General features: G+C 39.1%; 1 long non-coding RNA gene and 1 other non-coding gene across 2 annotated transcripts; one reads left to right on the top strand and one right to left on the bottom strand.

Annotated features, from left to right (window-relative positions):
- Positions 1-32,151: 32,151 nt before the first annotated feature.
- Positions 32,152-32,258, top strand: LOC133802870 (small nucleolar RNA R71). Its single transcript, XR_009877617.1, has one exon. It is a non-coding gene; the product is annotated as a small nucleolar RNA R71 (small nucleolar RNA).
- A 6,982-nt stretch (positions 32,259-39,240) lies between these two features.
- On the bottom strand, positions 39,241-43,286 carry LOC133802171 (uncharacterized). Its single transcript, XR_009877176.1, has 4 exons — positions 43,148-43,286; positions 42,956-43,023; positions 42,789-42,849; positions 39,241-39,513 (listed from the first exon to the last, which is right to left on the bottom strand). It is a non-coding gene; the product is annotated as an uncharacterized LOC133802171 (long non-coding RNA).
- Between the last annotated feature and the right edge of the window lie 28,803 nt (positions 43,287-72,089).

The raw sequence follows: 72,089 nt of genomic DNA, 5'->3' as shown, positions 1-72,089 counted from the left end.
GCCAAGTATTCCACCGGTACTATATTCAGAGTTTCAACATCTTTTGCACTAGCTAGTTTTGCTAGAGCATTTGTGTTAGAGTTCTGCTCCCGTGGTACCAACTTAATAGTATGCTCCTCGAATTGTGCTAGCAGATCCTTGGTCTTATTTAAGTACGCCATCATGCGTAGGCCCCTTGCTTGATATTCCCCTACGATTTGGTAGACCACCAATTGGGAATCACTGTTCACTTCAACCGACCGGGCACGAACATCTCTAGCCAAGCGCAAGCCTGCTAGGAGGGCTTCATACTTCGCCTCATTATTAGAAGCGTTGAATCCGAATCTTAATGCGCAATGAATTCGGTGCTTCTCTGGCGTGACCAATATAATTCCAGCTCCTGAATGATGCTCGTTCAATGACCCATCAACCAAAATTTGCCAAGTAGGAAGATCCTCTCTCTGCCCAGTTACACGTTCTTGCTGGTCGGGAATATCAACAATCCCAGTACATTCAGCAATGAAATCCGCCAAAGCCTGACCCTTAATAGCAGATCTCGGTTGGTACTTAATTTCGAATTGGCCCAATTCAACCGCCCATTTAAGTAGCCGACCAGATGACTTCGGCTTCTGCAAGACTTGGCGCAGGGGCTGGTCGGTAAGGACTTTAATGGGGTGTGCCTGGAAGTACGGTCGTAACTTACAGGATGCAAGTACCAAGCAATAGGCCAACTTATCGATCATGGGATACCAGGATTCTACTCCTATCAATCGCTTGCTAACGTAGTACACTGGATGCTGCACTTTATCTTTTTCTCGTACTAGGGCAACACTAACAACGTGCTCCGTGACTGCTAGGTAAATAAAGAGGTCTTCTCCATCAACTGCCTTCGAAAGAACAGGAGGTTGGGCCAAGTGTTCCTTTATGGCTTGGAAAGCCTGCTTACATTCTATCGTCCATTCAAACTTCTTGCTCCCTCTAAGTAGATTAAAAAACAGGACACACTTGTCCGTCGATTTAAAGATGAACCTGCTTAGAGCTGCAATCCGCCCAGTCAAGCTTTGCACATCCTTAATTCTGGCCGGAGGCTTCATTTCTGCGAGCGCCCTTATCTTTTCTAGATTTGCCTCTATTCCTCGAGAGTTCACAATAAACCCAAGAAACTTTCCAGAACTTACTCCAAATGAGCATTTGAGGGGGTTTAACTTCATGCTGTACTTTCTCAGTACTGCAAAGCATTCCTCCAAGTCTCGTATATGTCCTTTAGCTTCCTTTGACTTTACCAGCATATCGTCTACGTACACCTCCATGTTTTTGCCGATTAAGTCATGAAACATACCATTCACCAAACGCTGGCAGGTAGCTCCCGCGTTCTTTAATCCAAATGGCATGACCTTATAACAGTACAGCCCTATGTCTGTTCGGAAACTGGTATGCTCTTCATCAGAAGGATGCATGCTAATCTAGTTATACCCTGAATACGCATCCATGAAGACAATGTTTCATGACCAGAGGTCGCATCCACCAACTGGTCTATTCTTGGCAAAGGAAAACAGTCCTTTGGACATGCTTTGTTCAGGTCGGTAAAATCCACACAAGTCCTCCACTTTCCATTGGACTTGGGCACTAACACTGGGTTTGAAACCTAGGCAGGGTAATATGCCTCCCTTATAAACCCGTTTTCCTTTAGCCGCTCAACCTCCTCCTTGAGAGCCTTTGCTCGATCTTTGTCAAGCAATCTTCTCTTCTGCTGCACTGCTAGATAGTTTTCATCCACGTTGAGCACGTGGCTGATCGTCTGTCTTTCTTTTCAGGCTCTCAATGAAAGCACCAAAATGTTGACCGCATTTTTGGCCAACGACGTGTAGACGTCGAAACGACAAAAACCTTCAAGAGAAATAAACGACATAGACAATTTTTATAGTGGTTCAGCCCTAATGTGTTGGTAATAGCCTAATCCACTTAGAGTTATGATTATAGATCCACACTCAAGATCAGATGAACCCGAGTCAACTGAGTTTCTTCAGTGCAGATTACAAGAATACAAGAGTTCTCTCAAAATACAATTACTCTCTCCAGAAAATCTGAATCTGAATCCTTTTATGATTCCATGAGCCTTGTATTTATAGGCTCAGGATCGTACAGATGATGTCCCCCATAATCGGGATATTTTGTTATTCTCACTATATTTAATTTACAATAATATTCAAAATATAACGATACACTATATTTATGGGATAATCTGAGAGATTCCCACGCAAGCCAAGACCGATTCTTGTTGAAGCCGTTTCTGGGATCTTTTGCGTAGCCCTGCTCTGTCTAGTTGATCCATATCACATCCAGGTTGGTCGGCCAAACCTTAACTGGTCGGCAAAACACTTTACTGGGCGGACATGCACCTGACTGGGCAGACATGCACCTGACTGGTCGGACATGGTCATGACTGGTCGAACATGGTCATGCCTGGGCAGACAAACATGTGACTGGTCGGACATGGTCACGACTGGTCGGCCAAGGTCATGCCTGGGCAGACAAACATGTGACTGGTCGGACAAGGTCATGACTGGTCGGTCATGACACTTGACTGGCCAGTCAAAATTCTTCACTGGTCCACCGGGTCACTCCTAAGCCAGATCAGCCCACCATTCCTTGCCATTTGTCGTTTTTATTGCCACGTCATCGTTTTCAAATTTTGGGGATAACAAGGATCGTAAGGTGTAAGCTCGAGACAAGCATAGTCATCATGTGATCAGCAAGTCAGAGATAGTCTCGCTGAGCAGTAAATATGACAACATCGGGATTGGTGAGCTCGGAAACTATGTAGTCTCGGAGGTGTTTCGAGACTATAAGTTAGGCTTGAAACTCACAATGGCAATAACTCAACACTTGTATAAAATCTCTTGATTCATTTCCTGTCATCAGACAAGGCGATTCGAGCTCGAGTATTGTGAGCTCGAAGAAGATGGTTTCATCAACATTACTTGTTGACAACAGAGGCGAACCGAGGGTTATGAGCTTGCGATGGGTGAACGACCTCGAAGGCGTATAAGTTAAATGCCTACGCTCATAAACTGTGTGTGTACATATTTATTATTGTAAAATCCCTACGTTAAAGGGATCTGATGTAGTCTGTTATTAATCCCAAATATCATGGGATATAATCGCGTATGTAGTAACTAATGCATTTAATGACATTTATTTTAATTGATTTGTATTATAACCACGTACGTAGTATCAGTCGCTGTTCCGAGTGAAAGGAGACTCCGGGCTGGGAGTTGATGGAGAATAAGAAATTGCGAGCATTGACTGCCACAGATTTTCAGAGTTCTTTAACATCTAACAAGAAAAAAGAGGGTGAGGGCCAGACATGCAAAGAATTATAGAATATAAGTTTGGTGATTCGAGCTCGAAAGCTCGAGATCACGGAGTAAGCTCAATCAAGACTGAGGTCTCGAAGGGCTAAGATCGAATTCGAAGTAGAACCACGTACTATTGGAAAGTTCGGGCTTTGAGCGTGTATTTAAAACAAGAGTGGGAAAGTTCGGATTCATTTTAAGAATCCTGGATTTTCAGGGATAAAGTTAACGGTTACCCAAAAAGGTGATAATTTTGGGATTTGTGCAATTGAAAACCCTGATTCAGAACCCCATTTCTTGGTTTACACGATACGCTACTCGTAATACAAAAAGACCCTATGTTCCATTTTTCACACTAAAATCTGGATTTTAGGACTATGGTTCAAAACTTTGAATCAAAAGATTATGTTAAGAAATATTGCTAAAACTACGAGTTACCACATACATTCACGCATATGAAAAATGTAAAATTACATGAAGACATAAACGTACGGGGTCAAGAACAAGAAACTTACACACTGAAGCTTGCAGATAAAGGGAGATCGTTGACTGTAGAAGTGCCTGCAAAGAAGCTCTCACGGAATAAAAAATGCCAAGAGTATTATATCTCTTCGGTTTGGAGAACATGCAAGGAGAAGAAAAAAGAAAAAAAATTTGGCTCTGGTTTTTTCTTTCTCTCTGAAGCTTGAAATATAGAAAGTGAAGAAGAAGAGAAGAAGAGAGGCTATATATACATCCCTCAAGGAGGTCAAAGGTCGAGACCATCAAGGCCTTTGGATGGAATTGGTTTTTGATCGAACGGTCAGGGGCAAACATGATGATGGCGGCAAAAAGCTGAAAGGTGAAGGGATGTGGGCATGTTGGAAAAGTACTCAAGTACTTGGTTTGACCAATCCATGGATGACGCGTGTCCATACTCGAGTGTGGTGGGTGGCCCGATTTTCGAAGGTGGCAGTTCAAAAGTTTCCTTCTTATAGGATTTGAACTGATACTTTTGAGGGGGAAAAATGTTATACCCCGATTCGAGAATGAGAATCTTGATCTCGAAACTCAGGATCGTAAGGTGTAAGCTCAAGACAAGCATAGTCGTCATGTGCTCAGCAAGTCAGAGACAGTCTCGCTGAGGAGTAAATATGACAACATCGGGATTGGTGAGCTTGGAAACTATGTAGTCTCAGAGGTGTTTCGAGACTATAAGTTAGGCTCGAAACTCACAATGGCAATAGCTCAACACTTGTATAAAATCTCCTGATTCATTTCCTGTCATCAAACAAGGCAATTCGAGCTCGAGTATTGTGAGCTCGAAGAAGATAGTTTCATCAACATTACTTGTCGACAATAAAGGAGAACCGAGGGTTACGAGCTCGCGATGGGTGAATGACCTCGAAGGTGTATGAGTCAAATGCCTACGCTCGTTAACTATGTCTGTACATATTTATTGTTGTAAAATCCCTACGTTTAAGGGATCTGATGTAGTCTTTTATTAATCCCAAATATCATGGGATATAACCGTGTACATAGTAACTAATGCATTTAATGACATTTATTTTAGTTGATTTGTATTATATCAGCCTGAATTCTGTGGGAAGATATTTGGTAAATCACTCTATAAATAGAGTGGAACCATTTATTTGTATGGACTGAGAAACTGATATTGGAAAAACTCTGTACAATTGCTTCCAGAAGCCATCAGAGAATTCCAAGAAGTTAATAGCACAGACTCGTGGACTAGGCAGATTTTAACTGTTGAACCACGTAAAAATCATGTCTATATTGTCTGTTTCCTCTGGTATTTTTAGTTTAATTGCTCTTCTTTTTTAAGTTAACGAAAAACGGCGTCAACACATTGTACACCACATATTAAAAAATATATATTTATAATCAACTTTCCTTTTTATGTATATATGATTTAACAATCTTTTATTGAAAATAGATATTAATTAATCAATATTCCCTTTGAATATGAAAATACACCATTACACTAAGCATTGTTTGACCAATTTTTATTTTAAAATAACATTTAGGAAAGTCATTTCATCACCACCATTATATAAAAACTTATATTGAAATAAAAAAATAGTTTATTATGTTAAACAATTCCACCGTAAATAAACTTTATTATATTTTTAATTATGTTGACAACATAACAAAAAAAATTTCAACTATAATGTTTATGTATACAATATTTCTGTATAAAAAAATAAACATTAAAAAGATTATGCTCATTGACATCGTCAAAACGATGCTGATCTAAAATAAACTATTTACTATGTTTGATATAAAAAATTAATCACATGATAGTTTAATATGTTTTATTTCCAAAACAATTTAGTATATTTTATTTTGATTTAGCTTTATATGATTTTTACTAACAAGTACATTATACTATCTTTAGTTTATTTTTTATCAAATTAATTTTAATAAGAAAATAATATCATTTATTTATGGGATTTTTTCTGAAATAACTAAATACCATTAAAAAATAACATTTTTACAGTTACACGACAATAATAACATTTGTACGACACAAAAGTTTTTTTTTACAAAATTACTACTTGCTCTTTCCTTCGCTGGCGTCAAGATCCCACCTTCTCAGGCGACCCACGACGCCGGCGAGAAGCTTTGCTTCCATAACCAACCACCACAAACCTAGCAAGGAGAAACTCCATGAACGCCGATGAGAAACCTCCATGGACGCCGACATGAATTACTTGCTATCTCCTTCGCAGGTGGCAAGACCAATTTCAACCTGAAACAACACGACAACTACAACCGATCTCAATCTGCTTTCACTTAAATTTGTTTGTTGATGTGCAGTCAACGTATGCTCACCACAAAAAGCAATGATAAATTAACAATGATCTCTGATGTCGTGTTGATTTTGTATTGTAGTCTCTGATGTTGTGTTGTTTTTGTGTTGCAGACTCTGATGTCGTGTTGTTTTTGTGTTGCGGTCTCTAATGCCATGTTATTTTTGTGTTGTAATATCACCACAAAATCAATAGTGGTCTTCAATGATTGTGTTGCTGATAAAATCTGAAAGAAGAATAAAATAAATAAATAAAAGAATGAAAGAAGGAAAGAGATGGAGAGAAAAGTGTTGGGCACAAGAAAAGAAAAAAAAAGGTAATGAGTACTAAGCATCGAAAAAGAAAAAAAAGGAAAGATAATAAGGAATAAAGTAAAAATGGCTCACAAGCTTTATGCAACTTATTTTTATTGAAAGAAACAAAGATTAATAATACATTTTAACTGTATCACCCATCTCCCACTTCTCTAAATAGAAATTTTATCTTTTTTTCTTTATTTGCATCATGCACTTCCATTTCCTCAATATTATATTATTATTTTACAATCCTTTACAGTTTTTTGCAAGTGCTCCTCGAGACTTACGATTAGTTTTTGAATTTTTAAATAATTTTGTCATACAGTTTATGTCCTGTTGTTGCACCGTTTCGGTCACTTATAAACATCACTTACAGTTCATTCTATAATGTTGCTCTTAAGATGCTTTGATGTTGTCTTTATATATATACATATATAAAATAACTAAAAAGCTTTTAAAAACAACTTGACATTGATAATAAAACTTGTCTACAATCACATATGCATTACCTAACTAAAAGATTAAAATATATACATATATATTCTTACATAATCCAGAATTTAAAAATAAAAAATAAAAAATGCATTCATATGATGCACATCAGAGATAAACATAATTAAAAACACACACACACACACACACTCAATAAATATCATAACAACAACTACACTACAGCAACAGACAAACCACAAAACAACTCCAACATCTGAAGATTCGTAGTCATTCTTGAAAAGAGACTTCAAAGCTACTCGAGGCTTGGCAATCCTCTTTTGAATATTAGGAGTAACTTTATTCCCAGGTACTAATTGGACAACATCTAACTAATGCTCCTCAATACCATTGCAACCTGACTGCAACATTAAAACAACTAATTAATAAAAACACGACAATCACTATCAATGTTTATCACTTGCTTCTTTGACAAAAATATTCAGCAAGGGACAGTACAAAAACACCATAATCACTACAGAACAACATAAAAACAACATATTACTAATAAAAAAAATGAAATACCAACAAAACAGAATAAAACTTGAACCATAAACATAATTTAATAGATGATTGCTTATCTTCTTGCTCAAACAAACCCTAAAACAACACTCCAACACAACCTACACATTGAAAGAGCCCAACACAAACCCTAAAATAATACTTAATAAAATGAAAAAAATAAGCATACCAAAATAATTATGAAAACTAACACTAAACACCCTATCTCAATCATTCAAGCATTACATCAAACACATTGCATGCATTATAAAAAATAACACTAATATATACAAAAAGAACAAACAAACCAAAAAAAAAAGGTAACATAAACACAAAAAATAGCAAGACAAATAAGATACACTAACAACTAAGGGAATAAAAATATCAAATTAGCAAAAAAAAAAAAACAACAACAAAACTAAAATATGATAGCATCATCGTTGTCATGCCAGCGACGTGGAGATCGAAATTGTGGAGAACAAGCTTGGGCAGGAGGCAAGGGAGGAAGAAGAAGAGAAAAAAAGTAACGAAGGAAGATAGAAGAAGAAGAGAGAAAAAGTGATGGAGGAAGAAAGAAAAAGAGTGATGTGATAGGTAATGTAGTATAAAGGTAATATTTTAAAATATAATACCGCATAACATGAAAGAGTGAACAGTAAAAAAGTTAAAATTGTCGTGTGGCAGTAAATTTGTTGAAATAGTGTCATTTTTGGCACTTTAGGTAAAATCTACTTTATTTATTTACATGAATTTATTTTTAAATTTCATATAAATATTAACAATTATTCATTTAAATAAAACTAAATATTTTTTAAAAAATGATTTCATTTTTTTAAATAAATTCTAAAACCATTTAAAAAACAATTTTGTTAAATAAAAATATAATAAATAACTTATTTCAAATGCTTTTATTACAAAATTTTATTTCACTTTTTGAAATAAAATTTAAAATTTTTTATTTAACAATGTTATTTTTAAATAGTTTTAGAATTTATTTTAAAAAGTGAAATAATAACTTTTAAATATATTTTTTTTAAATAAATATTTTAAAGATTTTTATAAAATGTCAGATAATATAATAATAATTTAAGTAAACAAAACGAGGATATTATTGTCTTATTAAAAATAATTGTAACGTCCCAAATGTGTTAATAAGGCTTGGTGTCTTGATTAGTGTATCGGGAGGGCATAATTGGATTTATATGTGAAATTAAATTGTGTGACATACATGATTTATATGGTGATATGGGTATTTATGCATGTTTATGTGTATTAAATATGCATGTGGGCCCGTTTTTGTTAATTAGGGCATATTTATAACTTTGACCCGTTGAGGGTATAAATGTAATTATATGTGTTATGTGATTGAAACCACATTATTATGTGGATATATTAGCGATATTTAGCTCGAGGCGATCCTAGTGAGCGAGTTAACGAAAAAGTCACAGCGATGTCAAATACCTAACTTGGGGTGAGCCTAAGGGTATTTTAGTAATTTGGTGTGTAGTCGGAATTTATCGGGTGATGGGTAGTTATATAGTGATCATTTGGGTATGTCGAGATTAATTGGGAATTTATAGGGCTACTTGAGGATTAGCGGGAAATGTGGTACAAAGACGATTTTGCCCTTGGGGGCGTTAGAGAACCAATGTTAAGGCTAGGGACAATTGAGTCTTTTCCCTAGCCTTGGACTGCCTTAGCCACTTAGAGACTTAGGAAGCCTTCAGAAACAACCAGAAAACACAAAACACTCAATCCCTCTTTCTCTCTCTCGTTTGCTCTCTCTCACTCTCATAATGGAGGCTTTGGAAAATTGAAAGGGAAAAACATTGATTCTCTGAATTTTGGGGCAAGGATTGCTGGGGAATTGAAGCTCAGCTGGGAGCTTCTAAGCTTAAGGAAGCAGCTAGGAACGATTTGAACAGATATAATTGAAAGTTTTAGGTTCTGAGTTTTAAAGTTTGGAAGTTTTAAAAGTCCTTTCTGAATTCTTAGTTTCTATGAGGTTTTGGTTAAGTTTTAAGATGTTTGTGTTGCTCTGAGTGTAGTGTTGAGGTGTGGGGGTTTAATTTTGGCTTCAGTTCACGTTTGGGATGAATTTTGGTGATTTGGCAAGGGGAAAAATGTTGGAAATTATGAATTTGAGGGGTCGCGCCACGATGCTGTTCCTAGAGTGTCGCGGCTTGCATGAACTCAAAGGCTAAGGGAGGTTCACTGAATTGCCTTAGCGTTGCGGCGCTGGGTGGGTCGAGCCGCGACGCTTGTCTAGGAAACATGGAGATTTTTCTCTCTGACTTGTTGAGGGTGGCTGCGCTTGTGGGGGGCACCGTGACTCAAATAGAAAATTTTGGCCAAATAGGGTTTTTAAGCTCGGGAATGATTCTAATACCCAGTTTAGTAGAGTTCGAGACCCCAAAGGCTAGAAAGTTACCTTGAAGCTCGTAAATGGTCTAAGTGATTGGTGGTTGTCCATTATTGCGTTGCCACTAGGTAAGAAAACTACACCTTGGTTGTAATCAAGGCTCGGACCCCTGTTAATGGATATGATTATGGTTATAAATGCGATTATTCGATTATGCATGCTTGTATATGCTACATCTGATTATGTGTTATGCAATCTATAAGTTTGATTATATCTAATCTGAAAGCTCGACCTAAGAGAGTTGGGGCCAACAACGAGTGTGTGGAGCGCAGCTCGACCTAAGAGAGCCGGGGTCGGCATTAAGATCTAAGAGCTCGGCCTAAGAGAGTCAGGCCTGAATGCCACCTAAATAATCAGAAGTGCAGACTGCACTTGTCTTACTCATTGATTGCTAAATTGGATTATGTGTTCGTTTGAGAAGGTTTTTACTGCTAAGCTTATTGTTTATGAATCTGTTGATTTAAGTTTTCTCGCTGAGCTTTGGCTCATGGGTGCTATGTGGTGCAGGTAAGGGAAATGGGAAGCTAGACCAGCCATGAGTTGGAGAGCTTTAGGGGCGTCGTGTACATTTCCAGCTGCTCGACCGCCACAGTCGAGGATTCAACAAGAGCTAGGGCCAAACTTTAATTTTTCTGCTTAGGCCGGCTTATGTTGTAATTACTTTTTGAAGTTGTAAATGCCTTGTAAACACTCATTTTGGGATCCCATGTACAGTCTCAAACTTTTTAATGAAAACAACTATTCTTATGATCAAAATCTCTTAACCCTAATACATTAATTATCCTAGTTACACGTTTATATCCAAATGACTTGGTTAGCAAGTCTTGCACTATTTACAATACACCGTGTAATGATCTTGGCTATCTAGGGCGTTACATAATTGTCTAAAAATTAGTTCAAAGAAGTATATTCTACTAATTAGTAAAACATAAGGGTTTAATTTGATATTATTACAATTACAGAGGTATAATTAAGAACTTAAGCAAAACATAACAAGGTAAAATAATATATACTCTTTAAAGCTTATCACTATTTCATAGTTTCATTATTAAAATATAATTATTTATCAAATCTGAGTCTAGAGTACCAAATATGTATAGTTTTAAAATACAGGGTACCATATAAGCATTATTGAAAAAATAGGATACTAAAACGATAGTTTGCAAAAAATAGGGTACCAAATGAGTAAATTATTTTTTTAATTATTTAACAATTATGAATTGTTGGACTTTAAGTACCAAACTTGAAAAAAATTATTATTCAAAATTTAACAATTAAAATTCTTAAACTTTCTACATTTAAAGTTGATATTTGATTATTCATCATTTAAAAGGCTTTGCCTTTGTGCAAGTTTAGTGTTTAGAGATTGAAAGGGAAGTGTCTCTAACCTCGCCATGTAGTTCTCATATTGGCTTCGATGAGGAGTGTGCTTCCTTCCCAAAGACTGGTTTTAGGTCGCGGTGATGCAGTGGATTTGATGGTTGAGCATTGCTTGTGCCAAATCCCTGGCAACAAAGGGAAATTTCAAATATGAGAGACTCTAAAAAATCTATTTCAAATATCAATTCCAAAAGTTTCTTACAGTAAAACAAGTGGGGTATTTATAGGACCCTCACATAGATGACATCATAATATAAATAATAAAATAAAATACATAAAAGAAATAACTAACAAATTAGATTATTCTAAAATAAAGACACCTCATACTGTTCTAGACTATTCTCATTACATCATTCTGTTAGGGCTTATGCCCTAATTAAAACAAAATTTCTTTGTAATCTCATTTTATTATCAATAAAAGAATAGAAATATTTTTTTTGACATGGTCAATGACTTTGTTCACATGTTTTATTTTCATGATTATTTATTTAATATAATCTTCTATTAAATCCTGAGCATATAGCTAATCATATTTATAGTGACGTAATCACAGTGAAATATAAGTATGATTATATGTTCAAAATAAGTTAGTCCTAAGATTAGTCAGTGCACATGGTTTACACTGACTTGCCAATCTATGATATGATCTACTTACACATTGTAGTGTTATGTTCTTTCTAGAACATTAGCAAAGTATATAAGATCAGATGTATTTGTTACATCGGACTGAACCAATATTGACTTTAGATAGATAAGTAAATGTATTGTTATTATCTAATATAGTCATATCATAAAGTTTACCATAGGTCAATTCAATCTCAATTCTGAGTAGTTAGTATTCTAACCGATTGTATTATTCAAGTCCTTTGATTTGTTCGTTACTAGCTTACCCTATGGATTAGCCCATACTTACATATTGTGGACTTGGTAGTATAATTGAGTGGGAGTGTTAATCACAGATATGAACACCTATAGCTTCTAGATTAAGAAGTGAAACGACGATCACCTTATAGCTTGGTTCAACACGTTAAATGATTGGGTACTCATTTTTGTGATTAAAGTTCATGAAAATATCATTTACCAGGAACTTAGTGGCATTTCAGGATAAAATACAATGAAGGGTAAAATGATAATTTATACCCGACTCAGTTGTAGATCATCTATAGATGATTGAATGACAAATTATGGTTGTGACAATTGATAACATATTTACTTTAAGTGTAAAGCGTTCTATGAGTTTAAGAGTGCAATTCTGAGTCTTTAGTTGAGTCACAGGGAATTAATAAGGTAGTGAAATTATTCGATAAAAATTTTATAGTAATTTATTGGAGCTTGAATTCTTGGGTCCATGGTCCCCACAATGCCTTTGATTAAATCATCTAGATAGTCTCGATTAATTGATTTAATTATCAATAAGGATTGTCAAAATTATTTTGTGTCAATTTTGGACAATTTTACTAAGATGTGGAATTTAGAGAAGAAAAGAGAAATTTATGCAAATTTATTAATTATGAAAAATTGGTGTCAAATTGATAAATAGTATTGTTGCACCCTAATTTTAGCTCGAGTTCATTCACTCAGCTCGGGTACAACTGACAAATAAATATACGAAGAAATAACCAAGGGAATGATATTTGCTTATTATCCACGTGGGCATCTCCAGTTTCATGTGGTCACGCGTGGTGTTAGGCGTCCTGGGTTTAACCCGAGCTACGGACACGAAGGCTATGAAGCGCGAGCTCAGAATATAAAAACAACTGTTGAAGCACGACCATGGAGGGGATATCCAGCTCGTGGTAGTTCTAGTATATTGCATATCCGCGGATCCCCAGAGACTCGGGATCCCTTTATATGATATTTATGATCAAGCTATCATATTTAATATCCGAGATATTAGGAGTACATTTACCTTGTGATCAGATCATATCCTAATATAAATGAGAATTATTTGTATTAAATGTAATAATTATGTAAATACGTGATTAACTCACACGGTTACCCAAACCTGTCCATAGAATTCCTTTATAAATACTGGGAATATTGGACAGGAGAGGGCTCCATTATTCTGTAATACTGAAACTCTGCCAAAATAGAGAGAGAAACAACAATAATATAGACTCGTGGACTAGGTGGATTTAAACCACTGAACCATGTAAAAGTTATGTGTTCTTGAGTGAAATAATTTATTTTTCATTACAGTTTATTAAGCACTAATCTACCTTATTATTTCTTAATACACTGTTGGCGAAAAACCGCGTCAACAGTTTGGTGCTTTCATTGAGAGAAAAATTAGTGCTTTATTAAAATCCCAGTCGAATCTCATCATGGTGTTCACTCGTTCAATGCACGACAATGAGATAGAACAGCCTGGTGGGCAGGAGGCCCATCATACCACTGTTTCGAATGAGCATGGCCCTGAAGTCTAGCAACGTCCGGGAAAGCAACCGGTGGGTCACAGCGACATTGGGAGTTCAGCGTCATTGCCACTGAATCCAAATCCAGACTACCTAACTGTCGTCGAATTGGAAAACATGCAATTGAGAAGCCATCTTGCAAAGGCAAACAGGCAGATTGAAGAAGTTTTGGCTCGGTTACCCCCTCTTGCAACCGACGTTAATGTCAGAAAGAGGCAAAGTGGGTCTCACAAGTCCCACAGGAATAATCGATTCGAACCAATTCGATCAGTCAGGACTGCCACCCCAAGTTCTGTACCTACAGGGCGTGATCGCCAAAATGCTCAACCCAGTGGCCCTCGTAGGGGTCATCAACATGTCAGTCGGTCGGTTAGAACGGTAACCCCAAGTTCGGTGCCTCCTTCACAGGCCCTAGGAATGCCCATGGCAATCCACGAGGAGGGGCTAGGACAGACTCACAAAGACAAAATGTTTTAGCAAACCCTCCTACGTCGCGATCAGATCGTCAGGCACAGAGAGATAGAAATAATGGGATAGAACAAAGGTGCGCTAATCTAGTTCGCCCTGATGGGACAAGGATTGCCTTGCCAATAAGGCATCCCTCGTCACCTATAAGACATCCGACGCCACCTCATCCTACACATGACATTCTAGCTTATGGAGACAATAGAAGAAATCCTCCTCCATCTGCCAATACCTACGTCCCACGGACACGTGTTGAAAATCCAGATCCTTGGCCCCAACCACGAGCTGTAACTTCACAAATGGGAGTTACAGGACCAAAAGTCATCATAGTGGTAGGTCTGAGGGTGACTTAAGAAATTAGTTGAGTTCAGCGCAAAGCCCTTGGTACGAGTCGCAACCCGATTTGCGTGATCTCTTGAATTCGTAGAGAAGGAATCTCGCTCGGAATGAAGATGTTAGTTATACTCGACAAGAGGGAGGTCCATCCATAGTACATGATAATGGGAATGCCCCACCAAACCAAGCTCGAGCTTGGAGGGACAATAACCCATCAAACATATACGATAGGATGGGAGGTATTGAACAGCCCCTAGGTAACCTAGGGACCGGAGACCAGACCCTCGAGAGGCTAGCTCTGATAGAAGAGAAAATGAAGAGGCTTTTATCTGGAAAAGATAAAGACGATTGTGACTCAGAGGATGAGCTCGAGCCTTTCGCTCCAAATATTGCAAAGGCCACATATCCGGTAGGCTTCATAATGCCACACTTGTCAAAGTTTGATGGAGATGGAGATCTGTCAGATCACCTCATAATGTTTAACACCATGATGATGGCCCACAATGTTGGACTTGATCTAAGGTGTATTTTATTCCCTGCAACTCTGGTCGGACCAGCCAGGCAGTGGTTTAAGCAGTACAAGAGACATTTCATAAGCTTGTGGAAAAAGTTTTCCTCCGAGTTCAAAAAAGCATTCTGAGCTTCACAAGCAGCTCGAGTTGAGGCTGATTCATTGGCCAATGTAAAGCAGCAACCTGGAAATTTTTTGAAGGCATATCTAAGTCAGTTTGCTAATGTTGCTGCACGAGCTAGGGATGCTGATGACAGCTCCAAGCTCATGCCACTGAGGATAGGAATCCTCGTCGGGGGGGGACTTGTGGCAAGAACTCCAAAGGAAAGGAGTTAAGAGTGTGGACAAATTCTTGGCCTGAGCTCAAGAATGGATTAACCTAGAGGAGGCACAAACTTCTATCGCAGGAACTAATTAGACCCCCGTCCAGCCCGTTGGAGTAGTAACGGATTTTGCAACTACGACTCAAACCGTTACCCAGAATAACCAAGGGGGAAATAACAAGAGGAAGGGAAATGGCAAGGGCGACCAGAGCGGGACAAAGAAAAATAAGTCTAGGGAGAAATTCAAGCCTGTTTATGCTACTTACACCGACCTAACGGATACTAGGGAGCGCTTCTTCCTGGATAATTCTATTCGCCTTCCATGGAGGAAGCCAGAGCCGTTGAAGAACCAGAGGGCGAAGAGAGATCCTTCAAAGTTCTGTCGATTCCATAATGATATCGATCACAACACTGATGATTGTTGACAGCTGAAGGATGAGATTGAAACTCTCATTAGAGCGGAACCTTTGGCCTAGTACACACGAAATTGAGTGGTCCATAATTAGTTCGCTGGACCAAACCCTCCGCCAGTCCCCGAAGCTCCAGTAAGTCAAATCGGAGCTCAAGCGAATCAGGATGACCCTCCTCCAATAATAGGGGGAGATATAGCCACCATTTTAGGAGGACCTTATCTGGCAGGCACGAGCAGCGGGGCCCAGAAGAGGTACATTAACGAACTGAAATCCCATAACGGAGTGGAGTTCATTCTGGAACAACGATTATCAAAATAACAACAATTGAAAAAACAACCAATCATTTTTACAGAAGAGGATGCTAGCCACGTCCAATTACCACATAACGATCCCTTGGTCATAACCGTTCAGCTCACCAATCGGAGGGTCCGGAGGACACTAGTAGATAACGGGAGTTCTGTGAATCTACTTTTTAGGTCCACCTTGGAAAAAATGGGGTTGTCTATAATAGAATTGAAGGTGACCTCAATGACTCTATACGGGTTTTCTGGTAAAGGGTCAGCAACCATCAGGACGATCGAATTAGTGGTAACATTAGGAGAAGGCTCACGAACTGTCTCCAAGCTACTTGAGTTCGTGGTAATCGATTGTCCAGCTGCATATAATGCGATTTTGGGCCGACCTGCATTGATGGAATTTGAAGCCATAACCTCTATCCACCACCTAGCAATAAAATTCCCCTCAGCTACGGGAATATGCACCTTCAGAGGTGATCAACTCGCTGCCAAAGAATGCTACAACATTTCTATGAAGGGAAAATCACAACTCGAGTAGCAAGCTATGTTCATAGATGACAGAGGTAGGGAGTCCTAGGAAGTAGAAGTTACTTGTGGGACGGAAGAACCTCAACAAGTAGAGGATAGTGACGTCGCCCCACGTGAAGACATTGACCCACGAATGGGTGAAGACAGGTTAGAACTCAAAGCTATAGAGGTGCTCGAGGAAGTAAACATTGACCCTAAAGAAGTTTCGAGATTCATAAAGATTGGGAAGAATCTAGATGATAAAAGGAAGAAGGAGCTGGTTAATTTCTTACAAGAGAATCTGGACGTTTTCGCCTGGTCACATGAAGATATGGTGGGAATAAGCCTGAGTGTAATTATGCACACTTTAAATTTGGACAGGAACATGCCTGCAAAATCCCCAAAATGGAGACGCTTGGGAACAGTCAGAGCTGAGGCTCTTGAGGAAGAATTAGCTCGACTACTAAAGTGCAAGTTTATCCGTGAAGCAAAATACCCGATCTGGTTCGCCAATCCCGTGCTGGTCCCAAAGCCAAATGGGAAATTGAGGACTTGCATCAACTTCTCTGACTTGAACAAAGTTTGTCCCAAGGATTGCTTTCCACTACCAAGGATTGATCAGTTGGTAGATGCCATGGCAGGTCACGAGCTCATGTCATTCATGGATGCGTATTCTGGATATAACCAGATCGCGATGAATCCTGTGGACCAGGAACATACTAGCTTCATAACCCCAAATAACGTATATTGTTATAAAGTCTTGCCATTCGGGCTGAAGAATGCCAGAGCTACATATCAATGCTTAGTCAACAAAATGGTCGCTAATCAGATCGAGAGAAATATGGAAGTGTATGTCGATGATATGGTTGTTAAATCAAAGACTGCCGATAACCATGTATCCGATCTGGAAGAATATTTTGGAATCTTAAGAAGGTTTAACATGAAGTTGAATCCTCAGAAGTGTACGTTCGGAGTGGCATCTGGAAAATTTCTGGGTTTCATAGTCTACACGAGGGGAATAGAGGCAAATCCCGAGAAAATCAGGTTGCTGTTAGAAATGCCCTCGCCAAGGTCGTGTAAAGAAGTTCAAAGCCTGATTGGAAAGGTGGCAGCTTTAAATCATTTTATTTCAAAATCTACGGACAAGTGCCTGCCATTCTACAACTTGCTCAGGGGTAACAAAAAATTTGAGTGGACTGAGGAGTGCGAACACGCATTACTCGACCTAAAAATGCACCTGGATGAGCCCCTAGTGTTATCTAAACCTATGTCTGGAGAACCTCTGTTCCTTTATTTGGCCGTGACCGAAAATGCAGTTAGTGCTGTGTTAGTCCGAGAAGAAGACCGTGATCAAAAACCAATATATTATATAAGCAAGAGACTTCATGGAGCTGAGTCACGATACCCATTGATATAGAAGCTGGCATTCTGTTTGGTATTGGCTTCCAAGAAGCTCCGACCATATTTCCAGTCCCATTCAATCAACGTCATGATCGATCAACCTTTAAGGCAGGTACTGCACAAACCTGAAACGTCAGGACGTCTTTTAAAATGGGCAATCAAGATTAGCCAGTTTGAGATATTGTACGTGCCACGAACCTCAATCAAAAGTCAGGCCCTTGCTGGTTTTGTGACTGAATGCACCAGATTTCAAGATGAGCTCTTGAAGGAACTGGTGCAGGATTTATGGAAAATATTCGTGGATGGATACTCAAACGAGAATGGATCGGGAGCTGGGATCATCTTAATCTCCCCAGAAGGGAATCAATTTCATACAGCTCTGAGATTCGGATTCGAGGCATCCAACAACGAAGCCGAATATAAGGCTTTACTAGCTGGGCTGAGAATGGCAAGGGAGCTCAAGGAAAAAGCCGTCCAATGCTATAATGATTCTCAACTCATGATCAATTAGGTATTGGGAGAATACCAAGCTCGAGGTACAAAGATGGCGGCCTACCTAGCTAAGGTGAAGGGAGAACTATCTGAATTTGAGTACAGTTCTGTTGAACAAATACCTCGCGAGCAAAATTTAAATGCTGACGCCTTGTCATGACTTGCCACCACAAAAGAAGCTGAGACATTGAATGTAGTGGCAGTAGAGTTCTTGGAGAATTCGAGTGTGACAGAAATGATAGAAGTCGAAATGATCGACAAAAGACCGACTTGGATGACTCCCATAATGGAATACCTCACAATAGGAAGGCTACCTGACGATAGAAAGGACGCAAGAAAAATACTTTATCAAGCTCTGCGGTATGTGATAGTGGATGGGACCTTGTACCGACGTGGTCATATTTGCATATGAGGCGACTAAGGAAATAGTCTGGCTAAAGAAGTTCTATTCAGACCTTGGTGTTATTCCAGATATAGATAAACTGCTCATGTTGTTTTGTGACAACACAAGAGCGATATCCAACTCGAAAGAACCTCGAAGTCACAAGAGAAGTAAGCATATAGAAAGGAAGTATCACATAATTCGAGAATATGTGGCCAGGGGAGATGTGAAGTGTAACATCCCAAAATTACTAATAAGGCTTAGTGCCTTGGTTAGTGTGTCAGGATGGCACATGGAGTAATTACGTGGTAAATAATTAAATAAATATGTGGATTATATGAGTTATATCATGATATGACTGCTTATGCATGTTTAAGTGTATTAAATGTGCTTATAGGCTCGTTTCCGTTGAAAAAGACATTTAAGAATTTTGACTCACTGAGGGTGTATCATTAATTATATATGATTATGAGTGGGACCACATTATTATGTGGATATATTTGAGATATTCGACACGAGGCGATCCTAGTGAGAAATTTTGCAAAAAAGTCACAACGAGGTTAAATATCCGACTCAGGTTGAGACAAAGGGTATTTTGGTAATTTGGTATATTATCGAGATTTATTTGGTAATGGGAATTAAATTGGTGATTGTTTGGGATTAAGTGGATCTAATTGGGAATCAGTGGTAAAAATTTGAGGATAATGAGAAATTAGGGCAAATGACTATTTTAACCTTGTGGGCTTTGAGGAATGGGTTATTGGCCAGGGGCATTTTGGTCATTTCTCAACCATGAGATAGGCTAAGTTCTAGATCTTAGTAACTCTGGCCCGTATAGGTTTTCACTCTTTCTTTCTCTCCCTCTTCTAAGCCTTCTCTTGAGAGGAATTTTTAAAAGCTTTCAATTCTTGACATGGAAACATCTTTGGTGGAATTTGGAGGTTTGTTGTTGAGGATTAGGAGCTGCTAGGCTAGGGAATCCAGCTGGGAGTTCAATTTCTACATGCTAATCCAAGTATGTTTGAAATTCTTGAGTTGTTTTGGTATGTTTTTGGGCAATATCTCGTTTGGGGGTTTTGTGGAGTTTTAATGTGTTTTGATGTTACCTTTATGATGTTTCTGAGTGGTACTGTCTGTTTGTGGTCTGGATAGGCTCGAATATGGGTAGGATGCTGTTTTTGGTGCGGGTTGAATCGATTTTCGATCTCTGAAATTGCAAGAAATTCTAGGTTCCCCGGGTTGCGTCGCGGCGTTGTTCTTGGGGCGTCGCGACCAGCATGAACTCAGCGAGGTAGGAGGTGCCTCGAACGGACTTAGTGCTGCGATGCTTGGCGGGCTGCGCCACGACGCTTGTGCATGAATTTTGAGTGTGGGGCTCTCTGCTTAGTTGAGCGCCACTACCCTTTTAGGGGTGAGCCGTGGCTCAAATAAAGGAAATGTGGGAAATTGTATTTTGGGTTGCGGGAACCCAAAGCTGAGGGCTCGGGAATGGTTCTAACTACCCAGTTTAGTAGAGTTCAAAGTCTCGGAGGCTATGACTTGGTTCGGGAGCCTTTGTTGATTCATTTATTGATAGTTATTCCTTGTTATGTTGTGACTAAGGGGTTGTCGAAAGGCTTGGGAGGAAATGATCGTGCTCGCGGTCGCTTTACTTTATTGCTCAGGACTTGAGGTAAGAAAACCAACACTCACACTGAGTGTAGGGCATGCGCCCCAATTATAGGAGAAGGGGATGACCATGTCATGAATCTGTTTAAGTTAATGTCTGCTTTGCATGAACCTATATTGTTACAACTGGTTGTAATCATGATCGATCGATCCTTGATTGTTGAACATGACTATGACGCGTTGTGAATCTGTTTAAAGTAAATGTTTGCTCTATATCGACATCTGTTGTTTTAAATATTTGCAATGAGTGGTTGCTGCTGATTATTGATTGGTCGGGAGGCCGTTATCGGCCTTGAGGTTGTTATCGGCACTACATGCATAATGCAGCTAGTAGTGGCAGAGCCACTACAGAGGTGCGATGTGCGCCATAGTGGCAGGGCCATTATAGGGGTGAGATATGCATCTACTAAGTATGAGTCGTTATACTACTTGGAAAATTAATGTGAAGTTGTTTATGATTTGTGTGTTTGGAATGAATGCATTTATTATCTGGGAAGCATGTTGTTTATTACTTATGATTATTTGGTTATTTGTTATGCCATGTGGGGTTTTCTTGCTAGGCCTCTGCTCACGGGTGCTCTGTGGTGCAACTAAGGGCAAGGTGAATGATGATCAACCATGAGTTGGAGGGCATGGGAGCACTGCATACATGTTTGGCCTACTTGGCCACCACGGTCAAGATTTATCGAGGGACTCAATGTAAAAGTCTGAATTTTGTCGCTTAGGTCGACTATTTGTAAAACTATAATTGTAATTATGTTTTTTAAAAGGATTTTTTTTTTGGGATCCCATGTAGCTCTTTTACAAACTTAATGAAAAGTTAAATCTTTTTATCCAAAAATTTTACTGCCTAGACCTTTATGTTATTTAAATTATACTTTTGAGTCTAAAAAACTCGCTTAACAAGTTAAGCACAATTTTAAACACATAGTGTAACAACCCTTGATTAGTAGGGCGTTGCAAATTTGTATCAGAGCTTCCAGGGCTTATGGTTCCTAAAGACTGACCGAACATGTACGCTTAGTGCTAAAGACAAGCTCGACTCATGTTTTGGTAATTGATGTTTTGAATATATGTTTGATTACATAATTGAATGATATGCCTTATCAGCATGCTAGAATAGAGATCATGAGCTATACTGATAGGGCCTGACCCTTAACTACTATGTGAATAAGAAAAGACATGCTTGTTAGCACTGTTACTACATGAGGAAGCTATTGAAATGATGTTTAGCATTTTTGTTTCCTGTGTATGCTTTAATTGTTCGAATTTGACCATGGAACAGTCTAGAGGTTGGTGTCATTGCCTGACAACCGGAAGCATTGATTGTAGAAATATTGGGAATAGTGCCTCTAAGGCGATTAACTAGATTCTGCATCAGGAGTAGGGAGGCAGAGTATGTTATAGTGGAACCTTAGATTAGTCCGCATGGAGTGGGAGTAAATGTTAACTATGGTGCAAGCTAAATTAAAAAGACAAGAGGAGGGACTGAGCAATTGAGGCAATAGATTCTGTCAGAGAATGTTGGCCATCATGTGATACCGACAACAATAAGTTTGGTGGTGCAACCTGAAGTGAGGGAAATTAGTTGGAACCATTGTGAGAAAGGTTCTGAAAGCAACACCCTTTTGTTTTGAAGGAGGCATAGATTCAGTTAGAGCGGAACTGAACATCGAATAAGTATGGATAGTTCCATCCTTGATCTTACAAGGATGGTGGGTTACGATAGGATGGCTTACACCAAGTTTATGCCACGAGTTGGTGCTTTGATAAGGTGGGAGGTTATAACCCACAATAAGACTATCGTTATAGTGAGTTGGGGAGGATTCCGGTAAATATTAAATGGAAAGTATTATATTGACAAAGTTGGACTGAGAAGGTGGATAAGGTCACTAGTCGGATTAGGGTATTAGTACTGCGATTGAAATTCCTGGAAGCTTAATAGGTTGGCAAGGATTACATATGGTATAGTGCCTACAGACGTCACAAGAAAAGAAGGATGTGTTTAGGAGTTGAATCTTATGATGGATGGCGATGGAGGGTTACATTTGCATTGGGAATTACTACGTATGCTCGAGTGGTAGAGAAATCTTGTATTGTTAATAGGATAGAGACAAGGGATTTGGAGAGGGTGTCGTAAGGCGCGATGCTCAGAGAACGACTCCTCTGTTTACAGGATCTAGTAAGGGTAATGGCTCCATTTACCTGAAGGAGAGGGTATGAAGATTTGTGGTACCGCCAGGTCAGATAAACGATTTTGGGATACTTGAGGCAAGTGTCAGGGTGGAAAATAGAATTGGAGAACTTAACTAGAGGGCACACCACATAGGTGACAATTTAGTGCCAATTGTCTGGTTGTATCAAGTGTGGTGGTAATTGAATTTTGAAGACCTTGTGATTGGAATGGTGTGAGGTTTGGTACCCTTTTATCAATTAGAGAGTTAGTAATCTTTAGGAGTTGGATTAAATCATGGTCGATGGGAATCAAATGGTAATTTTGAGCTTGTGGGAGAATATCCCTTTGTAAATATGAGTGTTAGGGATGGACCGTATGTTCTGACGACTTCAGTGTTGAAGGCCAGAAACCTATTACGAGAACTGTTGAATTGGAAGAGACCAGATTGGTTGGAGGGTTCTGAAAGTGTCTCCAAAAGATTTACTTGAACTATTACCGCATTGAGAGACCGATTGGGTGATAGAATTCGCGTCGGGAATAGAACAGACATCTAAGGAACTTTACTAAATGGTACCGACAAAGTTAAAAGAAAAGGAGGTTTAGTTACAAGGACTAATTGATGAAGGATTTATCAGACTGAGCTTCTCACTACGGGATATGTCAACATCATTGGTTAATAGGAAGGACAAGTCATTGAGGACGTGTATCGAGTACAGATAGCTAAATAACGTAATTATCAGGAATAAGTATCCATTGCCAATGATTGATGATTTGTTCGACCAATTGTAAGGTAAGACAGTGCTCTTAAGAGTTTACCCTCTATAACATCCTGAATTCGCTATTAAGGCTAAGTGCCTTGAATTATAATGCCTGGAGGGCATAATGGAATATATGTAGAATTAATGGAATATATGTATGATTATGTGGCATGCATGATTTAAATGATAATATGAATATATATATATGCATGTTTATGAGTATTAAATATGCATGTGGGCCCCTTCTTGTCAAGGCGGGCATATTTGTAATTTTTGACCCGTTGAGGGTATATTTGAATTATGTAGGTATTGTGAGTGAGACCCTAGTGTTATGGGATATATTTGGGATGTGTGGATCGAGACGATCCTAGTGAGCGGATTTGCGAAATAGTCACAACAGGGTCTAATACCCGCCTCGGGGCGAGCCTAGGGGTATTTTAGGGACTTAGTGTGTATTTAGGATTTATTGGTTAACGTGCAATTATTTGGTGATTAATTGGGCATGTCGGGATTAATTAGGAATATATAAGACAATTTTAGGATTAGTGGGAGTTGTGGCTAATGACCATATCTGTATCTAAGAATATTTGGATAGGCATGCTTATATACACTGCCCTTGACTACTTGTTGTGCATTTGTGATTATATCTGTTTACAGGCCGGCCTAAGGGTGCCGAAGGCCGATAGCAAACATGCGGAATGCAACCCAACCTAAGGGTGCCGGGGTCGGCTATAAGACCAGAGGACCCGGCCTAAGGGCACCGGGCCTGGACATTATACAATAAATAGAAGTGTGGTTTGCACTTAACTATTTCTATTATTTGATGAGTTTGGTTTATGCATTTGATTGAGTTGAATGTTACTGTTAGGTGGTTGCTTATATCCTGTTATTGATTGAATCTAATGATTTATGTTTATTGCTTTTATACTGTTGCCTAGTTGTGCATGCTGATTGAAGTTTTCTTGCTGAGCCTTGGCTCACGGTGCTACGTGGTGCAGGTAAGGGAAAAGGATAGCCGGACCTACCATGAGTTGGAGAGCTTCAGCGACGGTGTGTACATGTGCAGCCTACCCGGTCTCCACGACCGGGATAGCTTGGGAGGAACTAGGGTTGAACCCTGTTTTGCCGCTTAGGACAACTAAGTTGTATTCTATTTGTCTTTTACAAGTCTGTAACTTATTTTGGGATCCCGTGTATAAACTTAATATTTTAATGAAAAATAATCATTTTGTTGACCAAACTTTTTAATACATGACCTTGACTTAGTCTTTAATTACACATTTAAGTTTAAATGACTCGCTTAGTGAGTTAAGCACTATTTTAAACACACAGTGTAATAGTCATGGTTAACCAAGGCGTTACACCCTCGATCTGGTTATTACCAACTGAGGATCAAGGAAATAGACATTTCAAGAATGACCTCTCGCACCAAGTATGGAAGTCGTGGATTTTCAATGAAGGCTTTTAAATTGACCAATGCTCTAGCGACCTGAAAGGATCCAAAAAATACAGAGTTCGAGGATGATTTGGACAATTTGTATTTTAGATTTATTGAGAATTCTTTGGCCTACTTCCAATTATAGACGAAACACGAGCGACAACTTCGTTGATGTTATAGAGATGGAGGAAGCATGGATTACATGTAAGGTTTTGGTAGGGTTGAGTTCAGATTTCTTTGAATCATGGTTGGAGTCACATTATGGGAAACGAGGTGATCATGCTTTATTTAGTTAAGATAGAAGCGGTAAACGATTGGCCAAAGGAACAATATAGAGGTTAGAAGCATTGCGGGACTGGCGAAACACATCGACATTTACTTGAAGCATCTTTGGGGATTGCAATACCTTGACTAAAGTAACATTAGGACCTGAGGTTTTTTTGAACTGATGGATCCGAATCGAGTTTCCAAAAGTTGAAACATAGGTTGATTATTGCGCCAAGGAATCAATGTTATCATGTGGTTGACTGATATGTAAGGATGGTATAGTGGATACTATCTTAGTTGTTTAAAAATGAGCAATTCATAATGTTTGGTGGCGTGACATGACAGGGATTAGGATGTGTCCGTGTGTAGGCTGGAAAGAAGATTGCTTATGCTTCACTAGGGTCAAAAGAATAAAATATAGATATTCTACACGGGACCTTGAGTTGACAGTAATGATGGTTGTGTTTCAGGTGTGGCGACTGTATTTATGGGAAAAAAAAGGTGAGATATACATTGGCATAAAAAGTTTAAAGTGTTTGGTTACCCATAGGAGTTTGGGTATGAGATAAAGACGTTGGTGAGAACTAGTGAAGGGTTGACAGTGAAATCCTTTACTACCCAGGGAAAACTAACATGGAGGCTAATGTCTTAAGTTGGAAAGGTCCGGACCAGGTGTATGATTTGAAATAGATTACAAAAAAGTCAGTTAAGGAAAAAAATGACTAGAATTGGTATAAAATTTGTGATTAACAAATTGATAGGTACAACCTTGCGAACAGTAGGATACAGAAAGAGAATCTTATAGGAATGGTTAAGGACCCTACAATCTTAACATGGGTGGGTTGAGATATGAGGATCGATTATGTGTTTCGGTAGATGCTAGCAAAAAAATAGAAATTTTGGATGAATTTTATACCACTCCATGCTCGTTATCTACAGGAGTTATGAATGGGTATCAAGACTTGAAATCTGTATATATTGATGGCTAAGTGCCTAATCCTTTAGAAAGTGAGGATTGAATATTAGAGGCCAACGGGGTTATTATGACCTTAGGGCATTCAATAGTTAACATGGGTGGAGATAATTATGGCCTTCTGGATGGATCACCTTGGATTGTGAGTAAGATTATTTTGGCATGAATGGTTACGACTCGATATATAAGTTCACACACTTTTTGCTTATGCGAACGAGTAATAATATGAATTAGTATATGTGAAGGGAGAACGTACGTCTCCGTGAGGCACCAAAGGCGATAGTGCCAGATTGAAACCCTATATTTATTTCCAAGCTTTGGAAAGACTCGCAAGGGGAGATGGGTGCAAGATTGAGGTTTAGTAATACTTGTTATCCTCAAATAGATAGGCAATGTGAAAGGATAAATAAGATTTTAGTCGTTATGCTTCAAGCATGTGAGTTTACTAATAAAAGACCAGGGTGACTCTGTATGAGATACTGTTAGATAGGGAGTGGAAATCACCCATTTCTAGGAATGAGATGGGAGACATGAAGTATTCAGGTCCTGAAACGGTTCAGAGGCCCAATGACGTCATTGAAGATCATTAGAGCAGAAATATCTGCTTTATTGAAAAGACATAAAAGCAGTGCATATTCAAATACGGGAACGTGGAGTTCCAGGATTGGAGACCTTGTACTTCTCTGAGTATCATTGATTAAAGAGATAAGATAATTTTGGAAGAAAGAGAAATTTGGCTATAGGTTTGTTAGGACTTTGAGAACCTGACAAGAATTAGGCCAGGGGTCTACAAATTAGCCTTACCCCAGCATGGGTGGAGGTTCATAGGGTGTTGCAGGTGTCGATGCTAAGGAAAGATGTATCAAGCGCTATACCTGTTGGGTTAAGAGACGCTGGAATTTCAATGAGAAATATCATGTGAAGAAAGGCAGTAAAGATTCTGAATGTAAAGAATAAAGTCTTAAGGAATAAGACAGTCACCTTAGTAAGAACATTATAAAGAAATAACAAGGTAAAGAAATGACTTAGATGTTATAGTCAGATGTGCGGGACCGGTATCCCGAGATGTTTGAATAAATTTCGAAGAAGAAATTCCTATAAGGAGGGGATAGTTGTAACGTCCCAAAATTCCTAATAAGGCTTAGTGCCTTGGTTAACGTGTCACTAAGTGGAGTAATTATGTGGTAATTAATTAAATAAATATGTGGATTATATGAGTTATATCATGATATGACTGCTTATGCATGTTTAAGTGTATTAAATGTGCTTATAGGCCCGTTTTTGTTAAAAATGGCTTTTTCCCATAATTTTGACCCACTAAGGGTATATTTGTAAATATATATGCTTATGAGTGGGACCACATTATTATGTGGATATATTTGAGATATTCGACACGAGGCGATCCTAGTGAGCAATTTGGTGAAAATTTCACAACAGGGTTAAATACCCGACTCGGGTTGAGCCCAGGGGGTATTTTACTAATTTGGTATATTACTGGGATTTATTTGGTAATGAGAATTAAATTGGTGATTGTTTGGGATTAAGTCGTTCTAATTGGGAATCAGTGGTAAATTTTGAGGATAATGAGAAATTAGGGCAAATGACTATTTTGCCCTCGTGGGCTTTGAGGAATGAGTTATTGGGCAGGGGCAGTTTAGTCATTTCTCAGCCATGAGAAAGGCTAAGTTCTAGAGCTTAGTAACTCTGTCTCGTATAGGTTTTCTCTCTCTCCCTCTTCTAAGTTTTCTCTTGGGAGGTATTTTTAAAAACTTTCAAATCTTGATCATTGAGACATCTTTGGTGGAATTTGGAGGCTTTCCGTTGAGGATTAGGAGCTGCTAGGCTAAGGAATCTAGCTGGGAGTTCAATTTCTATAAGGTAATCCAAGTATATTTGAATTTTTTGAGTTGTTTTGGTATGTTTTGGGTAGTCTCTGGCTTGAGGATTTTGAGGAGTTTTAATGTGTTTTGATGTTACCTTTATGATGTTTTTGAGTGGTACTGTTGGTTTGTGGTTGGGATAGGCTCGAAAATGGGTTGAATGATGTTTTTGTTGTGGGTTGAATCAATTTATGATTTCTAAAATCACAAGAAATTCTAGGTTTACGGGGTCACGCTGTTCTTGGGGTGCCTGGCCCGCACGAACTCAGCGAGGCAGGAGGTGCCTCGAACCGACTTAGCATTGTGATGCTTGGCAGGTTGCGCCGCGGTACTTGTGCATGGATTTTGGGCGTGGGGATCTCTGCTTAGTTTAGTGCCATTGCCCTTTTAGGGGTGCGCAACGACTCAAATAGAGGAAAGGTGGGAAATTGTGTTTTTGGTTGCGGGAATCCAAACCTGAGGGCTCGGGAGTGGTTCTAGCTACCCGATTTAGTAGAGTTCAAAGTCTTGGAGGCTCGGAATTGGTTTAGGAGCCTTTTTTTGGTTCATTTATTGATATTTATTCCTTGTTATGTTGTGACTAGGGGGTTACTGCAAGGCTTAGGAGGAAATGAAAGTGCTCGCAATTGCTTTACTTTATCGCTCAGGACTTGAGGTAAGAAAACAAACACTTGCACCGAGTGTAGGGGATGCGCCCCAATTATAGAACACGGGGATGGCCGTGTCATGAATCTGTTTAAGGTAGTGTGTGCTTTGCATGAACCTATATTGTTATAAATTCTTGTACTGATTATTTATGATTGTGATCGATCGACCCTTGATTATTTAACACGAGTATGACGTGTTGTGAATCTGTTTAAAGTAAATGTTTGCTCCATATCGACATTTGTTGTTATAAACGTTTGTATTGAATGGTTGCTGCTGATTTTTGATCGGCCGGGAGGCCGTTATCGACCTTGAGGTCGTTATCGGCACTACATGTGTAATGTGGCCCTCAGTGGAGGGGCCATTACAGGGGTGCGATGTGCGCTGTAGTGGCGGGGCCATTATAGGGGTGCAATATGCATCTACTCGGCATGAGTCGTTATACTTGTTGGAAAATTAATGTGAAGTTGTTTATGATTTGTGTGTTTGGAATGAATGCATTTATTAGGTAACAACCCTCAAAACATACAAGACCAAAACATGCAGAAATCTAAACTTTTACTTTAATTCATTGTACCAAAAATCCATATAAAAAAACTTTTAAGAAGATTGTGTGCGAACACTTTTAGTTTTAGTAAACAGAATTACACCTATTCTTTTACAAAGTTAAAGCAAAACATATGTCATAAAAGAGATAATAACCAATCTTTCTTTTCAAAATGGTGTTCCATCAAAACCTCCCCAGGTCGGGCCACATGTACATATCCACAATCAGACTTCGACGCTTACTCCTCCACTTTGCTTTTGCACTTACCTACAATATGAAACAACTAGGTAGAGTATTTCAGACTCTGGCGCTCACTCCTCCACCTCCGTTGTCTCATGTTTAACTCGTTCTGGGTGAAGAAATATTTCAGACTCTTGTGATCCGTGTATATGTCGCACTGGATCCCATAGAGATAGTGTCTCCAGATCTTCAATGCGAACACTTGATAAACGAGTTTTAGACTCGTTTATCTATGTCTTTTTAGGTAAAGTATTATGTGTTTAGTTTTGTTTTGTTCTATTTTATGCTTGTTTTTTGTGTGTTTTTAGGTGTCGAAGGGCTTAGGTGACTTAGGTGTGGAAACATGGTGGAAAAACTGACAAAAGGACAAAAATTGGTGGAAAACAGTGTTTCGGAGCACTTTCTGTGACCGCAAAAAGGTTGTCTTGTGGTCGCAATTCTAGAAAAGTTTTGGCATTTCTAGGGCATTCCTGCGACCGCAGGAATAACATCCTGCGACCACAGGATATGTCTAGAAATGTGAAAAATGCAGATTTTTAATGAAGGGTGTTTGATCATTTCATGTTTAAAAAAATGCTAATTAGGTTTAAATCACGATTAAGGAGAGAAAAGGAGGCACTTTTGGCGGACGTAGATTGGGAGAAAAGGTTTGGGAGTGCTTTGGATGAAGATTGGATCTATCATTTAGAGTTTTTTTTTCTTCTCTTTTTACTTTTAGTGTATGTTAATTTCATGTTTATGGATTTCTTAGTGATGAACATGAACTAAATTCTATTTAGGGTTTTTAATTGAATCTCTTGAAGCTTTATTATGAATTAATGCAAGTTTTCTATTTCTTCTTCAACTAAGATCTATTCAATTTGTGTTTATTGTGTATGTGATTGATTGTGCACCTTTTACATGCTATTTATGAATTCAAATAAAAAAATCTGAGAAGTGAGGTTTGGATATGCTAAAATTGAATAGACATAGATTTCAATTTAGAACGAGAGTATCAAATTGGTCTATGTGATTTAGGGCCGAGTTCATTGCTTCCTATTGTTTAAATTTCTCATAGAAATATAGAGAATTTGCATTAGGTCGAGTTTTATATTTCTTAACCTGAATATTTAACACTTTTACATGTCTTTCATCTTAGTGAGAAGAATTATCTTTGTGATTGTATTCATGAATAATAAAGTGGATGGTAGAGGAGAATAGAATCCCTAATTTCTCATAATATTTGAATCAAGTTTACTGCAAGATTATTGTTCTTTGTTGTTCTTCATTTATTTATTTTATTTATTATTTTTAGTTTTAAAAATTTCAATTTTGATTACCAAACAGAAAATAAAATAGGCTATTGGTACTTGATAATCAGTCTCCGTGGGAACGAGGTCGGTCTTACTAAAATAAACTACAAAAGTAATTACGTATACTTGCGTAACTTTAAATTTTCGCAACAACACTACTACTGCTAACTCTAAGTCATGAGTTGGATGGTTTTTCTCATAATTTTTCAGATGTCAGGAGGCATATGCGATCACCTTCCCGTGTTGCATCAATACTACTCTGAGTCCCTGACCTGATGCATCACTGTAAATGGCATAACCTTCTGTGCCTTTTGGGATAGTAAGCACTAGAGCAGTTGTTAATATGATTTTTAACTCTTGAAAACTCAGTTCGCACTTGTCTGTCCACTCAAACTTGAAGCTCTTCCGGGTCAGTGCGGTCATAATCGTAGCTATTTTGGAGAAGCCCTCCACAAAGCGCTTGTAATACCCTGCCAACCCAAGAAACTGCGGACCTCTTGTGCGTTCTTTGGGGCTTTCCATTGTTTCACCACCTTGATTTTGTCCGAATCGACTGCAATGTCGTCTCTTGACACCACGTGTCCTAGTAAACTCACTTGAGTGAACAAAAATTCGCACTTGGAGAACTTGGCGTACAAATTTTTCTCATGCAATCGTTGTAAGATTAGTTCCAGGTGTTGAGCGCATTCTCCCTGGTTTCGTGAGTATACGAGTATATCATCAATAAACACAATCACAAATTTGTCTAGATACTCACCCAATACCCTATGCATAAGATCCATAAATGCTATGGGTGCATTGACACCTCGGCTTGGCCATTCGTAATTGGATGATAAAACAACGCCTTTCGATGATGAACACCGTAGCGAGCACAAAGAGCAGTGAATGACTTGTTGCAAAAATGACTTCCTCGATCACTAATAATTGCTCTGAGGGTGCCGAAGATATTTTTGTGAAGGAATCTAAGTACCTCTTTCCCATCACAAGTAGGAGTTGCTGCAGCTTCTACCCATTTAGAAACATAGTCCACCGCAAGCAATTAGGATGGTTCTTCCAACCTGGGTTATAGGACATGGAATTTGGATTATTGGGTTGTCTCTGGTAATTCCCTCTAGCTTGTACTTCTTCCATGGGCATGTTATTCATATCTAGAGCAGGGCATTGGTTGGGTGGATGGGTTGTACCACACAGTTCATATAGGTTTTGAACTTGCATAGCTTGAGATGGTAGTGTAGTCTTTTGTAGTTGCTTTGTCAAGGCTGCTACTTGAGCTGTAAGCATTGATATAACTTCCAATTCCATCATTCTAGCCACCTTCTTTGGTTGTCCCCTTTCAGTTGGCCATTGATAATTATTCATCGCCATCTCTTCTAATAGCTCATAGCCTCATTAGCACTCTTACTCATAAAAGCACCTCCCGCCGCAGCATCTATAATTGTTCTAGTTGTTCCATTCAACCCATTGTAAAAATTATGCACAAACATCCACTTTTCTATACCATGATGTGGACACTTCCTTAATAATTCCTTAAATCACTCCCAAGAATCATACAGTGACTCTTCTTCCATTTGGTAAAAATTATTGATCTCTCCCCTTAGTCTTGCAGCCTTCACTGGAGGAAAGAACTTGGCAAGGAACTTCTGAGCTAACTCCTCCCATGTAGTAATAGAATTCTCCTGCAAGGATATCAACCAACTCTTCGCCCTATCCCTTAGTGAAAATGGGAATAGCCTCAATCTTATAGCATCATCGCTCACCCCATTCATCTTGATCGTAGCACATAACTCCAGAAAATTAGCTATGTGTAAATTGGGGTCCTCCGTTGGCATACCTCCAAACTGAACAGTTGATTGGACCATTTGAAGGATTGCTGGCTTAATCTCAAAATTGTTTGCAGCAATGGTTGGAGGTCTGATGCATGAGTGCACTCCTGTAACAGTAGGAAGTACATAGTCTCTCAATGTTCTTGGTCCTTGATCCCTTGGAACGTCTACAACCCCTTGACCATTATTAGCACTGTTTCCCAAAATTATTAGCCATGGTAAACTCCAATCTCCTCTTTGTTTTCCGGTTCTATCTGCACATTCTTTCAATTTCCAGATCTATTGGTATAATCTCTTTTTGTCTAATGCTTCACATATACTAACAATTCCTGAAACACAATAGAACCTTGATCCAAATAAATGTTAAACAGAAATAAAAATAAAATAAAATTACCAAATTAGAACAAACAATTAACTGTGATATTGGAATTTAAGTCCCCGACAATGGCGCCAAAAACTTGATCTTTGAAAATTTAACACGCAAGTATACGTGGTCGAATTAAGTAATATATAATAAGTAGAGTGTCGATCCCACGAAGACTGCTTTCCAAATACCACTAATTGATTTTCAAATTCTATTTGGTGATTTAAAATTTAGACGAATAATCAAAACTGATATGAATACTCTAAACTATGAACATAATTTAAATAATTGAAAACAAAACAATGAATCAACTAATCAATAATAAAAAAAACCTAGGAATTAATTTCATCAACTTTTCATTCTATTAATTTTACTAATAAATTCTAAATCTCTTCTTTCTATTCTAATAGCAGGTTAATATAATCGATTCCTATTCTTTTTCAAGATATAAGATCTCAGTCTATATGCAGGTTTTCTACATTTCTGTGATAAACTTGACATATAGACTGAGTCTATTCCTATTCTGGGGCGCTTATATTTTGGCCTTGATAGCGCTGTAGCGCCGGGGCGCTACTTCCAAACTCGACATGCTCCTTCATATCATTCCTAGCGCTATGGCGGCCCTTTGATAGCACTATAGCGCTATTGACAGCATCAAAACTCGTACATATCGACCCCAAAACACATGATTTTCTCCAAATTAACTATATTTTCTTCCACTTTCACTTCATTCCACCCTTTTCATCAACTTATCATGGAAAAACTGAAACATGAACAAACGAGCATAATTCTGCAATAAAATAACCCTAAACTGACGAAAACCAACCTAAAAACTAGACCATAAACGAGCCTAAAACTCGTTTCTTAGAAAGCTTGCGAGGATTCAAGCAACAATTGAGGTTTATCTCTAAGGCTCAAGACTGAGGATCGTGCTCGACACCGTTCTGTATCCTCCGCTTGGGAATTCAAGGTAAGAAAATTGCACCCATGTTGTGTTTGGGACTAAGGTTCCCTGTATATGGATATATGTGTTATGTAATTGTATTATTATTATGAGAAATGTTAAAATACGGCCTAAGGGAGCCGAGGCTGAAGATTAGCGCATTGGATGCGGCTTGGCCACTGTGAGTCGGGGTCAGCTAAATAAACAATAGACACGGCCTAAGCGAGCCAGGGTCAACTTAGTAAACAGAGGGCTCGGCCTAAGGGTGCTGACTCTGAGCATTTGTATTGCTAGTTAAAATATGTTATTGAAAGTACATGCTTACTATTATTAGCTTGATGCTTATAGTCTGTTGAGTTTCTGAATGATTGTTTCAAGATTGATTGGATACTACTACTGTTTTTGTGTTTGCTGTTTATGGTTTTCTTGCTGGGCCTTGGCTGACGGGTGCTACGTGGTGTAGGTAAAGGCAAAAGAAAGCAGGACCAACCGTGAGTTGGAGAGCTCTGGGGGCGAAGTGTACATACTCAGCCGCTTGACCACCACGACCGAGGGAAAGTACAGAGATAGAGGCCTAAAACTTGTGTTTTTCCATTAGAGTGGCTTTTGTTTGTATTAAACTTTTGAGGGTTGTAAATTATCACTTATACCCTATTTTTGGGATCCCATGTACCAAACATTTGTTTTAATGAAAATTAACCATTTATGACCAAAATCTTTTAACTCTAACTTGATAGTTGACTTTAGGAGCACATTATTGTTCAAATGAATTGATTAGAAAGTCTTGCACTATTTAAAATACACAGTGTAACGGTCGTGGTTACCCAGGGCGTTACAACTCCCGACCTTCTACCCAGACTAGTACGACTCTAACCCAAGACCGTACCATCATATCCTCCCCTGAAGGTAATGATACACCACATACATTTGCCATAGGCTCAGGTTCCCTATCTATCTTATCAACATAAGATGAAGCAATAAGAGAATGGGATGCACCAGTGTCCATCAATGCATATGCTGAGTTATTAGCCACAGGAAGCTAACCTGACACCATGTCGGAAGTCCCAACTCCTTTATCACCCTGGATGAGTGTATAGACTCGTGGTGCAGTTCCTACTGGCTTTGGTTGGTTGTTTCCTCCCTTCTGACCATGAGTTGGGTAGTGCCTAGAGAAATGACCTGGCTTTCCACAGATGAAGCAATTGTTGTTGTTGCACTCGCCTGGGTGGTGCTAATTGCACTTGTTGCACTGCGGCCAATAATTGTTTTCTCTCCTTGGCTGCTTGTTGAAGTTTGAACTTTGGCTTGGTGGCTCCATCCTTCTTTTATTATTTCCACCATTAGGAAACTGAGAGTTTCCTGGAGTATTGGTCTTCCCCATACTTCAATTGCCTCTGGATGAAAACCTCCCAGAAGGTCCGCTCTAGTTGTTAAAGTATCTTCCACGGTCATTTGGAACATATGCTCGTTCTTCAGCTCTGTAGGGCTCCATGTTTTTTTGTACTAACCAGGTTTCTTGGCGAATTTCTCACTCTACGACTTCATTATAAGTATTCGGGCTGGTCTTCCTGGTATCCACGAATTAAGCTATTCCTTTTTTCAACCCCTTCATGAATTTGTGTACCTGGTTGGCTTCAGTGTGTACCAGACCTGGAACAAATCTTGAGAGTTGGTCAAACTTACGCACGTACTCCTGCACGCTAGATGACCCTTGGACTAGGTTGGTGAAATAAACCACCTTCCAATCTATCATTGTTTGGTTGTAGTACTTAGCATTGAACATGGTCAGGAATTTTGCCCATTCCATCTGTGCAACATCACGCCCCTTCCTAGCAATATCCCACCAGATGCGAGCATCATTCCTTAACATATACAATGCACATATTAATTTTTCCCTTTCAGTAGCCGCTGCAATGACAAAGATTCTCTCCAGAGTGCTAACCCATTCTTCTACCTTCAAGGGGTCTGAAGTTCCTTCGAACACAGGTGGATTTTGCCTGCTAAATCGTTCCGAGATCGTTTCAGTTGTTCTGTCCTAGATGCATTAGCTGGTGGGTTTGCTCCCACCAGTGGGTTTTCTTGCACTGGGAATTCCTGTTGTTCGGGAACGTCTTCCTGAGGTGCTGGGGGTGCGGGGTTGTGTGGTGCTTCTGGGAATCTCTGCATCAATGTCTTGAACATTTGAGCATTTGTCGCATTTTGTTTCTGCACAGTCCTTCTCAGATCCTCTATCTGAGTTGCCAGATTTGGTTCCAGCTGTGCTCTTTGTCCTCGACCTCGACCTCGACCCCTTCCTCTGCCTCAGCCACGACCTACATCTTGGTCAACGACCACTCGCTCGGCTGGGTCTGGTGGATTAATAGCTCAACCTCCCCTGGCTCGAGTGTTAGGCACCATCGTGAGTCTCTATACAACAATGTTCAAAACCTTTTAGTATACAAGTTTCCTGCACACAAGGAAAAGGAAAGAAAATCATAACGATCAACTCAAAATAGGTGGTCATGACATTCAAGGCGATACCTAGCAATAAAAAATGATCATGACATAAAATTTTAGTCAGCAAAATGATAAATACAAAAGAGAGCCCTAACTATGCGTGGGGGTTCTAAATATGCCTACTACCACTATTAAAAAGTTCTACAAATTAGTAGGTTTGCAAAGTCTTTACAAAAGTATCAACAAGACTTTTACAACAAAACCTAATCTACCCTATCCATCAACATATCCAGCTCTATATCAGAATACTTGTTTGACTGCTCGGGATCCTCCTCTAGCTCTACCGCCTTGCCTGAAGGCATGTTATCAACCATGGAGATAGGTCAATCCATGGCCCAAATGCTAGCTCGAGCTCCATACGGAAGTCATCCCACGTGGTGCAAACCAGCTGCCAACGTCGGTGTCGAAACCATATTTGGGCTGAGCCTCTCAGACAAGTGCCAAAATATCGCATTCTCCGTCACTTGGATGTGTTCGCCCTATCAAAGACTTCTGTCAAGTAATGCGTCCATTGCCAAATGACACACTGATGTCGTTGATCGTACTCGAAGCGTCGATGATTCTCATATTTAAAGAGTCTATAGTAATCGATCCTAGGCGTAAGGATAATGGGTTGGTTCTCTATCACAGGATCACCTATCAAAGATATATTGGCCAGGGGTCTACAAATTAGCCTTACCCCAGCATGGGTGGAGGTTCATAGGGTGTTGCATATGTCGATGCTAAGGAAAGATGTATCAAGCGCTATACCTGTTGGGTTAAGAGACGCTGGAATTTCAATGAGAAATATCATGTGAAGAAAGGCAGTAAAGATTCTGAATGGAAAGAATAAAGTCTTAAGGAATAAGACCGTCATGTTAGTAAGAACATTATAAAGAAATAACAAGGTAAAGAAACGACTTAGAAGTTATAGTCAGATGTACGGGACCGGTATCCCGAGATGTTTGAATAAATTTCGAAGAAGAAATTCCTATAAGGAGGGGATAGTTGTAACGTCCCAAAATTCCTAATAAGGCTTAGTGCCTTGGTTAACATGTCACTAGGTGGAGTAATTATGTGGTAATTGATTAAATAAATATGTGGATTATATGAGTTATATCATGATATGACTGCTTATGCATGTTTAAGTGTATTAAATGTGCTTATAGGCCCGTTTTTGTTAAAAAAGGCTTTTTCCCATAATTTTGACCCACTAAGGGTATATCTGTAAATATATATGCTTATGAGTGGGACCACATTATTATGTGGATATATTTGCGATATTCGACACGAGGCGATCCTAGTGAGAAATTTGGCGAAAAATGCACAACAGGGTTAAATACCCGACTCGGGTTGAGCCCAGGGGATATTTTACTAATTTGGTATATTACTGGGATTTATTTGGTAATGAGAATTAAATTGGTGATTGTTTGAGATTAACTCGATCTAATTGGGAATCAGTGGTAAATTTTGAGGATAATGAGAAATTAGGGCAAATGACTATTTTGCCCTCATGGGCTTTGAGGAATGAGTTATTGGGCAGGGGCAGTTTAGTCATTTCTCAGCCATGAGAAAGGCTAAGTTCTAGAGCTTAGTAACTCTTTCCCGTATAGGTTTTCTCTCTCTTTCTCTCTCTCTCTCCCTCTTCTAAGTTTTCTCTTGAGAGGAATTTTTAAAAACTTTCAAATCTTGATCATTGAGACATCCTTGGTGGAATTTGGAGGCTTGCTGTTGAGGATTAGGAGCTGCTAGGCTAAGGAATCTAGCTATGAGTTCAATTTCTATAAGGTAATCCAAGTATGTTTTAATTTTTTGAGTTGTTTTGGTATGTTTTTGGGTAGTCTCTGGCTTGAGGATTTTGAGGAGTTTTAATGTGTTTTGATGTTACCTTTATGATGTTTCTGAGTGGTACTATTGGTTTGTGGTCTGGATAGGCTCAAAAATGGGTTGAATGATGTTTTTGTTGTGGGTTGAATCGATTTGCGATTTCTAAAATCGCAAAAAATTCTAGGTTCGCGGGGTCACGCTGTTCATGGGCCGCTGTGGCCCGCACGAACTCAGCGAGGCAGGAGGTGCCTCGAACTGACTTAGCATTGTGATGCTTGGCAGGTTGCGCCGCGGTAATTGTGCATGGATTTTGGGCGTGGGGCTCTCTGCTTAGTTTAGTGCCATTGCCCTTTTAGGGGTGCGCGGCGACTCAAATAGGGGAAAGGTGGGAAATTGTGTTTTGGGTTGCGGGAATCCAAACCTGAGGGCTCGGGAGTGGTTCTAACTACCCGGTTTAGTAGAGTTCAAAGTCTCGGAGGCTCGGACTTGGTTCAGGAGCCTTTTTTTGGTTCATTTATTGATAGTTATTCCTTGTTATGTTGTGACTAGGAGGTTACCGCAAGGCTCAGGAGGAAATGAACGTGCTCGTAGTTTCTTTACTTTATCGCTTAGGACTTGAGGCAAGAAAACAAACACTTGCACCGAGTGTAGGGGATGCGCCCCAATTGTAGAACACAAGGATGGCCGTGTCATGAATCTATTTAAGGTAATGTGTGCTTTTCATGAACCTATATTGTTGTACATGCTTGTACTAATTGTTTATGATTGTGATCGATCGACCCTTGATTATTGAACACGAGTATGACGTGTTGTGAATCTGTTTAAAGTAAATGTTTGCTCTATATCGGCATTTGTTGTTATAAACGTTTGTAATGAATGGTTGCTGCTGATTTTTGATCGGTCGGGAGGCCATTATCGGCCTTGAGGTCAATATCGGCACTACATGTGTAATGTAGCCATCAGTGGAGGGGCCATTGCAGGGGTGCAATGTGCGCCGTAGTGGCGGGGCCATTATAAAGGTGCAATATGCATCTACTCGGCATGAGTCGTTATACTTGCTGGAAAATTAATGTGAAGTTGTTTATGATTTGTGTGTTTGGAATGAATGCATTTATTATGTAACAACCCTCAAAACATACAAGACCAAAACATGCAGAAATCTATACTTTTACTTTAATTCATTGTACCAAAAATCCATATAAAAAAACTTTTAAGAAGATTGTGTGCGCACACTTTTAGTTTTAGTAAACAGAATTACACCTATTCTTTTACAAAGTTAAAGCAAAACAAATGTCATAAAAGAGATAACAACCAATGTTTCTTTTCAAAATGGTGCTCCATCAAAACCTCCCCAGGTTAGACCACATGTACATATCCACAATCAGACTCTGGCGCTCACTGCTCCACTTTGCTTTTGCACTTACCTACAACATGAAACAACTAGGTAAGCGAAAACGCTTAGTAAGAATAACATTGCACACAAATATACTAAACCCAATAACGGGTTACCCTAAGCTAGTTACAAATACCGGTCATAGGTTATTGGATAATTTTCCAACCCTATCATACAATTCTCAATAATAGTCCTAACAGAAAATCAAGCACATTGGTTGTGCCCAACAACCAATGTTCATACATAACAAAATAACCTGCATTCAGAAATTTCCCAGAGCATCCAACATTGATAACCACATATCAAACAATAACTTTGGTTGTTTCTAACAACCAAGTTCATACTTAACACAATAACCTGCACTTAGCAAATTCCCAGAACATACAATATATCACTCATATCGTAATATCGTGCACTCAAAAGATTCTCAAAATATTCAATTATATTTAGCACAAATCATGACTAAGCAATTAAATTATCAACAAGGGATCCGGGCCACAACCCAATTCCAACATTTATGTCCTTGCTCTAACCCGGACTATATTACCATTGTTCTGGCTTCAACCTGGACTATATACTTACCATGTCCTGGCTCCAAACCAGACTATATTACCATTGTCCTGGCTTCAAACCGGACTATATACTTACCGTGTCTTGCCTCCAACTCGGACTATATTACTGTTGACCCAAGATTTGGCCAACTGACACGGAGTCAAAATATGCTTGATATGAATGAAAGAGATGAGAAGAACGTAATGACAAAAGTAAATAAGACACAGTAATTTATAGTGGTTCGGCCCCAGGATCTGGTAATGACCTACGTCCACTTAGAATGATATTGATATAAAAATCAGAAGAGTGATCAAAGAACTGGGTTTCAATGAGTTTCACTAATCTCTGAAGAACAATACAATATTCCTAGGAGAATTACTATAGTATCGAATGATTCAAAAGCCAAAAGTCCCCTCCCCTTGAGCTATCTCTTGCTATTTATAGGCTCAAGGGGGATTACAAAAGATTGTTACAGATATTCTCTCCTGAATAATCGGATACCCAGGAGATTGTGTGAGATAAATTCGGGATGCATAAAGATCTTCCCATAAATGTCGCCTTGTACACGGAACCATCGACCAGACTGGTCGCGGGTAAGACAGGCTTATACCGCTTCTAATGTGTCCTCTGGTCGATACTCTAGCAGACGTTTCCAAGTGTCAACCACGTGTCCAGGGATTACTTGCCACATCATCAATGCTAATTTTATGGATAACAATTACCATTGTTCTGGCTTCAACCCGGACTATATACTTACCATGTCCTGACTCCAACCCGGATTATATTACCATTGTATTGGCTCCAATGCAGACTATATTACCATTGTCCTGGCTCCAACCCGGACTATATTATGATAAGGATATGGCTTCAACCAAAACCTACTTACCATTTATCCGCAGAATGCCAAAGCATTGCAAGAGTAGGCATTAAGCATACCCTGGTCTTAATGACCCAAACAAAACTAGTGTAATCTACTACTACAAGCACACACTAGTATATTCATGTTGTAGCCAATATGGCATACTCGGATTAAACTATGGCATACTCGTATAGCTAATATTCTATGATAGCTACATTCAATAAAGTTCTCTTAGAGACTCTACACTAAATATTTCTCTTATACTTTCTGACAAAATCGTCCTTACTTCAACATGCTATCTACTCTGTGCATTTTAATATTCTATCTCTAGATGACTCTCTCAATTGTATTACGCGTATTTTGGTTACTTATAAAAGGAATTTTAAACAACTCTAAACCTTAGAAAACTACCCACTTTTTACTCAAGTACAGAGTTTACCGTTTTCCATTCTTTACCCAAAAATATTGCGTTTCAACCTTTTACAATTTATTATCCGTTAATGATAATACTTTTTGATATACGGTTTTATAAAACTAAACTCCCATTTTTACCATCTTTATTCCATAACCTAGGATCTTTATTACGTCATTTTCGAAAAGAAAGGGCAATTGGACCCCGAGTTTAGAAAATGGTAAAAATTAATTCTCAATAACCTTAAGCTAATTTGGGATTGGTTAGATATCCAAAACTGTAACTATTTTTGAAAACAACTTCATTTCCAATTCCGAACCTAACTTTTTTTTTTTCACTATTCATTTTAACATGATAAAAATCCCGCTTTTAAGCTCATATTCTATGTTGGGTTCGCTAACCACAACCCTTTAAAATTCTATTCACATATTATGTGTCCTAATGATGGGAACTAGGTGAAAGCTCACGTCAAAAATTCAATTTAGGTTAGGAGAACTAACCTCCCAAAACTCGTTTTTTTTGTTAAGGTTCGAAATTACTAATTTTTCCTGTTTTTAGGACAACTTAGAAAAATTACTACTCTTAAACTGTGACATATTTTAATCTACAATTTTACCAGGGCCTTGATACATATCTTAAAAATTTTCTCACCAAGTTTTATAATTTGTGGGATGGAAAAACCCATTAAACTATTGAAAGAAATCTGGGCAATGCTAGTTGCCCAGGAGTTTTTCTCAGATTTTTAGGGTTCTTTGAAAAATTAGTTCTCTTACACCATAGCCCAGTTGTTTCTAAATTTTACCAAGATCTTTAATCATATCTAATTTAGTTTCTCTCAAAATTTCATAATTTTTATGATAGGGGAACCCATTAAAAAATATAAGATAATCTGGGCAGTGTTTGCTGCCTAGAAATTTCATTTTCAAATTATTAAGGCAAACTTCGAAAAACCATTACTCTTTATCAATTTCGCATTTTCCTTTAAATATTTTCTATGATCCTTATACATATTTAAACTAATAGTTTACCAAATTTCATGGCTTTTGGCTTAGTAAAACATGTCCAATATTAAAAACAATCTAGGCAGTGCATGCTGCCCATAAATTTTCCAGATTGCATCAAGATGCCAAAAAGTTCATAACTTAGGTTTGAAAACACCTTTTTTCGATTTTCCAAAGCCTAAAGTCAAGTAATCACCTATAAATATGAAACCATACAAATTATTTTCACAAACAGAGGTAGTAGGATATGATCTGACCCATTGGAAGTCAGACCATGAAAACTTGGCAGCATGCAATTTTTCACATTCTAGCAAAATAAATACAACTAGCAAAACCCTAGAAACATGCATGCATGCAAATAAAAAAATCAAACAAGATAACCCTCAAGCATAAAATAAACTTCAAAAACCAAAAAAACAACCTATCCAGCCAGATCTAACATCAATAACCAAAAACAACTCAAAAACCAACCAAAAATCTACCTTTGATGGTTCTTGCTTGGAGATGAGGTTCCCTTAGCTTTTCAAACTTCCTCCTTGTGTTCTATACAGTCAAATCAAGCCCCAAGATTCCACATGCAGATTTTTAAAAGAGTGTTAGGGTAGAAGATGGAGATGAGTGGAAAATATAAAAACTTTAGAATTCTTACCTTTGTTTTCACTAGATCACCAAAAAGCTTCAACTTTGAGATTCTCCTAGAACCACCTCTCTTTAACCCTAGTTTGAAAGATCCATGCCATGAATTTCTATTAGAATCACATGCATGCATAGTAAAAACCTTTAGGATTTCGGGTTTGAAGAGGAAGAGAGGAGAAAAAAATGGAGTAGGGTTCGAACTTACTCTTCCTTGGTGTGCTCTTGAGCTTCTCCCCTTCCTTCAATGGAGAGTTAGTGCATAAGCTTGGGGAGAGAAAATGGCAGCCATGGAGCTTGGGGAGCTATCGGTTTTGAGGAGAAGAATGGAGAGAGCTATTTTTTTTTTCTTGAGGGAAAAAAAGAAATTAAAAAAAAATAATGATTGGATGTGTAAGAGGGAAATGGTTGGAGGTTTGGCCAATGGGTGAGGTAGCCTCTTACTCTTCCTAGGGTAGGTTTCATAGACACTTGAGTACAATAGGACATACGCTAGCTGCCCATCACATCCTCTCTCCACCTTTGGAAATGACTAAAATGTCCTTGCCCCTTTTAACTCACTTCTAATGCACTCCACGACCCTTTGGTAATTTCATTCTCCAAATTTAACCAAATTTTTACCCTATAGTTTTTAAATATCTCCAAGCTAAAATAAAATAAATGTGACCAAAAATAAATTTTGTCACATAGAACATAATTTTAATAATTTACTCAAATTAACCAAATTGCCCTTAGAGGATTAGGTAAGAATTTCCATTTTTAAGCCCAGTAGATTGAAATTAAATCCTCAATCAATTTTTCTTAAATTTACTGGCTCGACTATACAGTTCTAGTTGCCAAATATTTTTATGCCATAGTATTCCTCATTTTACCTAATCCGATATTTTTCCGTTATTAGGGCTTGCCCCTCAGCGCAAGACCAATTTTCTTTGCATAGGCCAAAACCCTTTATCAAATTAGCACAATGGCTATAAAATTCATAAAATAACATAATTTCACATAATATTATTTATCGAAATAATATTTCACAAAATTCTTCACCGGCTCTAACCGGCTACCAATGGTGTTCAATATACGGGATGTTACATATTATATGGGATGCATGTTGTTTATTACTTATGATTATTTGGATATTTGTTATGCCATGTGGGGTTTTCTTGCTGGGCCTCAGATCATGGGTGCTCTGTGGTGCAGGTAAGGACAAGGTGAATGATGATCAGCCATGAGTTGCAGGGAATGGGAGCGGTGCATACATGTTCGGCCTGTTCGGCTGCCACAATTGAGATTTATCAAGGGCTCAATGTAAAAGTCTGAATTTTGTCGCTTAGGTCGACTGTTTGTACAATTGCATTTGTTATTATGTTTTTTTAAAAGGATTTTTTTTTTGGGATCCCATGTAACTATTTTACAGACTTAATGAAAAGTTTGATCTTTTTATCCAAAATTTTTACTGCCTGGACGTTTATGTTATTTAAATTACACTTTTGAGTTTAAAAAGCTCGTTAAACGAGTTAAGCACAATTTTAAACACATAGTGTAATGACCCTGGATTAGTAGGGAGTTACATGAAGGTTATGAAGATTGTACATGAAGACAATCTTGCGGATTCGTTTACAAAGACACTGCCATAAGCTACATTTGATAAGAATATCAAGGAAATGAGATTAGTAGAATTAAGACATTAGTTTCAATTAGTGCAAGTGGGAGTTTGTTAGGGTTTTATGCCCTAATTAAAACTCAATTTCTTTGTAATATCATTTTATAATCAATAAAAGAATAGAAATCATTTTTTGACTTTGTCAATCACTTTACTCACATGTTTTATTTTCATGATTATTTGAATAATATAAACTTTTATTAAATCTCGAGCATACAACTAATCATATTTATAGTTATGTAATCACAGTGAAATATAAGTATGATTATATGTCCAAAATAAGTTAGTCCTAAGATTAGTCAGTACACAAGATTTACACTGACTTGCCAATCAACGATATGATCTACTTATACATTGTAATGTTATGTTCTTTCCTAAACATTAGCAAAGTAGATAAGATCGAATGTATTTGTTATATCGGACTGGACTGATATTGAATTTATATAGATAAGTAATTGTAACGTTATTATCTAATATAGTCATATCATAAAGTTGACCATAACTCAATTCAATCTTAATTCTGAATGGTTAGTATTCTAACTGATTGTATTATTCAAATCCTTTGATTTGTTCATTACCAGCTTACCCTACGGACTAGCCCATACTTACATATTGGGGACTTGGTATTATAATTGAGTGGGAGTGTTGATCATAGATATGAACATCTATAGCTTCAAGATTAAGAAGTGAAATGATGATCACCTTATAGCTTGGTTCAACGTGTTAAATGATTGTGTACTCATTTCTGTGATTAAAGTTCATGAAAATATCATTTACAAGGAACTTAGTGGTATTTAAGGATAAAATACAACGATGGGTAAAACAATAATTTATACCCAATTCAGTTGTAGATCATCTATATCAGATTGAATGACAAATTATGGTTGTAACAATGGATAACGTATCTTCTTTCAGTGTAAAGCGTTCTATGAGTTCAAGAGTGGGGAATTAATATGGTAGTGAAATTATTCGATAATAATTTTACGGTAACTTATTGGAGCTTTAATTCATGAGTCAATTGTTCCCACAATGTCTTTGATTAAATCATCTTGATAGTCTCAATTAATTGATTTAATTATCAATTAGGATTGTCAAAATTATTTTGTGTCAATTTTGGACAATTTTACTAAGATGTAGAATTTAGAGAAGAAAAGAGAAATTTAGTCAAATTTATTAATTATGAAAAATTGATGTCAAATTGATAAATAGAATTAAATCAAAGTTCAAATTATAATTAGTTAATTTTAATAAATGATTTAGTTATCAATTAATTAATTATTGTTTAAATATAATTATAATTATATATATAAAGTTTTGATAAAACTTTATACATTTCATATATAAGGTAAGAAATTGGTTTTAATATATATATATTTAATTAATCAATAGGAGTTTCAGTTTATTATATAATTATAGAAAATAATAGTATTTGAATTTAAAGATTTTTATGTTTTGAATTTAAAAATGGAAAAATCTCAAGGCTTGGCAAACACAATGGTGTTTGGCCATATAGGGAATTTTTAAGCTATTATTTTAATTATTTTGTTAAATAAAATTAACCCTAAAGTGTTGCTATAAATAAGTACTCAAGTCTAGGGTTTTTGTGTGAAGAAAGTTTTTCAAAGAGCCTTTATTCTCTAAAGAAAAAACTAGACAAAAAAGACCTAATTTGGTTGCCCAACATACACTCTTTTCTTTTCCATATTTTCCCATCTCATGTGTTGAGAATTGCCCATCATAGTCTAGGTGATCAAATGAAATTGTTGAAGCTTGTGTAGTTTGAAGATCCGATTCACTCTCTTGCTATAAGTCTGTGGTAAAAAGGAACAAGGGTTAGAGAGAGTGAATGAATGAGTCTTAATATATGCTGCGTAAAAGTAAGATTCTTAAACTATGTTATTTAATTTACTTTATGAAATTCATTAGAAACATATTTCTAGAATGTTTGATATGTTAATTTGTTTAATATATGAAACATATGTGAAAATATTGGATAAACCTATAAAATGTGTTCCCAACACATTCACCCTCTCTATGAAAGAACTCGACCTCTAGTTCAAATTGAAGCACACAAAAGGGTCGCATAAAGATTGAAGGAAGCTCGAACCGAGGAACAAAAAAAAAAAACTCTTGTTGATATTGTGAGGAAGCTCGAACCGAGGAACAAGTTATCTAATGCATTGTACTAGAGATGAAATTTCACCGCTAGCCAACAAAGATGCCATTTTCATCTTGCCAAGTTGCTCAACAAATTTGTTTAAGGAACACACTGGAAGTGTCGTACTCAGTGAGCGGAGGTGTAATTACTATGGAGTCTTGTCCAATTGTTGCTTGTTTTTGTCACATTGCCGACTACCCTTGTGTTTCGGCCACGATGTTCCATCATGCCTTAGGCTAGTCAAGCCTTCGGTATGAAGATAGCTTGTTATTTTTTGCTGCAGAGGTTTTGATGGGTTCACATGTAGGTAATAGTGATGGTTGTGGGACTTCGATTGCTTTGGTAGATGGGTTTGATGATTGGGGTATGGGTGTCGGGGTGATGGTAGTGGGTAGAGTGAGCTTGCAAAATGAAGAAACATTGTTCTTACTGGATAATACAATGAGTCTAAGTGGGTATATTGGCCAAAGTACATTGATGATGGGTTACGGTGGTGGTATTGAAAATAAGATGAAGATGAAGCTGGAAAGGGAGGTGATAGTGATGATGGATGGTAACTTGTAAATGAGGGTGGAGAAGATGATCGTTGGTGGGTACTCTAATTTCGAAATCGCCATTATCCATCGTTTGAATCTTTAAATCTCTCAAATCAACATTGAGTCAAATCTCTTCTTCACATCCGTTGAAGTTTTTATTCGCCCAAAAGGCTTCCACTTCATGTTCGTCGACATTGAAGCCACTCCAAACGCCATCCGTGGCTATCGTACCTCTCGAGAAAGAACCTGGATCTGATACAAAATGATGTAGTGGATTGGATAGTTGAGCATTGCTCATGCCAAATTCCTGACAACAAATGGAAAACCCAAATATGAGAGACTCTCAAAACTCTATTTCAAATATCTATTCCAAAAGTTTCTTACAATAAAACAAGTGGGGCATTTATAGGACCCTCACATAGATGACATCATAATATTATCTTAGCATGCATAAAAATTTCTAAGTACTAGCAACTAGGGGTGTTCATAAAACCGCCCACATCGCACCGCAATTTGCGGTTTAGAACTCTTCGCAGTGCGGTTGCGGTTTGTATTTTTGCCAAACCGCGCGGTGCGGTTTGCGGTTTTAAATTTTATAAATGAGGTTCAAACCACACCGCACCGCATCATTATATATATTAACTTTTATATTTTTTTTTAATTTTACTACATTTAAAGTTAATGCATAAATATTTATATAGTATAATATAATATACACAATATCTAGAAAGAAATATAATGTTTCATAGGATGCTAACATATATTCTATTTCAATCTAAAGATATTCCTCCTTAATTAAAATAATACTTACTTTTATATTACATTTTTTATTTGTTATTAGTTTGTTATATTTTTATTGTTTTGCTTAAAGTTTATTAGCTTGTTGTACATTTAATTATTTTGCTAAACACTCTATGGTTTTGAGATTTATTATGAATCTTTCTTAATTATAATATTTAATTGTTAAATTATTTGGCGATATATATAAACCGCCAAAACCGCACCGCACCACACCGCATTTTTGCGGTGTGGTTTATGCGGTTTGAGGTCTATGCGGTGCGGGTTGCGGTTTGGAAAATTGTTCAAACCACATATGCGGTGCGGTCCAAAAAATTAGAGAAAAACCGCACCAACCGCACCACGAACACCCCTACTAGCAACTAAGTAAATTCAATCATGTGCAAAAGTTCAAAACTAAGAATCAAGCCTAAGTAGTGATCAAAACAAAAGCCGAGCACAAAATTCATGTAAAATCTATGATTCTCCTAAAATCATATCAATCACAATAGAAAAAAATCTTATCATAAAGTAATTATTTTCAACTTAACCATGCTTTACTACTAAAACTAATACAAATAAAACACGCAAAAAAAGGATAGACATAAGATAGTTATCCTCCCCCCACACTTAATATAAGCATTGTCCTTGAGGCATAAATAAATAAAAATCAATGCGAAATAAAAAATAAAGGGTAAGAAAAACTCCCGCAAGTGATTTGTTTAACGTCGTTAGCTCGACTAAATGATGTGGTCATGATTGTTATAGTGGGTCATTTAACAATACCTTCTTCCTCTTGTACTTATCAATAGAACTAAACACATTGAATTTTATAACTTCGCCATCAAATTCTATTGTAAGTGCCCATACTTTGACATCAAACTTTGAACTTGTAATCAGTAGTGTTATCCTTGTTTTCCCTCGGGACACGTGGCATGACGCAATGGGTCCATGGGCTCCCTTAAAGAGATCCGGGCGCATTCTGAGTCCGATGAACAGGGAAGAAGAAAGTCCTAATAGCTCAATCGTCAAAGAGCCCAACAACATTCGATGGGCGCGACTATAACAAGGGAACCAGGACCAAGACACAGCCCAACACATCTTCCTGGTCCCAACCGACCCGTATCCTCCGGGATGCTAATAGAGGTGGCAGACTCACTAGTCTGGGAATAGACCTTGTTAAGAATGAACCCGTCCTGGTGAGTGAACTAGGACTTTGGTAAATTAACTGGGACATTAGTAAAGGAACCCAGACCAGACGCTCGGATAGGGCAAGTTTGATCTCCCCTAACGCTGACATGTCCCCAAGAAACATGGAAGTTGGTCTCCTCAACTAACCTGCAGAAGAGGTTACGCATGGAATGTACGCTGCTCCCAGGAAACAGTATTGCCACTACTCTGACAGATCCTGTCCCCAGGATCCCCTTAGAAGCTCACATGAACCAGTCTGAACTTGCGTACTATTTGCAGTTGTAAGGCTTGGCCATGCCCAAGCCGGTCCAATGGGCCCTGATTGCTATGTTTTATTAAGCAACAATCTTTGTATTATGTCTCCATTAGCGAGATCATCCAAACGATTCGCAGGGGAAGCGCCCGCAGGGTATGAAGCCCCAAAATGTCTCTAGACAGGAGGAACGGGAACGGCGCTTCTATCCCAGCGCCTTCATGAACTAAGATTATAGAGGGCACAAACATGAAGAAGAATTGGAAGCCATCAGTTCGGGAGACGATACCTCCCAAGTAGACTTGTGCAATGGCCTTAATGCTAAAAAAGAGCGGGCCCGTAAAGAAAATATTCGCCCCCGAGGAAGCGACTTGAGGAATAACCTCAAGGTCAGAAGGAATGAAAGAGTCCCCTTGGACTATGGAATGGCCAAACAGTTCATGGAACAGTTAGCTGCTCTTAAGAAAGTCACGGACCGCTTGGTTCGGATACAAGAAGGCGGAGGCTCCGATTTCGAAGAAGAGGAAAATGAGCCATGCGTCAAGCACATACTTGATGTTGTGCTATCGAAGGGGTTCAAGATGCCAAACCTACCTGCCTACACCAGGACCATCTGTCCCGCTACAATCGCCTGATGACTGTGGCTCACGTTTGTGATAACGACAAGTGCTTATGTTTCTCGATCACTCTAGCCAGACCCGCAGAAGAGTGGTGGAAAAGACTCAAGCCAGGATCAATCCAATCTTGGCCTGGAAAATGGACATGCAAATCAGCACGCTGGCCAACGTCAAACAACATCCCACGGAAACCCTCAAGGCTTACATCCAGCGCTTCACGGAGGAGGCCTAAAAAACTAAGGTGGATGGTAGACAACGCCTGATGGCTCTCCAGTCCGGGATCAGAGCTGGATCCTTTCTCTGGGATGCATGCAGCGCAGTAAGGTGACCACCCTTCAAGAGTTCATCAGGAGGGCACAAGGTTTCATCAACTGGGAGGAGGCACATATCCAAGCCTTTGGGTGGTAGCCGACAACCCAATCGAGTGCCCAAACCTTCCCTGGATACATAATGCAATATCCCGCAAATCTCTATCCAACACCCCCGGTGACATCTGGGTCTGGTGGTACCCATGGGATGACATTCATGACCCTGATAGTCTATGGGCCCACTTCAACGGGGTATGCTCTGACATCGTCAGCCCCATTTTCTGAGTACGGAGTGGCACCCGTCGGGTACAGTGCCGCTCCCAACGGAGCCCAACCATCTCAAGCCAGAGGAATTGAGGTAAGCATAAACCCTTTCCGGGGAAAGAGATCGAGCAAAGGACATAACCGACCCGAGCCCTCAAAAAAGGGAAAAAGGGGTTATGAACCCCAATACATAAAGTATACCAACTTGGTTGACACCTGGGAAAACATCTATCTGGCGACAGACAATATAGTCCATTATCAGAAGCTAGCCTCCATGTTCAAAGGGGGAAAGAATTCGAGGGACACCAACAAGAGGTGCACCTACCACAAGGACGTGGGTCATACGACCGAAGAATGTCGTTAGCTGAAGGATGAAATTGAGTACCTGATCAAACTAGGGCATCTCCACTAGTGGGTCAGAATGCCAATAGGGTTTCTGGGACAACTTGTAGTCCCGGGTGCACCTGGATCATACCGACCTCCTCAAGGAGGCTACACTACAGGTTCAGGAGCACAGGCCCCCTAGTGGGCCACAATAGTGCAAGCACATTGACCCAGAATGCCATATCCTCCCAGAATCGCACCTCTACGAGTGGATGGTGATGTGGCCACCATATCAGGAGGCCCGCATCTAGGAGGGCCATTCCGGAATGATAAAAAATGATACCTCAGTGAACTCGATCACGACCATGAGGTATGGGCCTTGGTCCAGACTCTAGCCCAACACCCGAAGTTAATGAATCTGCCCATCACATTCACAGAAGAGGATGCCCGAAATGTTCATTTCTTGCATCATGATCCCTTGGTCATTGATGCCTAAATCACCAATAAAATGGTATCCGAGTGTTGGTGGATGACTGGAGCTCCGTCAATAAACTGTTCAAGCCAGCCTTCACCACAATTGGTTTGACTGAGGCAGATCTGGCTTCATGCCCAACACAGATCTATGACTTCAATGGGGATTCATTGCTCCCGATGGGTAAGATTCAACTACCCGTGACATTGGGGAACGAGATTCAGGGCTTGTTCAAATTTTGTTCGTTCCTAGTGGTCGACTGCCCCACCACTTACAACATTATTTTTGGTCATCCTGCAGTGGTCGATTTTGGCGCCATCACCTCCATCTGCCATCTCTGCATGAAATTCCCATGCGATAATGGAGGAATGGGGACTGTATGGGGAGATTAGAAGAGCGCCCGGAAGTGCTATCACGTCTCCGCCCGACCAATCTTCATGGTCCATGAAGAGCCTCTTGAAGAGGAAAACGTTGATCCAATTCCACCACCACAGCCAGCACGGAGGGTGGTCGGGGAGGAGGATGAATTGGACCCGCGGATAGGAGCAAACAAGGCATTAGAACCCATGGAGGAGGTGGAAGAGGTGTGCATTAGTGATAGTGACCTGATCAGAGTAATCCGAGTCAGAAGGCACCTGAACTCGAAGGTCAGGGTAGCCATAATTGCCTGAGTAAAAGAGAACCAGGATGTGTTGGTTTGGTCTCACTCGGATATGACTGGGATCGACCGCAACATCATATGTCATGCCCTGAGCATTGACGTAAATGCAACTCCCGTCCGGCAGAAGCGAAGACCTCTAGGGGCGGAGAGGGCAGAGTCCCTCAAATTAGAAGTTGAGAAGTTGTCCTTGATCAAATTCATTCGGGAGGCCCTGTATCCCATTTGGCTGAACAATCCAGTGTTGGTACCAAAGTCGAACGGGGTGTGGAGAACTTGCATTGACTTCACCGACCTCAACAAGGCCTACCCAAAAGATTGCTTCCCTCTGCCCCGGATCGACCAGATGGTGGATGCTACATCCTGGTATGAGGTATTGAGTTTCATGGATGCCTACTCCGGCTACAACCAGATCTCAACACACGTAGTCGATCAGGAACACACCAACTTCTAGACAGACAAAGGTGTGTACTGCTACATCGTCATGCCCTTCAGGCATAAAAACGTTGGGGCCACCTATCAGAGGCTGCTCAACATGATGTTCTAGAACCAATTGGGAAACAACATGGAGGTCTACATAGATGACATGTTGGTCAAATCCAAGACCTTGGACGGGCATGCGGATGACCTAGCAGAAGCATTTGCCATCATTCAGAAGTATGGGATAAAGTTGAACCCCAAAAAATGCACCTTTGGCATGGAATTTGGGAAGTTCCCGGGCTTCATAGTAAGCTCGAGGGGAATAGAACACAACTCGAACAAGATTAGAGCATTGATCGAGATGTCTTCGCCACAGAAGCAAAAGGACGTTCAAAGCTTGGCGGGAAGAATAGCAGCTCTAAGCCGCTTCATCTTAAAATCCACAGACAAGTACATCCCTTTCTTCAATATACTTCGTGGAAGCCAGAGGTTTGAATGGACGGCCGAGTGTGAAGAGGCCTTCTAGAAATTAAAGGAGCATTTGGCCCAAGCGCCAATCTTGTCGAAACCAATGGATGGGGAGTCGTTATACCTAAATCTGGCTGTGTCAGAACACGCCATCAGTGCCACTTTAGTGCAAGAAGAGTGAAAGATCCAGCTCATGGTCTATTACGTAAGCAAAAGGTTGCTGGGCGCGGAGTCCAGATACCCATTGATTGAAAAGTTGACATTTTGCTTACTGATCGCATCTAGGAAGCTAAGACCTTACTTTCAGGCTCACGCAATTAAGGTACTGACAAACCATCCCCTATAACAAGTACTACAAAAACCCAAATCTTTGGGGAGACTTTTAAAGTGGGCCATGGAGCTTAGCCAGTTTGACATAGCGTATGTCCCCAGAATTTCTATCAAGGGACAGGCCCTGGCCGACTTCATCTTAGAATGCACCGGGATAACAAAGATGAAGAACCCGTCAACCCCATAATGCCTCTATGGAATGTCTTCATAGATGGAGTCTCCTCAAGGTCATTAGTGACAGAGCACCCTACGTTTCCAGTTCGAACCGTCAAAAAATGAAGCTAAACACGAGGCCATGCTAGCCGGACTACGCCTGACCTGGGAGGTTGGAGCAACAAATATAGAAGTCCAGAGCAACTCCCAACTAGTGGTCAGGCAGATTTCAGGGGAATACCAAACGAAGGGGGAAAATATGGCCGCCTACGTGACATGAACCCGGGAGTTGCTCCAATCCTTCAAGAAATACTTCATCCGCCAGATCCCCAGGGAACAAAATGTGTTTGCAAACACATTAGCATAATTGACCACAGATGTTGAAGCAGAAATCTCTGGGGTTATCCCGATCGAACATCTTCCCACGCCCAGTATTCAAGCCCCCGCAATCATCAACGCCATAGATTACTCCACATCTTGGATGGGGCCTCTCATCTAGTGCCTAACTACTGGGGAATCACCTGAGGACAAGGCTGCCACTAGGAAACTTCAGTACCGAGCTCCTAGATACATCATGATGGATGGAAAACTCTATCGCAGGGGATTGTTCATGCCATATCTTCGGTGCGTATCCGAGACAGAAATGAGCGCAAAAATGCATGAAGTGCACGAAGGTTTTTGCGGAGATCACACCGCTAGACTCAACTTCTCCAAGAAAATCCTAAGGCAAGGATATTTTTGGCCAATAATGAAGAAGGATTATGTGGATTACGTTCGCAAATGTGAACAATGCCAAAGGTATGCAAAGATCCCGCGAGCCCCTTCAACGGAAATAACCTTGATGACCAGTCCCTGGCCTTTTGCAGTGTGGGGAATCGATTTAGTAGGATCGCTCCTGACCGGGAAGGGTGGGGTAAAATATGCAATTGTGGCCATATTCTACTACACCAAGTAGGTTGAAGCAAAACCAATGAGCACCACCACCTCCAAAAAGGCCCTTGACTTCATCATCAATAAAATTGTGTGTCAATATGGCCTCCCTAACAAAATCGTGTTCGAAAACTGGAAGTAATTTGACAGCGTCCACTTCACTGACTTCTGTGAAAGACACAACATCATCAAAAGCTTCTCCGCAGTCGCAAAGCCTCAAGAAAATGGGCAAAAAGAGGCCATGAATAAGATTTTGAAGGGGACATTAAAGAAAAAGCTGCAAGCCTACAAGAGCAAGTGGCCGGAAGAGCTGCCCCGTGTCCTATGGGCATACCAAACCACAGAAAGAATGTCAACCGGACATACTCCCTATTCAATGGTGTACAGATGTGAAGCGGTCGTCCCAGTAGAAACAACGGTCCCATCTCACAGATGGCACACATATAATCCTACCCAGAACCACGCCTTACTCCAAGAATCCTTAGACCTCATTGAAGAGATCAAGGAAGAATCACGGGTGCAGCTGAAGATGCACCAGGGAAAGATCGCCAGGCACTTTAACTCTAAAGTTAAGAGTCGAAAATTCAAAACCTGCGATCTAGTCCTTAGAAGTGTCTTCCCTGCAACCCAAGATCTAGGAGTGGGGGTTCTAGGACCAAACTGGGAAGGACCCTATGAAATCCAAAATGAAGTATGTTCAGGAATGTATCGCTTAAGGCGACTAGACGGAACGGAGGTCCCAAGGGCCTAGAATGTAGAACACCTTCGCCAGTACTATCAGTAGTCGGGAGGATCTAATTATGTGTTTCCTTCCTAATTTTTATTCTTTTTAACAATGTACGCCCAGGGCAATTTCTTATTTAATAAAAATGGTGTATACAAAACATCATAAGAAATGTTGTAAAGAAAGAAAAAGTTCACATTTGTCTTCAGTTTTTACACAAACAAGTGACCTAAGACTACACTCTTCGATCACTTGGGGGGTATGACCATCTATACAAATAAGTCCAGGAATAAAGAAAAAATAGGATGCAAAGCTCAGAGCTTAGTCATGATCTAGACTAGTATAGACTAAGGGTGAAAAACCTAACTCCCAACATAATAGGACATAAGGCTCAAGTCCAGTCCTAACTCGGACATACATGGTCCGGGGGGGCAGAGTTCAAAACCCGATAGGGCGCAAGGCTCAAAGCCCAGTCCTAACTCGGACATACATGATCTGGAGGGTTCAAAACCCAATAGGATGCAAGGCTCAAAGCCTAGTCCTTAGCTGGACCTATATGGTCCAGGGGTTCGAAACCCAACACCTAAAAATTGGTCCAGACCTAACGTGGTCCCGGATAACCCATTCCCTATTCATTTTTTTCCTTCGAATGACCAAGAACCATTGAAACGTGAGTCTTGGGTTTAAGTTATTTAAAGTTAGTATTATAAACGACCCAAGCCTTTGGAACCTGAACCTCATGATCGAAATAATCTAATCAACTAATCTTTGATGGTCCAGACCATTGGAACCTGAACACCAGAGTCAGGATAAATAAATCAGACGACATTTATTAACTCCTTAATGGTCTAGGCCATTGAAACTTGAACATCGGGTTTAGGACGAGTTAACTAATTAAGTCATATCTAAAACAAATCTCTGGCAGTCTAGGTTGTTGGAGCCTGAACTATAAAGTCAAGATAAATCAGTTAAGTTATATTGATAAGTCCAAAACGGTCCAGGTCGTCAAGACCCGAACAGGGATCTTAGCACAAGCTAAATACCTTTTACAACATTTCCCTAGTGGTCCTGGCCGTTGGAACCAGAACCCAATATTCAACCCAAATTCATGCAGAGTGATAAAAACACTTAGTGAATTTTGTTCATGCAAAGTGATAAAACAATTAGTGAATCTCGAGGAAAAACAGACGAATGTAAAATGGAAATCATAGTGTAGAAATAAAATCAGTATATAAATACGAATGATAAAAATTGTCTTGGACACATCCGAGTCCATAAAATTAATACAATTGTAAAAAATAGGAAGGAGCCCTAATTAAAATACAAAGGCCTAGGCCTAGGCTTTATCTTGATTCGGGGCATCCGGAGTATTCTCATCTTGTTTGTCCCCAACCAGAAGCATCGCATCAGCTTTATCCTTGGCCTCAAATTCAACCCTTTTTGCTGCCAGATCCGGATAGATGTGGAGATTCATGTCTTTGTCCTAGAGCCAGGCCATGTAAATGGCCTCGTCAAAAGTGGCCTCCAGCAATGCATCGGCCTGCTCCTTCGCTTGACAAGCCTCCTCGCTCGGCTTCATTTCCAGCTGAACCATGCCATCCAAGGCTTGGTTCCGGGACTCAAGGTTTGCCACCTTCTCCCGCTCCTGACGAAGTTGGGCTTCAGCTGCCTCCATAAGGGCCTTGATCGAAGCCTCTAAGCCATAAACAAGATGCAGCTCTGCCTCCAGGTTGTCCACCAACTTCTTATGATCAACCTCCTTCTTGGACAAAGCTTCCTCATGTTGAGCTTGAACCTGGGCAACTTCCTCGCGATCAGCCTTAATCCAGACAACTTCCTTGGCCAGGGCCTCCTTAGCAGCTTCCTATTGGTTAATGGCCCCCTCCAACTCAATCTGAGCCGTCTCCAGCTTCATTGCCATTTATACCACTAGATCCGTACTCCTATGGGCCAACATGGCATCCTGGAACAAACCAAAGTTAGAGAATTTACATGCCATAAGTATGGTAAAATAAAAGATTATACGGGCATGTGACTTACCACGGTGGCCTGGTGACGAATGGCCTGGGAGACGAACAGGGCATCCTAGTTGGCCAAGGTAGCTTACTACTTCAGCTGGAGGGTGGACATGGTAGTTCCCACCTGGGCCAGCAAATCCGCAGCCAATGGAGCCGTGTCCTGACCCAGCTTAGGCTGAAACCCAGTCTCGGCTACCAATCGGTCCACGATGGGTTGGGGAGCATTGAAAGCCTCCAGACGATTGGCAAACTCCACCTTCTGCTAGATGGTCAGGGCCCAGTACACCTCATCCCATTTGTTCCGGCCATCGTCCCAAGTCCGGGACACCATTTTCATCCTCTCCTCCTAGAGAATCAGATCCCCTTCCTCAGGAAGGGTTGGGTTGATGGGAAGCTTGGGTGCATCCGAAAGCTGTTGTGTGATGACCAGGCTCTCCCATTAGGAATTCTCCTCAGCCAAGGCAAGATCCTTAGTCCTGGCTCTCTTGGCCCACTTCTAGGACTATACGACGACCAAGTCCGCTGCCCTCTTCTTTGCCCTTCCACCTTCAAATGGCTGCGGTTCCAAGTTAATGACTTGGAGAGGAGCATGTGGGGGCGAGATCATTTTGGCGTGCACCACTGGGAGGGAACTTGCAGCTGGAGCCCTCTCAAAAAATTCCTAGACTAGCCTTGAATCCCCAAGGATCAACTCTTTCACTTTTTTCTTGGCGGCCCTCTTCGCCGAAGCCTTGGCTGCGGCCGCCCTGGCCTCAATCATTTCTTTCATTTTGGCCACGTGGTTGGACATCTCCGGATCACCTGAGACAGAAAAAGGATACTAATCAGGACAATATATGGATGGGGATAACAGTAAAAAAAAAAAAGGAAAATACTAGTCTAAAGTCCTCCGGAACGAACCCTTATCTAAAGAATGGGCACGACTTAACTCCTATAGTGTGAAAGCATGAATTCGATCCCCCATGTCATCCGGGTCTAAAAAACTACCATACTGAAGGAACCAAGATGAAGGCATGAGGGACAAAAGATCCATGACAATGGGGCAAGGAAGCCCCACGTTGCTAACATTCCCGGATGGATTATGGTTATACCATTGCATATTCCTAGCTAAGCCCTTAAGGCGAGGGGTATAAGTAAAAATTAGAGGTGTTTTACCTTGCCCTGAAATGCTAGCCTCGGGAGTTCCAATGTTTGGATGCCACCCCTCAAGAATTGCATCCAGTTCTTCAAACGCGGACCTCTCCGCTTGACGGGCTTGCTCTTTCTTCTTCTTCTCTGCGTCCGCCTTGGCCGCCTCCTCCACAACCTCGATGTGAATGAGGGCCAGCTCCTCCCCCAGGGAAGAATCCCTCTCACATTGCAGCCCCCAGAATCTAGGGGCATCTTTCGACTGGTTGGAGACAAACATCCCGACCAGCCGAAGGTTGTTTGTGGTCACGAAGCCCCCCACATCAAGTTCCTCGGCACAAAGGGTGGCGTAGTACTTCTTGTGGTCCAGGATAGATTTGGTGAGTAGAGTCTAGGCGTACGGACCTGTTTTCCAGGAACGTGAGTATGGAGCAGAAAAAGATAAGAAACTAAATAAACGAGGAAGAAAAGTGACTTGCCCATGTGCTGGAAGTCCAACACCAATGTGGGGTTCTTCTCCAGGAGGAACCCGGATGTCATAAACCAATAATGTTTGACATCCGAGGGGTGCTTCCAAGTGCTGAAGGGAGCCTGATGGTTACCATGGGATTTCATTATGTAAAAACCATCCCGCGTCTTATCCTTGGAATTAAGCTGCGGCTCCAGCTTGTAAAAATACAGCACCTCCGCGGGGGTAGGCACAGAGATCTCCTTTGATGCGCAGAATATGCGCCATCCTGCAAGAAACTTATACAGTTGGGGCAGAAGATTGAATGGCGCGATCCCAACAAATTTAAGGAACCGCATGAAGTAATTATGGAGCGGGAGAGTAGCTCCCTCACTGATGTGGCCTATGCTTTAGGCCTCAAACTCGCCCGCGCCAGTATGGGCTTTCTCCTCCTTCCGAGCCAGTCGGTTGTAGAAGAGTCCCGGAGTCGACTCCACTGCCAGGTGTTTCTCCAGAGCGTCCAACATTCGATAGTTCCAGAACTCATTCTTCTCCCCATCCATTTCCATGTATTTCTCGTGGGAAGTTTGTGCCCTTCCAGGACTATGGGGCCTGATTGAACGAAATCTTTCGGATGAAGAGTGACACAAAGACTAATGATCAGGGACCTGGAAGCAGCAAAGAAAACAAAATCTAAGAAGTTAGCACCAAAACCAAAGAAAATTGGTTAAGGTACATGGTTCTCCTAAAACTGCTTGGAGAAGTCCCCTCTGGACCCAGGTCCGGGATCAATAAAGATTCCAGGAGCTTTAGCTGGGAACTAAAAATCAGAGGTTTCTTTAACTCTCCTAAGTCAACCTTGGGACGTTTGAATTGATCCAGGACAACTAGACACGAATTATCGCCTAGAAAATCTACAATTCAGACCTACACTATCCTACCTAGAACCACCCTACACGGTGGTCACAGCCTTAACAACTTTATGGTCGCACGAATAACATTATAGTAAAAAAGAATAAACAGAGAAACAAAAATGACCAGAAAACTTACTGAGAGGTGCTGGGTTCAAAATTCGTAAAGTCTCAGGCGACAAAGTCGGCAGAATTTCAGCCATAAATCTGAGAAGGCGATGAAGCAACTCGTCTGCTGGCTGAACCGGGACTAAATTGTCAGATGGCTGAATGGAAAGAGGTCTAGTTGGAAATAGATGGACAAGAAAAATGAACTAATCGCCAGAAAAGCTCGTCGGCAAATTGGGACATAGAAAGCTCTATTTTCTGCTTTGAATATATAGATTGTGTAAAGTTTGAAATGAAACTGTTGAGGTATTTATAGGGCAAAAATTCATTTTGGGATCCAACGGTTCATAATAGGGATCCCATGATTATCCCCATCCAACGGTCCCGGATGACGTATAGGCTTTAATTAGCCTAATCGAACACCAAATCGTGGATTCATCAATCCACGATCCACACCTACCTTATCCAATGGTCTATGGTGAAAATCTAAAGGCTAGCCCCATCCAACGGTCCCAGATGGTGCAAAAGCAATAAACAGCCCACTCGAGTACCCTATCAACTTTGCTCGTACAGATGGGGCACCTCGAGAATTACAATGACACCCATTGGTCACTTGGACAATCAAACGATTCTTTCTAGATCTGTGAGGCATGAGTGGTACAGACGCACTATCAACCTGAAGACACATGTGTGAAACATTGTGAATTTGAAAGGACAGAGATCGCCCAAGTGGCCCCTAAGTAAATGAACCCATCTTATGGGAAACAAACCGGGATATTTGGATTTGATCCAGGAGAGTAAGACAAATCTCCACCATGCAAACATGGATGAGGACTTGGGGCGTAAATGTTATCCCTGTTTTCCCCTGGGACACGTGGCATGATGCAATGGGTCCATGGGCTCCCTTAAAAAGATCCGAGCCCATCCTGAGTCCGATGAACAGGGAAGAAGAAAGTCCTAATAGCTCAATCATTAAATATTCCAACAGCGTTCGATGGGCGCGTCCATAACAAGGAAACTAGGACCAAGACACATGCCCAATGCATCTTCCCGGTCCCAACCGACCCGTTTCCTCCGGGATGCCGATAGAAGTGGCAGACTCACTAGTCTGGGAATAGACCTTGTAAAGAATGAACCTGTCTTGGTGAGCGAACCAGGACTTCAGTAAATGAACCGTGATATTAGTAAAGGAACCCGGACCAGATGTTCGGATAGGGCAAGTTTGATCTCCCCTGATGCTGACATGTCCCCAAGAAACACGGAAGTTGATCTCCTCAACTAAGAAGAGGGTACACACGGAATGTACGCTACTCATAGGGAAACAATACTGCCACTACTTTGATAGATCTTGTCCCCAGGATCCCCTTAGAAGCTCACGCGGACCAGTCCAAACTTACGTACTATTGGCAGCTGTAAGGCTTGGCCATGCCCAAGCCGGCCCAATGGGCCCTGATTACTATGTTTTATTAAGCAACATTCTTTGTATTATGTCTCAATTAGCGAGCAAACCATGATTACATCCCTATTGGGCCTGGATTAGTTCGACCCAAGCCCATTGCACCTGACTACCTATAAATAGGACCAGTTGTGCATTGTAGTGGGGGTCCCATATTTTCTCTTGTAAGTAATTACTCTGCTCAAACTCGCAGAAAGCTCCACTGTCAAAATCTTTCTAAAATCTAATACAAGAGATTCGTGGACTAAGGCTCATTAACACCCCAACCACGTAAAAACTCTGTTTGTTTATATTTGATCATTTATTTCTAGCTCTTATTTCTTATTATATTTCTAGTTTTCGAAAAATTCGGTAAACAAGTAGGAATGGCCTCCCAACTTGAACCTGCACCAAAACATCTTCAACTACCTGTTGCGTAAAATTAAGCTAAGTGGAAGTGTACACTATCAACAGCAAGTAATATGGTAGCAAGTACCAGATATCGTCTCCTCAAGGATTGCTTTAAGCTAAGTATTATAAAAAAAATCAAATATAACAATTTGGGTTGCAAACAATTGAAATTGGTGTGATTAATTAAGAAAGTGAAAATTACTTTAGAAAAATAAAGGGAAGCAATTTAAACTAAATCAATGAATAATTCATTGTCAAATGAATGATGGAAATAGCTAGGAATACCAATTCCCCATAATTTGTAGTTTTACCCCTAATGCAATAACAAAGTTCATAGCAAAGTTCTCTTGTAACTAGGATTTCCAATTCAATACACATGCCATTTTTCCAAATGCTCATGTTAAAGTCCTATCAATTAAATTCACATATGCTTATGCTAAATTCAATTTCAAGAACATAATTTCAAGTATCAATCCTTCAAGTTTGCATGGTAAATAAAATATCCCTAAATTATCCAGTAATCAACATGCATCAACTAAGCCTATCCACTAATCTAAACCCTTCCGGAATTCAAATTAGCTTGTAAGTCACTCAAGTTGATCAATCTCAAGCAAGAATTAGCAATAAATATAGCTTAATTGAACAAGAGCAACTTAGCATAAATTTAAAATCAACAATTTGAGGTTTCACTACAAATTAGGGTTCATCAATATCCTAGCTTTAAAAAGTTATAGTTCATACTCAAAATCAATAAAGAACCATAAACATCCATCATTGTGTTGGAAAAGCTTATACATGATCTTGTTTATTTTCATGTAAATCTTATATTAAACAAATTAATATAAGAAAACCTGGAACATGTTTCTATAATTAAATTTAAATAGAGATAATGATAAAAACACTTACATTATACGCATCGGAATGTATTAGTCCTTCCTTCAGTTTCTTTAACCCTTGAATCTTTTTTGTCGCAAGATATCACCAAGAAACTAAACCAATCTTCAAATTTCTTCACAACCTTCCAAAGTATCCTCAAAATCACCTAGAATAGAGGGTAAAGTTCTCAACAAATGAGATAGATACAAAGAGAAGAAGAATAGAAGAGACTATTAAGGCTTAGAAAATGACTTATGCTGTAGAGAGAATCTAAAACCTGGAACATCAAGAACAGATATTATGATCTTCTCAGATTCACCACTTAGATCGTCTGTCAGATCGTCTTTCAAAAATCTGATTTAAACTCTCTCATAGCATTCCTTTTATAGGCTCAATTAGGTCGAAATTATCATGGGCTTTAGCCTGTGAAATTTCCCATTTAATTATAAGCCCATTGGACTTAAAATCAAGGTATGCATTATTTTCTATTGATTAAATAAATATTTAAATCCTTTATCAAATTGATTATTTATAATTTGAACATTGATTTAAACTTATTTATTAATTTAGACACCAATTTTTCTTAATTAATAAATTTGCCCTAAATTTTTTTCTCTCTCTAAATTGTATAACTCTGTGAAACTATCCAAAATTGACCTGGTCAACTTTGATAATTCTAATTGATACTTAAATCAATTAATGAGACTATCTAGATGATTTTATACAAGGTACAGTGGGGACCATGGACCTATGAAATCAAACTCCAATAAGTAATCATAAATTTAACAAATAAATTTATTAACTTATTAATTCCTCGCGACTCCACTAAAGACTCAGAATTGCACTCTTGAATTCATAGAACGCTCTATAAGCAACATAAATACGTTATTAGTTATCCATTGTTACAACTATAATTGTCACTCAATCCTTTATAGATGGTCTACAATGAGATGGGATAAAAATACCGTTTTACCCCTCATTGTATTTTATCGTTAAAACACTTAGTTCCTTGTAAATGATATTTCAGTAAACTAATATTAGTTACTGAAATGATATCTCTATCATTTAGCACCTTGAACTAAACTAAAAGGAAACCATCATTTTTCTTATTCATTAGAAGCTATAGATGTTCATATCTATGATTAACACTCCACTCAATTATACTACCGAGTTTCCAAGATGTAATTATGGGCTAGTCCATAGGGTAAGCTGGTAACGAACAAGTCAAAGTACTCAAATAATACAATCAGTTATAATACTAACCACTCAGAATTGAGATTGAATTAACCTATGGTCAACTATATGATATGACTAGAATAGATAATAACGATATGTTTACTTATCCTATCTACTATCAATATTGGTCCAGTCCGATGCAACAAATACATCCGATATTATCTACTTTGCTAATGTTTTGGAAAGAACATAACACTACAATGTATAAGTAGATTATATCGTAGATCGACAAGTCAGTGTAAATCCTGTGCACTAACTAATCTTAGGACTAACTTATGCTTGAACATATAATCATATTTATATTCCATTGTGATTACGTCACTATAAATACGATTAGCTATATGTTCAGGATTTAATATATGTTTATATTAAACAAATAATCATGAAAATAAAACATGTGAGCAAAGTGATTGACCAAGTCAAAAATTGATTTATATTCTTTTATTGATAATAAAACTCAATTAAAATCCGAACAAACTCCCACTTGTACTAATTGAAACTAATGCCTTAATTTTACTAATCCAATTTCCTTGATATGCTTATCAAATGTAGCTTCTGGTAGTGTCTTTGTAAATGGATTTGCAAGATTGTCTTCACATGCAATCTTCATAACCTTCACATCTCCCCTGGCCACATATTCTCAAATTATGTGATACTTCCTTTGTATATGCTTACTCCTTTTGTGAGTTCGAGGTTCTTTCGAGTTGGCTATCACTCATGTATTATCATAAAACAACACAAGCGATTTATCCATATATGGAATAAAATGAAGATCTGAATATAACTTCTTTAGCTAGAATATTTCCTTAGCTGCTTCAGAATCTCACCCTCCATGGTGGAATCTGAGATCACAGACTGCTTTATGCTTCTCCATATCATATCTCCACCCCCAAGAGTAAATACCATTCCAGAAGTAGACTTCTTGTCATCGACATCAGTCTAAAAATCTAAATCGGTGTAGCCTACAGGGTTCAGAACACCACCATTGTAGACTAACATATAATCCCTAGCCCGTCTTAAATACTTAAGAATATGCTTAACTGCTATCCAATGTTCAAGTCCTGGGTTTGACTGATACCTGCTAACTAATCCCACTGCATAGAAAATATCTAGTCTAGTAGACAACATATCATTCATCAGACTTCCAACTGTAGATGTGTAAGGAACTTTTCTCATTGCAACTTCCTCTTCAGGAGTCCGGGCAGATTGCTTATTTGAAAGATGAATTCCATGGCGGGACGATAGATGTCCTTTCTTGGAATTTATCATTGAGAAACGTTCAAGCATTTTATCAATGTAAGTTGCTTGAGATAGCACTAAGAGTCTGTTATTTCTATCTCTAATGATTTGGATACCAAGAACATAACTTGCTTCACCCAAATCCTTCATCTGGAATTGAGTGTTCAACCAATTCTTCACATTTGATTATTTCTTAACAGTGTTTCCAATGAGTAAGATATCATCTACATAGAGAACCAGGAATACCACTATTTGATTTGCCTTCAGTTGGTAAACACAAGGCTCATCAATATTTTGTTAAAAGCCATAGGTTTTGATTATTTCATCAAACCTAAGATTCCAGGAACAAGAAGTTTGTTTAAGTCCATAAATGGACCTATTCAACTTGCAAGCTTTTCCTTCTTGTCCAGCTACTTTAAATCCTTCTAGTTGATCCATATAAATGACTTCGTCAAGCTTCCCGTTAAGAAAAGTTGTCTTGACATCCATTCGCCATATCTCATAGTCGAGAGCAGCTACTATGGATAGGAGGATGCGAATGGACTTGAGCATAGCTACCAGACCAAAATTTTCCTCATAGTCCACGCCTTCTCTTTGGGTATAACCCTTTGCCACTAATCGAGCTTTATAAGTTTCGATCTTTCCATCAACACCTCATTTTTTCTTGTAGATCCATTTTCATCCTGTTGACTGTGTTTTTAGCCAACGACGTGAGAACGTCAAAAAACGATGAACCTTCAAGATAATTTAAACGACACAGACAGTTTGATCAAGAAAAGTAAATAACACACAAGATTTTTATAGTGGTTCAGCCCTGATCAGTCGGTAATAGCCTAATCCACTTAGAGTTGTGATTTATAGATCTATACTCAAGATCAGATGAACTGAGCCAACTGAGTTTCTTCAGTACAGATTACAAGAATACAAGAATTTTTCTAGATACAAGCACTTTCTCTCTCTAGAAAACTCAGACCCAAAATTTCCCAAAAGTCTAACAAGAAGAAGCAGAAGCCCCTTTCTAATCCCATAAGCCCCATATTTATATGCTTAGGATCATATATTTGATATCCCCTAGAATAGGGATATTTTATTATATTTAAATTACAAAAAACATTCAAAATGTAACAAAACCCCCCAATTTGTGGGAAGAAGGAGAGATTCCCGCGTGTGCAAAGACCGGTTCTTGTTGAAGCCATTTTTGGGAATCTTGACTTAGTCCTCCTCTATCTGGTCGACCCATATCTCCTACTGACCACTCATGCAAGTGCTGGTCGGACACATGCATGCTGGACATATGCAAGTGCTGGTAGACAAGCATTTGCTGGTCGGACATGTGCATGGTGGTAGGACATGTGCATGCTGGTAGGACATGCACTCCTTTCCTCTAACATGGCACTCTCCTCTAGCATGCCATGTCTCTCCTCTAACATGGCATTCTCCTCTAGCATGCCATGTCTCTCATCTAACATGGCACTCTCCTCTAGCATGCCATTTCTTTTTTTGGACAACCATGCACTTGCTGGACATATGCATAAAGACCACATTCTTGGGGTCTCCTCGGACCACTCTCTTAGGTTCTCCTTGGACCAAGGTCCCTTGGGGTCTCCTCGGACCAAGGTCCCTTGGGCTCTCCTCGGACCACTCTCTTGGGTTCTCCTCGGACCAAGGTCCCTTGGCTCTCCTCGGACCAAGGTCCCTTTGGCTCTCCTCGGACTAAGGTCCGACCTCACCTTGGCCTTTCATCGGACCAAGGTCCGACTGGGCACTTGGACTACTCCTCGGATGTACTTGGCTTGGACGTGACACTCTCAAGCAGTCAAAACTCTTCATCAGTCTACCGGGTCACTTTATCACAACTCTGAGGAGTTAATGTATTTATTGACTATTTAATGTGTCTTTTACGGACCATGCACTGCCATTTGTCACCTCTATTTCCACGTCATCAATCTCCATTTTTGGGGATAACACATCCAATGGCCATAAAGTCACTAGGTGCTTCCACAAGATCCTAGAAGGAATTTGAGTACATGGACTCGATTTCATGTTTCATGGCTTCCAGCCATAGTTCCTTTTCAGGGCTAGCCATTGCCCGTTTGAAAGACAACGGATCATCATCACTAGTGTCACCAAAAACCATATTTATTTCACCATCCAAACCATAGCAAACTGGGTTCATGAAAACCCTCCCACTATGACGAGGCTCCATGACTGTTTCCTCGGAAAAAGTGGTACTTTCTTCATTTAAATTGACTTGCGTCGGTTGGACATGGAGAGTGGGAATTTAATCATCAACTTTCAGTGATGACGGTGGAACATTGGTTGGAGTCAATTCTTCAATCATCTCCTCTAAAACTACTTTTTTGCGTGGTTTGATGTTTTGGACATAATCATTTTCTAGAAAAGTAGGATTCGTAGAAGTAAACACTTTCTTTTCTGAATGACTATAGAAAATTCCACCCCGAGTGCCTTTAGGATAGCCAACAAACATGCAACCTTCAATTCGCAGTTCTGGCTTTCCTTCCTTTTTCCTCAGGACATGGGTGAGACACCCCCAGATTCTATAATGATGTAAGCTAGGTTCATGACCATTCCAGAGTTCTAAAGGTGTTTTGGGGATTGATTTGGATGGTACAATATTTATAATGTCGTTTGTAGTTTCAATTTCATGTCCCCTGAATGAAGTTGGAAGAGTTGAGTAACTAAGCATGCATCTAACCATTTCCAATAAAGTTCTGTTTTGGTGTTCCACTATACCATTTTGTTGCGGAGTACCCAAGGCAGTAAGTTGTGATAAAATCCCAAGTTCAGTTAAATGATCTTGGAACTGCATATCCAAATATTCTCCACCCCTATCAGATCGCAAGATCTTTAACATTTTACCTAATTGGTTTCGAGCCATAGCTAGGAATTTCTTAAACTTTGAAAATGTTTATGATTTCCTATGCATTAAGTAAAGACATGAGTATCGAGAGTAATCGTCAATGAAAGTGACGAAATACTCAAAAATACCCCTGGCTTGTACATTCAAAGGTCCACAAACATCTGAATGAACAAGTCTGAGTGGTTCTTTGGCCCTATCACCCTTTGTAGAGAATGGATGCTTGATCAGTTTGCCTTCTAGACAAGATTCACAGACAGGTAATTCACCTAAGGTGAGTTCCCTCAATGGCCCGTCCTTTGTAAGTCTTTGAATTCTATCATAGCCAATGTGACCTAGTCTCAAATGCCATAAATACGTCATGTTATCGTTATCGGTCTTTTGACGTTTATTAATCCTAGGTTTAACTACTTTGAACAAATCATTGTTAAGAGCGAGGGGTTCGTTAGATCACAGAATATAAAGCCTTTTTCCAAACATGCAATACACAATTGTGATCCATTGAAAGAAATAGATATATTAGAACTTGTGAAATTCATAACAAATTGTTCTAATTGCAACATGGAAACTGAAATTAAATTTCTACTAAATTCTGGAATGTAAAATATATCTTTTAAGATTAAATATTTATTTCTGAACTTCAGGCGAGCTCTTCCTCTATCTTGGACCATAACGAATGCTCCATTCCCAACTCTAAGCTTTAAGACGCCTTCATCCACTTCCTCCCATGATTCAAGAAGTTGTAAAGAGTTACAAACATGGTTGGTAGATCCATAATCAATAATCCAAATAGAATTATCATTCTCTAAAACACATGTTTCTAAGATAAATGAACTATAATCATTACCTTTGTTTTTCGCTGCTAGAAACTTGGGGCAATCATGTTTCCAATGCCCCTGCTCTTTGCAGTGAAAGCATTTACCTTTACCTTTCTTGTTTCTCTTTTTCTTCCCCTTAGGTGTCTGTGCACTTGGTTGTGCACTCGTCTTTGCAGCCTTTGCAGGCCCAGGATTGGTGTTTTGTCCACCTTTCCTTTTGTTTCCAACTTTCGAAGACAAAGCTTGGTTAGCTTCAGCCTTAGCTGGATCAGCAGCAGCAACAACATTAGTCTTCTTTTCTCCTCCCTTACTTGGTCCACCCATGATAGACTCAAAATTTTGAAGCTCGTTCATGAGTTGGGTCAGACCATAATTGAGTTTATTCATCACATAGTTGGCAGTGAAAGGCAAGAAAGCTGGAGAGAGACTGTTGAGGATTAAGCCGACTTGAGTCTCCTTATCTATTATGGCTCCGTGCAGTTCAACTTCCTGAAGGTAGTTGGTCATCTTGATCAGGTGATCACGAACGTGCTGAGACAATGCCATCTGAGCATTGGCATATTTCTTGGTGGCCTCAAAACGATTCTGCACAGACTTTGCACCGAACATGTCTTGGAGCTGATCCATGATTTCGTAGGCCATCTCGACATTCTCCATCGTTGTCTTGAGAATTTCGACCATACTAGTAAACATGTAGTACCGTGCCTTGTTATTGGCCGCCTGCCAACGCTCATATTTGTCTCTTACAGACTTGGTAGCTCCTTCAGCTGAAACTTCTGGGGATTCCTTAGTCATGACGAACTTGGAGTTGTTACTAATCAACACTATGTTGATGTTCTACTTCCACTTAAGAAGGTTTTCTCTAGTGATTTTTTTCCATTGAAAGTCGAGAAAGGATGAAAGTAGTCACAGCCATACTTAAAACTACATATTATAAATAAAATAGAAATCAATCACTTTTGCTCAATAAAACGTCTATTCACTCTAATTTCAAGAAATAGCACAACATATACCATAAATATGTAAGATATGGAAAAATACCAAAATAATCATATCTTTATTTCTTTAGGTTTTTACTATTCTATGATATCGTTGTCTTGGTTGGCGAGAGTCAAAAAATATCATTAGTTAAATAGAGTTGTAAATCATTTAATAATGGACACCATTATTAACAACCTACTAGTCTATCAAAATTAGAAAACAAAATTTCTTATTTTATGAGCTAGACCTACGGTTTTGATAATCATAGATTTAGTCCTAGTAGTCACCATAGGGGTGAGTCTAGTAGAATTTGACCTATTATTATCTATCTTTCGAAATCTAACATTGTCAAAATAACTAATGAACACCTTCCGTAGGGGGATGAATCAAAGCGTCTCAAGGTCACATTAAGTTATTGACCTTGTTAAAGTAACGGTGGAGATCGAATATATTCTTAAAATAATCTCATTATTAAAAATAGTATTTTTATTATTAATTTAAAAAAAATTAATGACTATGGTTCTCCAAAAAAATTATAAAATTAAATTTTGAAAACCAAAGTCCTATAATTTTCTATTAATTCTAAAGTGTCACATTGAATCAAATTCATCAATATTTGAGTTTAGCTATTACAATGAACCTATACAATTAAGTCCTGTTATCCAAAAAATAGACACGGATGACGTGGCAAGTGATTTCTAACACGTGGCTGACACCTGGCAGAATTATGTTCGACTATCGACCAGTAAGACATTGCAAGCACGGAGCTGAGTTTTATCACGACCAGCATGGTCGTACATTCCAGATATTTCAAAGATAATCTTATAGAGATCATCGTCATATCCAAGATTATCTCCCATGATTTATTGAATATCCGATTAATTAGGAAAGAATATCTGTAACTAATTCATGTAATTTTCCTTGAGCCTATAAATAATGAGAAGATAGCTCAAGGAAAGGACTTTTGGCTTTCTAATTACTGGAGATTAGAGATTTACGAGTGAGATAGAGCTATCACATTTGATATATTGTTTTGTTCTTCAGAGGTTGGTGAAACTCATTGAACCCTAGTTCTTTGATCACTCCTTTGAAATATTATATCAATAACAGCTCAAGTGGACGTAGGTTATTACCAGATTCTGGGGCCGAACCACTATAAATTCTTGTGTGCTTTACTGTTTTTGTCATTATTCTTATTTCAACATATCTGTCTACATCAAGCATTTTTGACTCCGTGTCAGTTGACCAAAATCAGGGTCAACAAGTCCAACTCAGGAAAATGGGCCTTAACAATTGGGCTTGTATGGAGGAGGGTTGGGTCCAGTATGTCGTTCCCACTACTACGACCCCCACACTTCCATACAAGGTCCAAAAGACAGGAATTTAAACATTCGTTTTATTAATTGTTATTAATTAATTAGGCTCACTATAGTCATGCAAAGCAAATGAGCCTTCACAAGTGGAACCACCCACAAGAGAGGAATTTAAACTTTACATTTTCTAATGGACCAAAATAAAACCTAACATTTTATGAAAGTTTTATTTGAGTTTTCCCACATTTTTCAAATACAAAAATTGAGCCATCATTATACTTATATTTAAAGCCCAAATGCAAAAAATAACTTAATAATGATGCTTGATATGTTACTAATTGGATGAGCCTAACATGTTACTATATGAGCATGTATTATTAAATTATGCAATATACCACACCAATATATTATTTTGCAAAAATACAACAATTAATTAACATAGAATTCATAAAAAAATTTCAATATAATTAATTAAACTTGTTGCAAAATATTAAATTAACTAAAATAGAATTTATCAAACAAAATTCAATTTTAAATAATTAATTTAAATTAGGTTGTTAAGTTGTTAGGAATGACAAGATATTTTATTTCTAAATATTTAAACCAATTTTAAAATATCAAAATATCTTTTACCCAAATTTAAAACATTTGTTAAGTTGTTGGCAAGTCAGTGTAAATCCTATGCACTGACTAATCGTAGGACTAACTTATGCTTGAACATATGATCATATTTATATTCCACTATGATTACGTCACTATAAATACGATTAACTATTTGCTCGGGATTTAATAGAAGTTTATATTAAACAAATAGTCATGAAAATAAAACATGTGAGCAAAGTGATTGACCAAGTCAAAAATTGATTTATATTCTTTTATTGATAATAAAATGAGATTACAAAGAAATTGAGTTTTAATTAGAGCATAAAACCCAAACACATTGTTCTATGAGTTCAAAACTTAGAGAAATAATGCAAAATCAAAATAGAGAAAGAAATAGATTCTAGCCCTCAATGGTGGAAAGTTTCTTCTCCTCCTCCTCTTTTCTTGTTTCTCTTATCTTCTCCACTTTTTTCCTCTTCTTTTCTTGGTGTTTATCAGCGCAAAAAT

Source organism: Humulus lupulus, chromosome 9, assembly GCF_963169125.1.
Source record: "Humulus lupulus chromosome 9, drHumLupu1.1, whole genome shotgun sequence".
In the NCBI taxonomy this organism is placed as follows: domain Eukaryota; kingdom Viridiplantae; phylum Streptophyta; class Magnoliopsida; order Rosales; family Cannabaceae; genus Humulus; species Humulus lupulus.
This window is presented reverse-complemented; position numbering and strand designations above follow the sequence as displayed.